Raw genomic sequence first — 57,329 nt, forward strand, 5'->3', positions numbered from 1 at the left:
ACAGAAAAGGGGAGAGAGAAAAATAGAGAGGGAGAGAGGGGGAGGGGGATATAGGGGTCGAAAAGTTGGCTCGGGTTGATAGCGTTATGACCCTATCTATTCATAAATATTACAGTTTCATATAGGCCATAATACCCCAGCGTCATTGTGGACATAACACACAGAAAAATATAATAAAAATATTATTTCAACTAAACTAACATGATTTATTGTTCGGCACACGCTATATTGACTTAGTAATCGGGCGGCTTTTGGTCACTTCAATCATATTTCATCGTTGGCCAAACAAAGTCGGTGTCAAATGTTTGAATAACTTCATAAAAACAATCGTATTTCAAAGATTGTTCTCTGTCCATGTCGATAACGCAGCGTAAAAGGATTATTTGATTTTTTTTAAGAAAGTAAATTCGAATTAATCAGCGCGACTATGAATACACTTCATAATGAAATGATGACAATCCTTCTCCTGCAAATTGTGAATATCATACAATAATTTGGTAGTTAATCATTTTTGTCTGGAATTATTTTTAGTACACTTTATTTATGATTTATGCCAAAAATTCTAACATATTATGTTTATTATGTTATGGAAAATTTATAATACGAATGTTATGGATGCAGAAAAAAACAAAAAATCAAATCAAATAAAAATGTTTTTTTTTTCAATTTCGAATACTATTTACTGAAAACTCTGTAAAGCAGACAGCGGCAGAACTTTTCCTTTATCCATATTTCATACTAGAACGATTTATTTACAAACATGAAAGCTTTAGCTCATGGATTAACAGGTTTTCTTTTTCTTTGATGTAGCAAACATTAATAGCTAGGGGGTGGGGTGCCGTTCACATAAGTTAGGAAATCGAAATAGAGCTACAAAACAACAACAGGAGCGTTCATTGAAATTCCGTCTGCATATCACGTGGTAGTGGTGGTGGTGCCATTAATTATATATCCTAATCAGTCTAGGATTTCATGGCCAAAAGTATTTTTATTTTGCAAAACAACAATAGGAACATTGTAATGTCATTCCAGCAGCAATACTCACCCAATATTATGTATAGCAATCGTGTCATTAATGTTGTTTTGAATGAAAACAATTTTATTCATCAACTCACCAATTCATTTTCCTTATTCACGGGTTTATTAATTTGTTCATTGATTTAGTCATTCAAGAATTACTTGACTGATCAAGCAAATATTAATACAATCGTAGATGATATATCTACTTATTAATTAATTTTCTTTTTATACTATTCAATAATTGATGAATAAATATGCAATTGAAGACGGTTGTCACCAATCAATTAGTCAATGTCTGTGTACAATATATTCATTCATCTTTCTACTTAAAATATAGCTACCTATCATGTTTATTGAAAATCAATTTATCAATGCACTATGTCGATTCTATTTTCATTACAAAATGACAAAAATTGCCCTATTTAAGTAATTTGACTCGGTTTACATTTTGCATACCACGGCCGATAACAACAGGAATAGGTGGAGGAATATGAATCATAATACCATTAAATTTTGAAGAAAAAAATACTGGCATAGGGCAACGCCCATTTCTTGACCTTAATATCCCACGTCTCATGACCAAGCATGTTGTCATGTACCTTCTCGAAAATTTTTATCTTATCATAGGGCAAGGTATCCCCCAATGAGAAAGGTGACCCACCATCGTTTTGACCATAAGCCCCATATATATAATTTTTTCAAATTTAAAAAAAAAATCACGGTCCCGATTTATGAAGTCCTGGATGGATGGATGGATGGATAGATAGATAGATAGATAGATAAATAGATACATAAATAAATGAATACTTAAATGGATTGATGGATAGACAGATTGATAGATTAAGCGATCTGTGTCAATCGAATAAACGCAATATAAGATTACGCGAGCAATATACCTGTTTCCTGCAACAGTATACTCCGCGTAGGCACAGTACCCATGATTATTGTCTAACATCAGTTTATATGTATATTATGAGGATGGATCATTCTTACAATGTATTCCTTCCAAGCTGAACTGATAGCAATGAATCATTATCATAAAAAATCGGAAAAAAGAAGATGAAAAGAAACATTTTTAAAGTGATTTGCTGCTTGTCTCAAAGGGCCCATTATCATGATTATCTTCAGAGACTGAGAGACAGCGCATAGTCCAAAACGCCTACGCGCTTACAGTGGGCTTAACATTAAAGTACTGGATTATCATGGGGGCAGGGGACAAATGCCCCCCCCCCCAGAAATTTTGAACACTTACATTTTTTTTTACTGAAAAATTTCACCAAATCCTCCAAAAGTCAGTGCACCAAATCCTTAAATTTCACTTGACAAAATGCAAAAACGTCCTAATGACAAGCTCGCGGTCGCTTTGCTCCCTCGCTTTTGATTTTTTTTCGAAACTGTTTACGCATGCTGCCCCCCTCCCAGCGAAAAATTTCTGCGTACAGCCATGTGGATTATATACGATTGATATAACTATATCTAAAGATTCATATAAAATAAATGACTATTTTTTTCCTTCTTAAAGATAAATTCCAGTTCTGGTAACGATCTCAAAATGACTTTTTAATATAATGACCACCCAAGTGTCTGTTTGTATGAATAAAAATATGTGCCAAAGGATTCTGGGCGAAATTGTGTAAATGCTGAGAAATAAGCAAAATAAGCGCGGATTCGGTCACTTCCGTCGGGTCTTTATTCCAGCATTAATAATACACTGCCCCACGTGTGCCTATCTGTGTTGGTGATCTTCAGTGTGAACATTTTTCAGCGTAGATTTCAAGATTTCACTAAGTTCAGTTTATGTAACTGTACCGAGAACTAGATCCTCGATGATATACTGACAATTAAGCCTGGTTTTACAGACTTTCTCATGAAATCAGTGCTTACTGCAACTACTGGCATTTGATCACATGCACCCTTCCGGTGCTTGGATTATTTACTTTCAATATAATACACAAATGCGCTATTGGATAAGATATCACACCATTATTTTATTCACATATCTAACCGGTCACTGGGGCATATAGATGGGGGGCACTTGACCCCTCCGGTCCAAAAAGTACCAAGGGTAAAGCAAGGAATGAAAATAAAAAAGGGAATACGAATCTCTCTAAATAATAGGTCCAGTGACGTAATGAGTCAACATTTTAATGTTGCCAGATATGGCGTATCTGGCAACATTAAAACAAAATGCGAATATTCAATTTTGAGATCGATTTTAACACAATTTTTATTAAATAATGTCATATTTCACAATTTTCTATTTTTTTTTGGTGGGGGGGGGGTCTTGAACAATTTTGAGCGGGCAAGCGCCCCTTAGCCACCCCCCCAAAAAAAGCCACTGGATAGGTTGAATAACCTCTACTTTTATTGAAACCAATTTCACGTCAGGGTAAGATTTTCCTTTCAGTCCTTGACCGTCGTGATGTTACGTTATTTTCTTGGGCTCAGGCTCAGATTTGAAAACGTCAAAAATCTTCAAAATTGTGTTGACGACATAAAACATGCAGTCTACATTAGTCAGTATTTCACATCTGCGGTTGTTTCAACAAATATGGCGTTATCACAAGTTCAAGGAATTTTCTTGAGATATTGTGAAGATAATCATTACTATTTTGCTTGTCGAATATTTAGTGTGACTTTGTGGAATGATTTTTTTCCTTCTTAATGTTATAGTAATATTTGATCACACCCTTCCGGTGCTTACAATATTTATTGTCAATATATACGCAAATGCGCGATTGGATAAGATATCACACCATTATTTTATTCACGCATCTTACCAGTGGCATATAGATAGGGGGCACTTGACCCCTCCGGTCCAAAAGTACCAAGAAGGGGGGGGGGGGACTAAAGCAAGGAATGAAATTTAAAAAGGGTGAAATATTGTATGATTTTCTGAATATTATGTTAGAGTAATTATGTTTTAAAATATTATTAGATTTCCACTAAAAAAACATTTTCGCCCGTTCGCCACTTACTTTTAAATATTTGCCCTTAAGGCAAAATTTTACCCTCTCGTAGTTTCCCTTATTATGGTAGCATAACAATTTTGTTCATGTTGAGGGGGGGGGCTTTACATTATAGGTGAACGGAATGGATTCCTCTGAGGGCAGGCCCGCTCCCCTGCCCCTCCCCCCCCAAAAAAAATGCCGAGATGAGGTTGTGCCCCGTGCTCCCGTTCGAGCCAACACCTGCAGTGTACGTGTTCTGTTGTGGCTACAAAGCAAACACTAAATTAAGCGACGAGGCACAAACAGTGGGCGTAAGATAATATGATACAGGTATGGCTTGACGACCACGCCCATTTTGGTTTCCGGACAATTTCCAGCGCCATGAATTTTCTCTAGATTATCGTGATAAAGAAACGATTAATCAAGTTCAACCGCAAACTTTTATGAATAAGATAAATGCAAAACAAACAATTTAGAAGGAAAGAATATACCCTCAACAATTTCGTACTATTGCGACTTTAGATTTTCCTATTTTGTTCTTATTCTTTTCTCAATTGTCATTATCATCCTGACATCCCCCTTTTTTCCTCCTCTCCATCGTCTTCTTATTCATTATCGTTTTCTCCTTCTCCTTTTTTTCTTCTTCAAATTAAATCACCTATTGTTACCATAATGTGAAATAGAAAATCAGGCTTGTTGCATAAAAGTTACTATTACATCAAGTCTGCCATTCAATGGTATCTTATATGGAATCCTTGATTCTGATTGGCTCTTGTGCAAGACGGCAAAATTACCATATGATAGTAATTTTATGCAACGGGGTTCGGGGCCTACGTCTAACAAATATTTCTTACAGATTCAAATCATGCTCAAATTTCAATTCAGATTTCTGAAAACACAATATTAATTATATCAAGCACAAGTTGAATTTTATTCAAATCAATCCTAACCCTTTGTAAGACGGGGCCAAGCTGTGACGAAACGATTCCACCATTTTACATATTTTAAAGGCCTTATTTTTCTCCAGTCATGAATGTCGTCAACAAATCAGCATTTTAGATTAAAGAAGCCCTATAAATAATTGTCAAGTTTAATATCTTTGATCTAAAGAGGATAAACATTTACATATCTGAAACATTTCATCAGTGAAAAAAAATTAGTTTAATAAAACATGGAAGTGTGGAAAACAAATTTGGAGGTTATGCTACTATAATACGTTTATACAGGATGAATATGGAGACTCTGTGATATGACAGACACATTAAAAAAACAGTCTGAGAGAGGGGGCGTATATAGTATTATACCTGGAATAATATTTAATATTTTGATAAGTCAGTCAAAACCACTTCCTTTCTTCAAGAAGCCGTATCAAGTATATTGTTTGTACACACCTGCACGAGGTCCATATAATTTCATCATTCATTGTCGCACCGTGACGAGGCAATATGCACGTTTTGGTATTTAGAATTGGCTTGCTTGATCTATAAGATCATTAGCGATGATATGATTTCATGCATGCATACCGAATTAATTTTAATTGATTTTTCCGTGGACCTTAACATTGACTTGACGTTTTGAAAGTCCGAGCTGCAAGGATCCATTTGTCACTTGTGTCCGATCTGTGATATGTTGTAAAATGAAGCCCCGAACAGAAAAATACTCAAAAATTATTATTGTGCTTCAAACAACTGAAAATTATTTTCACACATTGTTTAGGATTTTTTTTAAATAAGATCTTTGTAGCGTTAATAAACTTCGTCGAGAAGCATACTATTTGTCTCTTATTTACGAAATTCTGTTTAGTTTGAGATTAATTGAAGCTTTCTAATTTCATGCATGTCCGAATTAATTTTCATTGATTTTTCCACGGACACATTATTAGATATTTCCTGAATATTGGCCTGGTCGTGCTGCTGAAGACCTTTAGTGGGATGTTGGTAAAAAAAACTGTTTAATTTGAGATTAAATGAAGCTTTTCAATTGTTATTGTGAAGGTAAATGACGGGGAATGAATATTCAAGCACGATTTAGCAAGGAAACAAACTGAGGTTGAAATATAACCCTTGTAAACTTAGAACTGTGACCAACAGTAAAAAAAAAATTGTTCAAGATAGACCCACAACGATGATAAACCAATTTCTCACAGTAACGATAAGGTAACATTTCGAATTCCATTGAATTGAATTACCTAACCAAACTTCTTTTGCATCGTGATCTTTTTACCCCGATATCTTATTCAATACTACCCTAAACTTAATAGGTCTTTTACTAGCCCGGCACACTCAATATACTCATCTTTCGATTTGCATGTTGGAATCATTTATCAATTAAAGTTAATGTGAAGGCATTTAATCTTTACATTGCTCTTTTATCCTGCTTTCAAACATGTCAAATAAATGCTATGTACATTATTGGTAACTAGGTGTGGATTTGTTTTTAAATACCTTTTTACTTTTCTATATTTGTCATTCTGCATGCTCAAAAACATTATAAAGTTTATGTCCCAAAAATATTTTTCCTATATACTTTCCTATATTTCTTATCATGCAAGCGTCCTTCAAAAACATTTCTAAATTTCTAACAATTGTTTTGATATGATTGATCTATCGATATGTATTTAACGGGGGTTATTTGTAAAAGCTTTATGCTTTTATTAATGCTTTCGCATGTCAATAGTTATTTCATGGATATGTTTTCGATTCTATATATATAGGCCTACATGACTTGTATCAGATTATATCATGTTGAGATAAATTTGAACTCGCGTTTGTCTGTTTGTGGTATTGCCATTTCCCGTGCGTGTTTAGGGTTACGATTTTTTTTTCGATTCAGATTTTGTATATCAAAATTGTGTTTACAGCCGGACATATTTCTAATATTTTTTTTAAACATTCCTAAATGAGGAATATGTCGCTTGAAGAGTCTGGTGAACATGTAATTTGAGACTGGTCTTCGAACCGATCAGAAGTTCATTCGCCCACGCGCAGACATTCTGCAGCATTATTCATGGAAGTGAATGAACAGGCGCCGGTACCGACCCACACGTACTTCAGCAAAGTGTCATAAATTGGACATGAATAAACAATTTTCTGCTTTGAAGTTGGCTTTCAGATTGAATGGCAAAATAACTTGATCTGCGACCTGCATGCATGCAGGGGCGTCGCAGAATTATGAAATGTTTTGTAACCTCACATGGATGGGACAAGGAGAAGATGAAGAAGAAGGATGAGTAGTCCAAGAGGAAGAGGAGAAGAAGAAAGAGAAGAAGAAGAAGAAGAGGCATCGTATTTGAAAAAGTGAAAGTTGAAACCATAATGTGCAAACTGGTGGGGGGGGGGGCTCATCTGCATCTTTCGACCAACATTACCTAACCCTTACACCTAAATCTGGAGAAAGGTTTATGCCATAAACACCTGCTCATGTGATGTCAATAAATATACAACATCCCGAGCTGAACGTGTCTTTCCCTTTCCTAAACACTCTCCCTTCCCATGCCCTTGCTCTGTCCATGGTGCAGTTATAAACATGAATGTTTTCTTCAAGAGTACATTGATTTTAGATTTACAGTGCTATAAAAATGACCTTGATCACATGAAGGTGATGTTTATGTTAGGTTATATAATTCTGTAATTATAATTGATAACTGACGCTCAGAGTTTAAAATTCGTTCTCAGAGTTTAAACGATGATTACCCAATAATATTTTATTGTACAGGAATAAATTTCAGTCAGTATTATGTTACTATAATTTGCTCTAGCTGCTTTTCCTAAAAGTAAAGAGGGAGGGAGAGATCGGAGGGGAGGGGAAAAGAGGGAGGGAGAGAGAGAGAAGGGGGGAGGGAGAGAGGAAAGAGGGAAAGGTTGGAGGGAGACTTTCCCCGAGACTTACACACACAAAAAATAATCTTCTCAAGTAATCCTTGATCCGGATTCTCGACATTCAAAATGTACGTTGCTCTTCCTGGCCAAGAGAGGGAGACATATAATCAAAATTGTTGGACTGAGTTGATCGCAACGCGACACCACTGGTCTCTCCCCTAGTGGAGAGATCAGTGAACGACAGCGGCCATCACCCAATCAGTCACTATGGACTCTACCACAATCACCATTACCAATTATTTTTTCTAATAACCCTGGAAATATGAGGTCTATTTGTCAATACAAAAGACAAGATTTTTTTCTTATGAACTGTTTTATCAGGTCTACCATAGGGACACCCCCATAACAAGAATAAACAAAAAGAATTGAACAAAAAGTCAAATGTAAATTCGTCTTCAAATCTTATAATTTTCATGTACGATGAAGAAAATACAGTATTCTTAAGACAAAACCTTGCGCTTTAATTCACTAACCATATACTTTTTTCATTCCCCCTTGGTTTTCTCACTCCGCTTGCTTACGGAGATCAGCATTATGTATAATAATTAGACAAAAAATAATAACAATTAATTCTCACGCATACTTAGGTTCTCTCGAAAAATAATTTGAATTTGTACAGTTTATCATGAATTCATTTTGAAGATAAAAGTAACAGATAACAGCAAAATAATATCAAACATAAAAACTCACCAAAAAATCAATATCATCTCCAAAAATAGGTGCATAGCATTGTCTGCAGGGCTGCACAGACCCTGAATCAAAACTCTGATCAACAAGTGGGTCTCCATGCAAAGACTACCACATATAAAACTTGCTGTTTCGGGCCTTCAGTATACACAAGGCATTGTAGACTGCCCATTCAGACCCTTTACAAGTATGAGGAATTTGCTCTGCAGACTATTATGCGCATCTTAAAGTTGTTTACGCCATTTTCATGTAGTTCGATTGATGTGTCTAATTGAAGGTCAACACAATTGAATGGTATTGTTCTAATGTTCGATTTCATTGATTGTTCTCTTTCTTGTAAGTGCCATTGGTTTAATCATTATAATTACGCAGCTTCAACGCTCGCCGCTCGGCAGTGGCGCAATGAGCCAAAATTTTTGATAGGGTCTAGGGGATAAATCGAAAAGCGAGCGAGCAAAAGTTTTCACTTCCGTAAAATAATCAACCTTTTCGTACATCCGACCCCCAGTTTTCTCAAGTTTTACTCCACTTTATAAACTGACCAAGTCATGGTCATTTGACAGCATTACCGATTGTTATAAGAACCAGAAATCAGAGACACAAAATTTCATGAAGGCCCACATGAAGGTCTCACATGGGATCGGACGTACATAATTATTTCATGCAATTGCCCTATAAGGCAAAATTCAAATTATGTGATAGATTGTTAAGTTGGCATGGCTACTATTGTCAAACAGAATTTCATTAAGCATGTAATGTCATGAAAAGAAATTGGTTTAATGAGTCCTTGGTAATTGTTTTGACATTAAGTGATTAATATAATAGCTCATATTTTTGGACTGGGTAGAAACGTTAGTTAAAGCTGATCTCCCAGTGGTCCCCAATTAACATTTTCATTGCCTTTCAAGCAATCTGCTTTTGAAAATGACGAATTGTATTTTGTTCGGAATTACATTTCTTTTATAACATTTAATCTGTGATTTTTGGCAAACAATAAATCACCATATTATGTTATGAAAAAAAATGTTATAATTATAGAAGACATGAGTGAAGTAGAAAACAGTAAAATGAAATAAACCATATTTACTAAAACTTCACATAACTCAGAAATACGACATGGTAGTGATTCTATGTTAAAATCAATCACTGGGAATGCGATCTGGCATATTGCCAATTCGTCTACTGCCAACTCGTCGACTCACCACATGGTCTACCTTGGTCTAATGCCATTCCGTCCATCAATATTTTCCCTTACAACAATCTGGTCCAATTATCACTTCGTGTAATCAGTTCGTCTATGACCATTTCGTGTCATAAACAGTTGGTCTTATATCCATTTTATTTTCATTCATTTCGTCCAATTAAAACTTTTTTGCAATTAGACCAAATGGTTTATGGACTAAATGACTATTGGACCAACTGGTTATTAGACGAAACGGTGAGTGGACGAAATGGTAATTAGACCATGTGGATAGTGGACGTACTGATGGCAGTGTTGTAGTGCCTTGATGCTCGGCCTTGGCCTTAAGGCGCCTTAAGGCCTATTTTTTCAAAGCCTTGGCCTTGAACATTCAAGCCTTGGCCTTGAGAGGGCCTTGGCCTTGGCCTTGAGGATTTTGAGCCTTGAAATTTCAAGGCATTTTCAAGGCTTTTTCAAGGCATTTTGTATTTTGTACTTTCATTTGTTTTATAAAAGTAATTATAAATGTTTCAATTGTTCTGTATATCTAATGACACTAAATACTACCAGTCAGCAGCAGCAGAAGCAGTAAGTGTACTTAGCAGTGCCATCAATTGCAATTATCATCACATAATTATGTAACAAAGAGAAGTGATGAAAATTAATATTATTTATTGGTAATATGATGTAATCATGACTAATAAGGATAATGACAATATCAATAATAATGATAATAATTATGATAAGGATTATAGTCAGTGGCGTAACTACAGGGGAGGGGCATGGGGGCACGTGCCCCCCCCCATCGGCTGACTAAAAAAAGGAGGAAAAGAGGGAGAAAGGAAGAGAAACGTAGTGGGAAAGAAAACATTAATGTTCATTATTATGTTATGTTACATTACATAAGAAACTTTTTTTTCATATAAATGAAACATAATGGGCTCAGGGCATATATGTCTTCATTGTTCCTGGTTCTCCCATTGTCTGTTTACCGAGATATATAATCCTGTTATACTAAAACCTCCCGTTTTCAAGTCAATATACACCAAACTACCAAATATATTTCCTCGCACTTCGAGTTATTCTTTTACATGTACAATAGTATGCTTCTTTTTCATGAATACTTTAAATGACTGTCCCATTTTAAGGTCTTAATATAAAACATTTCCTGTCCGTGCTTACGTTCGCAGTAGTGGATTGGTGAAAGATGTCTGCTCTCCATCAATTCCTAGAATGAGTCCTTAAAATGTCCTTTTTCTGTTTTCTGATCTGAATATCAAAAATTTCATTTGGTTAGTGAACTATGTCGTAAGGTCTTCTTGAATTCCTACAAACAAGCCTTAAAATGCCCCTCTTCAGGTCTGAATTTCCTAAATTTTCAGCTCGCGCTTCGCGCTTGCAAGATTTGATTAGTGAGATGGGTATGTTAATCATGATTACAAGTGCTTTATGTGCATGTTTAGAGGTAATTCTAACAAAATCAGCAAGCGCTATGGTGAGATGTGTATAATCTTAATAGATAAAAGATTCCTAAAATATGGTCCTTAAAATCTTCCTGTTTGGGGTCAATATTTACAAAAATTTCAGCTCGCGCTTCGGGCTCGCATTATTTAGCGAGACAAGAATGTTTTAAGTCTTAATGATAATCTGAAAAGATTCGGTAAACTTGAACTCAAACTTAAATTTAGTCATTTCCAAATGGGCTATGGCATCAATGGCATAATGAGCCAAAAAATTTTGCTCGCTCACACCTTTTATACATTTGGTCCTGTGTGTCATGTATGCCGCCTAAGAATTGTTGTCTAATTTTTTTTTCTCCATATATTGTACAATTGAAATTCCTTGGCCTTGGCCTTGAGGTTTTCAGGCCTTGGCCTTGGCCTTGGGTTTCCATGCCTTGGCCTCAGCCTCGGTTATTGAAGCCTTGGCTTTGGGTATTCAAGCCTTGGCCTTGGCCTTGGCCTTGGAGGTTTGAGCCTTGACTACAACACTAGACCAAATGATAGTAGTCAAGTGGGTAATTGGACGAATTGACATTAGACCAATTGAAAATAAACCTGCGGGTTAGGGGGTGAGAATATATCAAAGGAAATCAGTTTCAATCAATATGCAAGTGATATGCAGAGAATGCTCAATCACGTCTAGGTGCTGTTATCTATAACGATTTATATCTACATTGAATCAGAACTGCCCAAACAGGGAAATGTTGAGGCTGCACTTCTGTCCTACTTCTCTACGCTTCATATTGGTACTTTTAAGTCAGCACGACTAGTGCTATCAACTCTTAATTTCTTAGCTACGCGATTTCAAGATTTCAGGGTTTCAACCACCGCCCTCATCCCTTCTGCCGTAAGCTCTACCACTTGAACTTGGTTTCCTTTATTTTCGCCACGACCGAATCTTTATGCATGCTTTACTCCATAGTTAATTTTAAGACCGACTCTGCAATTCATTAACAAGATGGCAAAAAATGAAAGAGATGTGTGTATTGCTCCAAGACTTCAGGAAAGATGTCCTCCATCGTTCTGGGGTTTGTGGAGATGCTGGCAAACCAGAACAGGCGATATCATAATAACACCAGTATACGATGCAAGGTAAGCTTATAAGGGTTACAGATATGATTATCAAGAACATTATTGGGGCAAGAAAGATGAATATACAGGAAAAATTTATTGAAAGCGGGGAGATGAAGCGGTCAACCTGTTCGTTTTTGGTGGATTATTTATTTTCACCCTTTGTTTTTTTTAGCATTGTACTTAAAAACTCTGCGGTCCTAAAATGGGGGAGGGGGGGGGGTGAATCACCCCTCCCCCTCTGCTGAGTAAGCCTACTTTGCCAGGATGTATGGCAACACTGTGATAAGAGTCTAGTTGAAGATAAAACAAAAAATACAAATGATTACAGAGGAAAATAAAAACAATGATGGTTGGGTGAATGGTTTGAGTTAATTATTCAGAAGGGTCGTCATTCCGAAGGTTCGAATACTCTGAAGGTTTGTTAGTCCATGGACCTAATAGGTCAATGGTTAGTCCGAAGGTTCATTAGTCTGAATTGGGTTCGTTCATCACAAAGCTGGTTAATCCGACAAAGAAATATGGTTCATTCTTCTGAGGGTTTGACAGTCCAAAAGGCGTTGCTATTCCGAAGGTTTGTGAATCCGAAAAAAATTAAGGCTCGTAATTGTACTGAAGGTCCGAAATGCATCACATATAGAGACACTCCTCACGGATCAACGCGGAAATGTCGGCTTGATCCGGGGAGGTCCGGGATCGTTTTGACCCGGATTAAACGTCGAGGAACTTTGATAACTGTGCACACGGCATATCAACACGGACCATGCCGGCAGAGCTCGTCGTCTACACGGATCACCAGGGATTCAACACGGACCAACACGACAGCTACACGAACCAATACGTCAGCAACATGGACCAACAGTCGGCAGCTATATTGACCAGCACGGCAGATCAAAATCTGCTATAAAAATGAGTTTATTTTTTATTTTGTTCATTTCATCCTTTTTCTCATCCTTGCCGCATCAACATCGCAATTGTTTTCTGAGTAAATAAAAAAAACCTTCAAACATTCTTAAACAGTAAAAACGCTTGTTTTATTTTTACTTTTATACAACACAGTTTACTGTTTTAGCAGTAGTTGTTAAGTGCTTGAAATATTAAACAACAAAGTTTAATTTTTAATATTCAATCTTAAATAAATTAAATTAAGCATGTTTATGCCAACTACTTGTCTGGAAAGATCATAAAATAAAGCCCCAGTCACGTACAGACACTGATATATACTCAAGGATCAACACGGCAATGTAATGCTAAGTCTTAGTCTATCGCTCTATACATAAATATAATTCTTTATTCTTTGATTTTACGGGAAGGTCGATATGAAGTTATTTGTCAATTAATGAATACCTTTTTACCTTTTTTTACTACATCTGAGCAAACTCTTACAGCTGAACACATGAGTAGTTTGAAATAATGGCACTGGACATGTTAGGCAGAATATAGGCCTATATCGATCGGATTTTAACGTAGAAATTGATCGCTATTAATAAGAAACATGGCCATGATCGACCATGTAGTCATAATAATTCCCATCTCTGACGTCTTTTATGTGACGGTCACATCAGCGACGCCGGCACCATGGCGACCGTTGACAAACTATCGGTAATAATGTCATAGATTTGGTTCATGTGGATTCGATTTGACCGTTGTGACTGGGCGTATGTCAGTGGTCAACTGAGAGCGCGGTTTTGAAAGGAATCTTCTAATGAAATGTAATCAATACTGATCGATGCTCATAAATGGATCCCAGATCACTCAAGGGTCAAACTGCATTGTATCGAGAGATGCCACCGGTCAATTCTGGTAGAGTTGTTCGAAACTGAGACAGTATTTCATTCAATCCATTTCGATGATATATTATTTCTTTTCGCGTCAAATCCCACACCGTAACTATGACAACGTAAAACTTTAATGAATATTTCATGCTCTCAGGCATTCGTCTATATTTCGTTTCAGTAATCCATTGCATCTCTCAGGAATTGCAATTTAATTATTTTGCATCATACTTGAGCAAACATGAAAACGATTTGGATAGAGGCTATATGTCAGAAGGAGTAGGGGAAATGTGTTGTCATGATACAAAAAACAACGTGCAAGGCACTGAAACAACATAGAACCACTCGAGTGAATTGATCGTAATTATGCTATCCAAGAAAAGCAACATATTTTAGATCACATTGTCTCATGAGAGAGGTGTCTTTGTAGGAATGTTGTCTTCATAATTTCGACGCATGCCCCCTGGGCAGTTAGTTAATTGGTATCATTCTTTTGGTATCATCTGGAGCAGCTTCGACCTCAGTGTCATCACAAGAGGCTTTTGATGACACAGGAGTGGAGACAATACCGCCACCAAACTCAATGCACAATTGAGGATTCGACTGTCAAAGTGTTTACTTCGTCAACCGAGGAAAGTTGTGCAGTGTGTGCCTAAAGGCTCACATCGCTTTTATTCCTTGCCAAGATTTTAATGGAATTAATCCTTACAAATGTGGCAACTACGACTCCACCTCATGTTTACGTGAGCGGCTGGGTTTTTTGGTAGATTTATAAAAAGAGGGAACGATCCGAACATGGATCTATTGACTTTGAGAGACCGAAGAACTCGCCTGTTGCGGAGTCGCGAGTACATGCTAGCAGCGAACAGGCTGAGTAAGCCACCTCCGTGGCACAGCGGCGGAAGGCGGTGGGCAGTGTCCGCATCAACGATAGCCATGTCGGAAAGAGAAAAGCAGTTAATCCCGAGTCGAAGGGAGAGTTGTCCACCTACTTTTTGGAGTTTGCAAAGGAGCGAACCAGCTAGGCCGGGGATGAGGAGGGCCAGAACGGCCCATGCCTCAAATTATGCAGAAAGAATAAGGTAGGCCAAAAGTAAAATATGCAATTGCAAGTGCCAGTGCCGTTGCTATTTACAGTTATATAGACATGAAGAAAAATGATATCAATCTGAAATTCATTTAAGTTGTATCTATCATAAGTTCTCTTTGATATTTAGCCGCTTCTATTTTATCTACTTAAATAGAAAAAAAAACATAACATATTTCTTAACTTTTAACTTGAGGTGAATTCTGAATAAAAAACGTATTGTTAATTTGATTACATTCTTAAAGACTCTCCGAAAAATTTATTGGGCTATCTATCCAATTAAAGATGCCCATTTTAAGAATATATTAAAACCAATTCATTATTTGGAAACATATTATTGGTAAAAGGAGGGGTGTTTACCTGATGTTGCAATCGAAGGAGGCTATGATATTTTAGAAGTTCATATTTTGTTAGTACATGTTTTAGAAAATTGATCATTTACCTTTACACTCTATTTTTCATCATTGTTATTTCTGTCACTACTACTACTACTTTTATTATTATTAATATTATAGTTTTTATCATCTCCATCATTATTGTACAAATCATTTCTTCACATTTTGAAAGATATATGAATCATCTTCTTAGCAATATGAATAAATATTTCGTTGCATAAATGACATGCAGGCCTCCTATATACCCACTGCATCTGCGTAATGTACACCATTGACAGTGGCAAAGCACTTTGAACTTTATTCTTGTCAAGTTTAGATCCGAAACCAGTATGTCGAGGTCAAAAGGTCACATTGCATTATAGGCCTATTCAAGGGCCATGTAAATAATGTTGGCATTATTATGTGGCCCGTCTCGCACCTGTCAATCATAAATTGTGTTCCATACTAACACTTTGTTCTTCATTTATTAAATTTGCGCCAATACCATTATTTTTTTTTATCATGTATCTTGCCATCTGCAACTCGTAACAAATTTTCGTATTTTTACCTTGTATTTATTCCCTTTTCTGTATCTCATAATGTCCTGTTACTATGTTTTTCGTACATTGTATGTATTTTAATGCTGATCAGGCCACTCTGTATAAATATTCGAGAATAAATAAATAAATTAATTAATTAATAGGAATTTGAAAATATTACTTCACAAATCACAACAAGCAGTACTAGGCCTATACCTCATATTTTGTCCGAACGTTGTCTGATTGTGTTCCATCCAGAACACCCATAATTTCCACTGCTATCTGCACCACCCGGAGGGGGGGGGTACATTTCCATTACAAGTTCGCTCGAACATGGACTTTTATAACAGACTCTCAAAACAAGTAATCTTCGTTCTTTGAGGACACCCAACCAGTATTTTGTTACGTTTTACCCTAAATATTTTTTTAATGAATATTATTTTTTCATGATATGATGAAGTATATAAATTACCCTTTCCATGTCAATGAATATGAATGGTAGAGGTGATAAGAAATTGACGTTTTCAATAATAAACGGCGTTCTTAGTAAACGTAAAGTAGTTTATAATGGGCGTCGCTTATGACGTCAATAAAGAAAATTGCCCAAGGTTGGCATAGTCATGATTAGTGGCACCCATCAGATTCTTGAGGCAGAACGCTGTATACGCCATACTACCACTTTCAGCATTAAAACTCGCACGCATACCCAACTTGACGGTCATGCCATTATTTTGATCATAATCATAATTTACTTGTAATTGGGAATTTTAAGTAAAACGAAATTATTGACCAATACTTAAGACCTAATTTTATTAGGAGCAGTAGCAAATGTTTAAACCTTTTCAAGTTCTGTAAAATTTAAGAAAAGTGCGAGGGTCGCAATTACTAATGTCCAGAAATTGTAGAATTTTAAACCAAATTTCATTTTTATTTCTGGTGCATTTCGTACACTTTTTATATAATAAAGATTCTTAAATTTCTTAATTTACTTTTTTCTTTTCAGAAGGGCAAAACAATATTTGACAATTCATTTCATGTTTGATAACAGGAGATGCACAATGATTAAGACAGCGGGTCATGTCTGTTTCATGAAAATATACTACATTTTTGTTTTCATTGCTTTTTTAGTTAATATGCTACTGTGGTCAAGTTAATTCAATGTAACTTTTTAAAGAAAAAAGTCAATTTTTCTCTGATAAAGTTCCTTTTCACAAAGGGTGATTAACTTGTGGATTCCCCTTTATTTTTCAGATTATTTTACTCATCCTTCATTCAAAATTTCTTTTCAAGTTGGTGCACTGATTCCCCTTATCAATCATCAAACAAACTTTATTTTTTTATGTTTATTGTCCTTCTGAACATGCCCAAGTTCATGATTTGATGAGCCTGGATATGATTAGAGAAATGTCCCTGTCCAGATCCTGGATGTAAAAATGGGGGTTAACATGCCATAGACACTGCAGAAATGCATCAATGCTGCAAACTAGGAATGGGCTAAAAATACACCACGTTATGCCACAGAGTGTACATTCAAAACCGCTGGAGCGCGACCAATGAAATTTTAGATCATGAAGCGAGCTTTTTACTCATGAAAATTTATTTTCAACATTTTAGAATTAATTCAGCCCCATGTCAAAGGGACATTTTTTTGGGATGCGCTGTATGCATTTATTTATTTTCTCTTTTTTTTCTTTTTTTGCGATTTCTGACCCACTCAAGTCGCCTAGATACATCCACTCGGTCCATACGAGTCACGTGATTGCGCTTAAAAGCAATCACTCACTCCGCTAGATACATCCACTCGGTCCTTACGAGTCACGTGATTGCTCTTTGTTACAACCACTCACTCCTTGGCAATGTTCAGATATTGCCCCATCGTCAGGCTACGTGATTTGAAATGCCGACAGTCATTCTATTTGCTCCTCTTCTGGTTACAATATACACGATGGTTCTTAACTAAATGCTACGTTTTTGTATTGCAAGATGAAAGCAGATCTTTAGACATTCGCCCCTTGCCCCTCTCTTTTGTGTCTTAAATTTAGTCAACTAATACAAATATGATAAATATAACCATATCGGGTTATTCCGTCTTAATGAAGGGCCCTAACCGTATCGGGAGAGATTGATACAGAGATGGCGGCTGCATTCTCTTTCAAGATAGATCGATATACAAGTATGTTTGAAGTTTTGATTTTTCCCTTTAATTTGATGAATAACATTTCCTTGAGTCTCTTAAAAAATAATAAAACAGATGAGATAAATTTGATAGAGTCTTCCTTGTGACTATGTATTTTTTATACATTTATTTTCATAAAGTAAGAATACAGTTGTGAAGTAAAGAGGAATATGGTAACAAACGATTGCGAATCATGAGTGTGAACATGCCACCTCTGTGAGGTGGAGACGAAGTGACTGCTCTCGAAATCGGCATTCATACACCCACTCCCCTGCAGCCAGGCTTACCAAACAGGTCACGTGATTGCGCTTAAAAGCAACCACTCACTCCACTAGATACAACCACTCGGTCCATACGAGTCACGTGATTGCCCTTAAAAGCAACCACTCACTCCGCTAGATACATCCACTCGGTCCATACGAGTCACGTGATTGCGCTTAAAAGCAATCACTCACTCCGCTAGATACATCCACTCGGTCCATACGAGTCACGTGATTGCTCTTTGTCACATTCACTCACTCTTTTGTAATATTCCGATATGGGCCCACCACGTCGTTTCCCCTGTTGAAATCCGTCGGGGGGGGGGCTGTTTCGCTACTATTTAATAATTATGATTAAAATCAGTCACTCTCATACACAGCTTGTTCCCCGAGGCTGCTACTTTAGGGGTCGTAAAAATACAAAATAATGATCCAATGTTCGGGGTATCGCATTGCAAAAAGATCATAATACATTGGTTTTATTTCCTGTATTTGTATTCCATTCGTTTGTAGGTATTAAGTTATTAATAATTTAATTGTATGTTATTTAAGCCTCGGTTTTTTCGATCCGTTTTTTAGATTGAATCAACGTTCCAAAGGCGCTCGATTACAGAAAGAACAGATTTACCCACGGACACATAAACCTATATTATTTTATATTCACCGGACATTTTAAGCACGATTTACGAGTTGGTATCTCCATCTCGCTTGAGTGATTTCTGTGTAACACTACAATCTTATTTCATTTTTGCACATGCGGAAAAATGGGGGAAACGATATGTTTGCCCTCCCCCAATATTTTCATGGATGGGGTGATGTTTGATAAAAGTTTGATAAAATTGTGAATTTGTCTAAATGCAGATTCACAGAAAAGAGAAGGAAAATATCCAGGATCCTTTTCAAGATGATGGTAATTTCGTTTTAAAAAGAAAACTTTCCAATTTCATGGCATCAGTTTATATCTAACAAATAAAAATGCTCAAACTTTAACCCCTTTTGTTTGGATATCCAAATTCATCATGTAACATAATACCAATAATCTTCGTGAATCACTTTCCTTTTATCTCTCGTTTATACATATATTTTCCTTCAAATGTGATATATTGGTCATTTCATAAAATCATTGGTATTATATTTTTTTCTTTTCGATAAACACCATGTTCGTATAATGCTCTTCAACCAATTTGACACTTCATTATTTAATATCATAATAAAAATAGAAACTGTATTCTCCATCAATTGGTGACAACAATAACCAATTCTATACATAATTTTCCCAACCCTTTAAGTTGAAGATAGAAGTCTCGAAACCAATTTTATTTTCTGAGCTTAAATATTCGATTTCATACACATGGGCCTGCATAGGAAGCGGGGGTGCTGAAGCGCCCCAAAATTTTTCCTTGAGGTGCTGCGTGTGTTATTTTCCATAGGCAGCACTCCCTGGAAATCTGGTAGGTATGATAAATGACAGACATGAAATGAAGAGGAACGACATTTCGCACTCGCATTATTAAATTTCATTTTAAAAAATGTAATTGGAATTCCCAGATTCTAGGTTTAAAAATAAACACACACATTGGTATATGAACCATGTAAATGACGAGAGGCAAAAAATTATCTTGACAAGGGGAATTGTCTTTGGGCCGAGTAACGTCCAGTCTCCGGGGACCAAAGGACACAAGTATATGCAACCACATATTTTCCAAACGACTTTCTAAAACCGTAAATATCGGCTAAACCAATTGCTTCTACTGTTAGTTTTGTTGAATTATTGTTCGGTCTTTTGTACACTTGTTCGATCTCATTTCAAACTTTTATGAAAATAATTCGTGTAATTACAAATTAGTCTGGTTATATAATGGTATAATCTCGTTTTTTTTTTCAAATTTCATAATGTAGATATAACGTATGTTGATAGGTTGTCATAAACCTGTCTGTATGTTCACTGGGCGAGAAATCGTATCTCGTCATGCTGTCATACATCTGTGTATTACTCAAATAATTGTTTTAATAAGTACTGTAGAAGCTTAGTGTTACATTACAGCATGCAATAATGACAATAATCATACATTTGCACAGGTCATGCTGTTTCAGTTCGCTATTGAGTTTATCATAAAAAAGTGGTATATGCAGGTGACATATAGTATAATCAGGTTGATTCTAAAGTTACTCCAAGCGAAACCAAAATCAGACCTTAGAATGAGGTGTCGAGGGAGGCCGAGCGAAATATATCGTAGGGCAGAAGTCCTTGAAAAAGTCCTTTGGAACCAGCACAGATGGAAGGGTTAAGTAATATATCAATCAACTATAGGAGGGTGCATGGGAGTATAACGAAATGAAAGTATATCTTCACCTGTAATTACCTGAGCAGGAGGGTGAATATTACTTTATCTTTTTCAGGTCGAATAGTAAAACCACATTTCAGGGACAGGGACTAGGCTTCATCATCAACCTGTGAAAAAAAGTGGTGTGTGATGAAATTCACTATACATTTAATGACAGTCACGTCAATGGACAGCAGGGTCCAACACTTATCAAGATCAATAATTGGTCATGAAATATCTGGAGTTTGCAGGGGCGGATCCAGCCTTCGCCAATAGGGGGGGCCCCGGAATTTTTTTTCAGCCATATTTTCCCCGATCGGCCACTCGAATATGATATTTGCCGGGTTTTTTGGTTTCTTTAAATGGGTAGTCCTAATAGTCACTTCTTAGCTTTATTCTTATGAATAAACATATATAATACCATAATCCTTATTTATATAATGCGAGCGCAAAGCGCGAGCCATTTTTTTTTGGGGGGGGAATCTTATGTACTTTTTCCTAAACTTTTGAACATTCTGGGCAATGTTTGTTATCCTGAAAAAATATGTGTATGCAAGTGAATAATTATTACGAACCGTGGCGCGAGCAGAAATGAACTGATGGAAAAGGTACTGTTAAAGAACTTGCTTGCAGTTAGCCATGATGAAGACGCTACATATTTTAACAAATCAAATAATGCGAGCGCGAAGCGCGAGCTGAATTTTTTTGACATTTTTACCTGAGGAATGGAAATTCTAAGCACTTTTTTGTAACTTAACAGAATAGGTATATGATTAAACGATTGGTGCGAGCGCGAAGCGTGAGCAAAAAATTTCGAGATTTAGACCTACTGAACGAGACACTCTATTCAAGTTTTGTAAATCATGAAAAGGATGAGGAAGTGGGGATCTTCCTTACATTATTAATGCGAGTGCAGAGCGCGAGCGGAAATTTTTTATTTACGTTTTGAGCTGATCGAAAATGTACCTGTTATGGACTGCTTGAACTTAGCCATGAAAGACGTTACATATTTCAACATTCAAATATTGTGAGCGCGAAGTGCGAGCTGAAAATTTTGACATTTCAACCTGAATAATGGAAATTTTAAGCACTTTTTGTAATCGTGGAAAGGATAAGACAAAAACTTAACCTTACTGATGCAAGAACGAAGCGCGAGCGGAAAAATTCTGGACACTCTATTCATGTTTTGTAAATCATGAAAGGGTTAAGTTATTGGAAATTTTCATACATTAATAATGCGAGCAAAAAGCGCGAGCAGACAATTTTTTTATATTGTGATCTAAAACTGGATAATTATTTAAATGGAGAACAAGCTGCGTATCTGAATAAACGTGTGCTTCAGATTTCGACCTAGAATTTGGGTATTCTAAATACCTTTTTTATCATGAAAATCAATAAAGCGAGCGCAAAGCGCGAGCTAAAAATATATGATATTCCGATCTGAAAAGGGGTCACTTTTAGCTCTGTATTGCAAGCACTTTGTGGTAAATTGTGAGGTGAAAAATGATCACAGTTAAAACAGAGCTGATATTTTTCATTATTGTTACTTTGAGTTTATGACATAGGACCGGGATATTCTATAAGGACATTATGTCATCATAAGAAAATGATGAATATCTTCCTAAGCATGACAGCGCGAAATCTAATATGGCCTGAAATCTGGACATTTAAAGCACTTTTGTAATATGCATAAGATGCATGAGTTTAATATCTATCAATGCGAGCGCAAATCGCGAACAGAAATTTATGATTAATTGTCATCAAATTGTGATTTTAAGTAGTTTGTTTTAGAATTAATATTGAGATATACATAACTCACTAATCAAAATGCGAGCGTGCAGCGCTAGCTGATACGTTTTGAAAATCTGACCTAAATAGGGATATTTTGAGAACTTTATGAAATACAGGAAAATAATAGGTACCTGACAAATCAAATTTTGCGAGCGCGCAGCGCAAGCAGAAATTGTTCATATTCAGACCATAAAACAGAAATTTTTACACTTTTAAAAAATCAATTTGTAAATAAAACAGAATAATGAAAGTTCAATTTCCCAGCTGAAATATGTTTTGTATATTGACTTCAAAATTTGATATTTTAAGGTCCATATTGAGCAAGATATCACCTAAAAAGGCAATACGAGCGCGAAGCGCGAGCCAAAAAAATTTATATCCCAACATGAAAGATTTTGTTAAAAAATTATTTTCAAAGTCTTACCCTCATCGTATTTTATTCACTCATCTTCCTCCTCTTATGCTTGTCTTCCTTCTTTTCTCCTCCCTTTTCCCTTCTTTTTCTTTTTTCCTTTCTTTTCCCCTTTTTTTCTTTTTTTTGCTCCGCCAATAGGGGGGGGGGGGGGGCCCGGGCCCCTCGGGCCCCCCCCTGGATCCGCCTATGGTTTGTATGGTGACATAAACTTTGAGGTATGATTATTTCAATAAAATATGAAGTGCAATGTCAATCCAGAGTGCTATACTTTTTTCCATGTGAATAACGTATCTCGCCAAGTTGACATACACATTTGCTTATGCAGACTTGGTGAGATTAATGTATGTCACAAAGCTGACATGTAGCCCCCCGGGGGGGGGGGACTCGACCAAAAAAAGTAGTGGGTATATCCGGGCGAGACAAAAAACGGGGGCCTAAGAGCGGGCTTATTGTAAAAAGGAGGGTTCTCGGAACGGGCTTCGGAACTACAAATGGTTGTGAAAACTGGGGTACTTGGAACGGGTCGCGACGCCTGTGTGTGGGTGCGTACGTATTCATCCCTATGGAACGGGCATACGTCGTGCAGTTAGCCCGGCGGCACGGGCGCCGGGTGCGCTAACGCTGATGCGATGTTCGGACAGCGCTCTGCGGCCGCTTTTCACCAAAATTGCGGCTCATTGTAGCACATCAATACGGATGGAACGGCGTAACGGAAAATATGCGAAGCTTTGGAGCGGATATCTTTGAATACTTCTTTTTTCTCGATAAGATGTTATGAAAAAGATGTTAAAAATGTTATGCCTTGGAACGGAAATTTGAGTGTAAAACTGGGGTCCCCTCCACGGCACATACCGACTATGCATTATATACTGAGTGCCCCCCCCCCCTGGCATGTACCTCCTTTTTGTATGTTGGCTTGGCGCGATAACACATCTTGCTAAGTTGACATACAGATTTTCGTAAGTCGATAACCGAGGACAAATGTACATTTACTTCGATTAAGCGAGATAACTTAAGTCACCAATTGGACATTCACCTATTTGTATGTCGACTTGGCGAGATAACGTAATTTGCAAAGTTGATATAAAAAAAAATCATGTTGGCGTAATTGGCGGCGGAAGCCGAAAAATTAAGAGGATGTCCACCTGAAATTTTGGGATGGACACAGGTAAAAAATTGGACAAGCGCCCCCCAAAAAACAAAATTAAAGGAGTTGCTAACCAAAATTTTTCTACAAGAAAAAAAAAAGGTCATCAACCTAAATTTTAGGGGGGACAACACACGTTTCAGGGGGGGGGGTCCACATGAATTTAGGGGAGACGCAGGCAAAAAAATTGACAAGCCCCCCCAAAAAAAAAAATAAAAAAAGGTTATCGATAACACATTTAGGGGGGACCGTCCACCCACCTAAAATTTAGGGGGGGGGGGGACACGTCCCCCCCGCTTCCGCCGCCTATGGTTGGCGTGGCGAGACTTCTTGTCAAATTGATTTACAATTTTTCTTAAGTCGACTTTGCGTATTAACTTAATTCGCCATTCGACATTAAATTTTTTTATGTCAACTCACTCTAAAAAATATTGGGTAAAACTGCTCCATGAGGGTAATTATTAGTCCAACCAACATTGGGTATTTCCTTTTTGGCATTTTAATTTCTCCATTATGATTAAATGTTGCCCATTCTAAATTAATTACTGTTTATTTTTAAAGAAATACTGGACAATTTGATTCGTGCATTGGGTAAAATACAGCCCAAAATTGGTTGGACACGTAATGACCCTCGTGCTTGTTTAAATTTTAACTAATATTTTTTTACAGTATTGGTGAGAAATTTTCTCGTCACCTGTACAAAGTCTACGGTAACTCATATATTTTTTTGTTTACGTTAACACTTACTGATTAAACAGGGGCGGGTCCAGCCTTCGCCAATAGGAGGGGGAGGGTTCAGCCATATTTGTATCAATCGCCCGCTCGAAGATGATTTTGGTTTCTTTGATTCAATTCATGTTTTGTAAATCATGAAATGATGAGTAATTAAAGATCTTCCTTACATGAACAATGCGAGTGCAAAGCGCGAGCAGAAAATCTTTATCTACGTTTTGAAATGATTGAAAAGGTACCAAGATTTACGTATTTCAACAATCAAATAATGCGAGCGCGAATAGAGCAGGAGCCAGGAGGGGTCAGCATAGCTGAAAAGGTAGACAATTTTCATGTTAATGAAGCTATTCCCCATATCACACAGTGCAATGAATGGGGCGTCTGCCGTGTCCTAAGTGGTGGGTGTGGCCGTAGGGGCCCTTAAAAGAGGGCCAAAAAATGAGCTAGCTCAGCTGGAAAGGTAACCACCTAAAACCAACAGGAAAAAAATCGGCATAGTTCACTTGTACATGAATGACACTTAACTGACACTTTAAGTGGTGGGGCACCCCCGGCAGACGCCCCCAATTGGGGGCCCCAAATTGAGCTAGATCAGCTGGAAAGGTAACCACTTGAAACCAACTGGAAAATGTTCGGCATAGTTCACTTGTACATAAATGACACTTAACTGACACTTTAAGTGGTGGGGCGCCCCCGGCAGACGCCCCCAAAAGCCTGCCTCCTCCCAAATTTAGATAGATCAGCTGGAAAGGTCACCACTTGAAACCAACTGGAAACTGTTCGGCACAGTTCACTTGTACATGAATGACACTATAACTGATACTTTAAGCGGTGATGCACCCCGGTGCATCCCCCCCCGGCAGACGCCCCCCCCACCCCCCCCCCCCATGTTGAGCTAGATTAGCTGGAAAGGTAACCACATGGAACCAATAGGAAAATGTTTGGCATGATTCACTTTTACATAAATGACACTTAACTGACACTTTAAGTGGTGGGGCACCCCCGGCAGATCCCCCAAAGTCCTGACCCCCCCCCCCCACAATGTTGAGCTAGATCAGCTGGCAAGCTAAGGTACCCTCGTGAAACTACCAGGAAAATGTTTGACATAGTTCAGAGTTACATGAATGACATGCTCCAGGCTGAAAATAATATGATTTATTGATAAAGAAAAATCAAGCAAACAAAATACTGAAAATTTGATAAAAATCTGTCAAGGAATAACAATGAATGGCATATTAAAGATTAGCATTCCGGTGAAACAGTCTTAGGCATGTGTTCATGAATATTAAATTAGTAAATCGATGATTTCGTATCCCCTTGTTCTATTATATGTTATTATATGAAATTAGGTTTATTAAAGTTTTCTACCAATAAAAGAAAAAAAGTTGGATTGACGACTGATTTAAGGTATCGTATATTCATTGCTGCAACTCATTTCATTATAAAGGAGATATACATATGTCATGTAATAACATAAGAAAAAGGAAAGTGGGGACGTGACATCATCAGCCCACCTAATGAATATTCATGATGGTGTGCATATAACTATTTTTACAAAATATTGGTAAACTTTAAAATTCTATAACTTAGTTATTTGTTATCTGATTTTGTTGAAATTTTCAGCACTGTACTCTGTGAATTATTTTTATTTTCTGTAAATATTTTCAACACGGAGCATCCCTTCATCTGACATTTTGAGTGGTGGGGAGCCCAGGAGATGCCCCCAAATCCCGACCCTCCCCCCTGAGATTGAGCTAGATCAGCTGGAAAGTTTATTAACAACATGAAACCAATGAGAAAATATTCTACATCAGCTGTAGAGGAGCTGGGGGTAGTAGATTAAGACTGAATTTGATGTTTTACTTTTTTCAATTTCGTTTTATCCATGCCATGTTTCCCATCATGTACTCATCTCCACTATCAAATACGAGGACACCTATGCTACTTGCTCAAATGTTTTATGAATAGTGAATGAATACGTATTCATTGTATCATAACTTAATAATTCAACGAATGAGTATGAATTCGAATTTTACCAAAAATATGATAGTTAAAAGAGGACTAGGAAAAGGAAGGGAATGGGAAGGGGAAAAATGAGAAAGAGATTACGAATGGAAAAGGAGAAACGGAACATAAGAGAAAACCAGAAAAATAATAAAAAATAACCTTCACACCTCCAAAGTCATGTGTTGATTGCTTCAGTGCAAACAAAAATGAATGGGAATAAAGCATAAATTTAACATGACCTTGAAGAAGTAGGAAGTCAAACATTTAATTTTTCTGATAAAACATATTGCCTTGCATTAGAAAACAGTAGGAACATATCTAATTCTCTGAACACTTGAATTAATGCATTCCTATATACACATCAAAACATGCTACGAGTCACGTTTGTGCGCATCTTGATTTGCGCATATTTTACACCTTGCGCACTGACGTCACAATGAATGGACAGGTGATTAATCAGCTGCAGGTATGAGCCAATTTACTTACTATGCACTCTAACTAACAAATCCAATATTTTATTTTATGAAGCTAATAAATGATATAAACTGGAATTACTCCATAGACCAATTCCTAAAAATACTTCTACAAATTCAGAAAACTTTACTCTGTAGTGCTGGAAAGAATAATGAATATTACCACAAGTTTGAATAAATGGTAGAGTGGTTTCAAATTTTTACTCACACAGATACTAATCATTTGGCGTATTTTTGTAGTTTTAAATTTTGCTCTAATAAAAGTGCTGACAGTTTGAAAACAAGCACATGAACCCCTATTTTTTAATGTTTGCACCTCTTAGTTATATGATTTCCTCTACAAATTCAAAGTTTGGTGAAAATGACATGGGTTTTGAATAAAGTGCAGCATTTATTGTATTTCTTAAGTTTGTTATTAAAATCTCAGTCTCACAGACTGGGTTTTGGTATCTTTCACATAATTTTAAAGAACTGACAGTGCTGTTTAGATTTCAAAGAGCAAACAAATAGCAATGTGAATAGATTCTACATCTTGAGCATACAATTATTAACTATATTTCAAAATTTGATGAAATTTTCATAGATTTTGACTGAGTAATAGAGGTTTAAACTGATTGTATTTATCGCGTGAAGTCGAAAAAGGCCATTTTTTTAATGCGCAATTCTTAAAAACATCCATTTGGGTAAAGTTTGAAGCTCTATAGTAGAAAATCAAGCACATTGACCCACATTATATTTTGCAGATTTAGAATATTCAGGTGTTATATTATCTCTGTGTAAAGTTTGGTAAAAATGACATGGATTTCACTTTAACTGTGGAACATCCTTACAATGTAAATTCAACAAAAACAAAACTAATAGTTTTAGTTAGCCTCATATAGACAAAGAATTCAATTCCAACAATACTTTGCCTGAGAATGTTGAAGTAATGTGATAAATCTGCAACATTAGGGTTAATACAAATTATTTACAGATAACGTGTGAATACCGTGGCAGATTGAATCATCATATTACCACGATTACAAATTTTTCAGGTGTATACTCGCTATTAATAGTTATCAATGGCACCAGTGGTTTTTTTTTCTCTTTCCGTAAAATGCCCCGAACGTATTGGTGATCATAACCAAAATTGTATGGTACATGTTTGTTGTGTATGAGGTTCAGCTCTTTTTTATGTACTACTGTACATTCAGTATCAACATCAGATAAGAGAATTGGCTGAAAACAGAAAAAATGACTTACATAAAATCGTAAGTAATGTAATGAAGAAAATGATATAATTATGAAACGATTATATGAACTAAAAAAAATAGTCCAGTCGATTTCAGAATGAAAATGCAGGAAGATAAAGAACCAACAGCAATCCATGAACCTTCTTGTGTTATTGCATTACACACCATTAAACATGTTACTGTTAACACATTCACACCCTCACACACACACACACACACAAATCCTAATTTGTTTGTAGTTAGCAAGGCAATTTCTCCAGTCTCGTAACCCGGGCAGGTGGGAGCAGGTTGCCCCCCCCCCCCCGGCGGATTTCACTGGGAGAAAAAAAGGAGGAAGTGAAAAGGGAAAAGAAAAGAAAAGGAAGAAAAAAGGGAGGGAAAGTGAAAGAAAAGGGGAATAGAGGAAGGGGAGAAAAGGGAAAGAAGAACATAAAACAGGGAAAACAAAATGAAATTTGGGAAAAGGAAAGAAAAACTCATGAGAAAAATAAATCATCGTGAAATACTACTAGGCTAACCATGTTTGGTAAAAAAGTCAAATAAATGACAAATTGAACATAAAAGAAAAAGAAAGAGGCAAAAAAAAGCGGAAACGAAGGTAAAATGGAATGAGCCAAAAGCTAAATTTGAAAATGAAAAGGGACAAGAAAAAAAGGGGACTTAAAACAGGACCGGTCTGCGGATGATTAAAAACAAAGAACGGGAAGAAAAATTGATGCCATATAAGTGATCTATTATAAACTTCATCAATTTAATGCAGTAATGGTCGAAACCAGGGCTCCGTAACACAAAGGCTAGCAATTAAAGGACAAGTCCACCCCAACAAAAACTTGATTTGAATAAAAAGAGAAAAATTCAACAAGCATAACACTCAAAATTTCATCAAAATCGGATGTAAAATAAGAAAGTTATGACATTTTAAAGTTTCGCTTATTTCTAACAAAACAGTGATATGAACGAGCCAGTTGCATCCAAATGAGAGAGTTGATGATGTCACTCACTCACTATTTCTTTTGTTTTTTATTGTTTGAAATATGAAATATTTTGATTTTCTCGTCATTGTCATGTGAAATAAAGTTTCATTCCTCCCTGAACACATGGAATTCCATTATTTTAACATTTTGTGCGTCAGGCAAGGAGGTCCTAATCATCATATTCGTAAAAATTGAAATATTGTATAATTCAAACAATAAAAAACAAAAGAAATAGTGAGTGAGTGACATCATCGACTCTCTCATTTGGATGTAACTGGCTCGTTCATATAAATATTTTGTTAAAAATAAGCGAAACTTTGAAATGTCATAACTTTCTTATTTTACATCCGATTTTGATGAAATCTTCAGCATTGTGCTTGTCTGATTTTTCTCTATTGATTCAAATCAACATTTTTCTGAGGTGGACTTGACCTTTAATCGCTAAATGAAATGGCATATCAAGATCATCGTTGCATGCGCATTTTGCTCCCTAGACTGATGAGAACCAATCAGAATTGTTCTTTCAAATTAGCGATTAATCGCTAATCTTTGTGTTACAGAGCCCTAGACAAATAAAGTCCTAGGCTAAGGTCTAGACACATCCTCCTATATATGTAATATATCCTTACCTATTAAGTAAAGCTTTACGCAGGCAAGAGTTATCGTAAAAAGTTTCTTAATGTCTACAATCTCAAAACCTACGGGGACTTTGCCCCAGACCTCATGCAGCAGAGGCTGCATGAGGTCTGGAGGTTACCCTTTGGAGGTTACAGATGGAGATCTGTAACCTCCAAAGGGCCCTATAACGGGGCCCCTATATGGACCTTCCTGCATTGAGCTTTATGTTGAAGCACTGGCGTATATGGGGTGCGGGGCTTGGTTCCACAGCCAAGGTTGGAAGAAAATAAGATGACAAGGACAGGAAATTAATTGTGGGAAAATGAAATAATTATGATATATAATAAATTATTTTGATATATAATGTAAAAAAACTATCGCATAATTAGAATTTCATTTCAATTGGCCATTGGCAACAATTTCCCATATTTGCTATATGTGCCACCTCAAAATATTTGGTTTATTACGCCACTGCGTTGAAGTAATGTGTTGCGTTAATGGTATACCTTGGATTTTTTCTATAAGGTTTAAAATGGCCTTATTATATTTAGATCAAGGAACAAGAGATTGCCCCATGACCTACCACATACATGTATTATAATTGATAATCTTGTAATTTCTAATTTGAAGAATATAAAGTTTCTTGGAGTTACTTTTAATGAGCTCATGGATTGGAGCATACACATATCAGAAATTTGTAAATCTTTATCTAAATATGGTGGTATCAAATTGAAATTCATTTTACCTTCTAATGTTTTAAATATCCTTTATACTAGCCTTATCTTGCCACATCTGAATTATTGTAACTATATTTGGGGTAATACATACAAGTCACGCCTTCTAAAGCCATATATCCTACAAAAAAATCAATCCGGTTAATTGCAAAGTCCCATATGCAAAATGCTAGTAAACCCCTTTTCAAAAAGATGAATATCTTACCTCTCCATGAACTAATTACTTTAAATATTCTAATCTTTATGTACTCAGTTAAAAATCACATTTTTCCATTGAAGTATTGCAATATTTTTTCACTCAATTCAAATGTTCATTCTTATGCTACTAGACAAAAAGATAATTTCCATGTTCCGAAAGTGAGACTTACTTCTTCTTTAAATTCACTAGCATTAGTCGGTATAAAAAATGGAATCAACTCTTAATTTCACTTAAAAGATTGTTCAACTGTTTCCTGTTTCAAAAAAATGTGTAGGGCCCACTTAATGGAAAATCTATAAAATTACCAGGGTTTGTGTGTGTAAGTGTATGACGCTGCGTGTGTGTGTATGTTTATACACTTATGTATCTGCTGATAAAATTTGTGTTTTCTTAGTTTTCTGTTTCTGATATTATGTCTATGCTATATTGTTTTGGGGCCATTCTCTACAAGCAGTTTGCTTTTTTTATGGTCCTAGCCATATTGTGTACCATTTGTTGCATAATTATGTACACTGTTTGATTAGTATATACACATTTTTATGGTTGAATAAAATTGAATTGAATCGAATTTATATAAAGAGGTAACAAGGGTTCCGGCCCGGATCCCACCCGCATATCACTAGCACACAGATTGAAGGGTTCTACAACTAAGAACAAAAAGAAAAGGATAGGAAAAGAAAGGATTTCATTCCAGCGTTCTAGCCCAATTTGGACGCCCCACATTGGGGGAGTCGGCCGACCGGGGGGGGGGGGGGTGCCCGACTACTTAAAGTGTCAGTTAAGTGTCATTTATGCACAAGTGAACTATTCAAAATATTTTCCTGTTGATTTAAGTTTGTTACCTTGCCAGCTGATCTAGCTAAATTTGGGAGGGGGCGGGGTTTTGGGGGCGTCTGCCGGGGGCGCCCCACCACTTAAAGTGTCAGTTAAGTGTCATTCATGCACAAGTGAACTATGCCGAACATTTTCCTGTTGGTTTCAAGTGGTTACCTTTCCAGCTGATCTAGCTCAATTTGGGGCCCCCAATTGGGGGCGTCTGCCGGGGGTGTCCCACCACTTAAAGTGTCAGTTAAGTGTCATTCATGTACAAGTGAACTATGCCGATTTTTTTCCTGTTGGTTTTAGGTGGTTACCTTTCCAGCTGAGCTAGCTCATTTTTGGCCCTCTTTTAAGGGCCCCTACGGCCACACCCACCACTTAGGACACGGCAGACGCCCCATTCATTGCACTGTGTGATATGGGGAATAGCTTCATTAACATGAAAATTGTCTACCTTTTCAGCTATGCTGACCCCTCCTTGCTCCCGTACTAGAAGTGCGAGCTGAAAAGGTTTCACATTTCCACATAAAGAATGTAAAATTTTAATCAATTTTTGTAATCGTGAACAGGATAGCTATATAACTGAACAATAATTGATGCCCTAAAAACGGGACACTTTATTCATGTTTTGTAAATCATGAAAAGAATGAGTAATAGGGGATCTTCCTACATTAATAATGCGAGCAGAAAATTTGTAATATTGTGATCTCAAACTGGATAATAATTTAAATAGAGAACAAGTTGAGTATCTGAATAAACATGCGCGCGGATGTTTCATTTTTAGACCTAAAATCTAGGCATTCTAAATACATCTTTTTTCATGAAACGAGCGCGAACTTAAACTATTTGATATTACGATCTGAAAAAAAAGAGTCAATTTCAGCTGCTCTATATTTCAAGCACTTTGTCATGGAAGGAAAATTGTGAGGTGGACAAGGATTGCACTTAATAAAGAGCTGATATTTCTCTTTATTATTACTTTGAGTTTTAACATCGGACCGGACATCCTTAGGACATGCATAAGAAAATGAGGACTCTCTTCCTATTCATCTTACTAAGCGCGAGATGAAACAAAAGGGACAATTTAATTATTAAATCAATATCTTATTCATTAATGCCTACTGAGGGCGCGAAATTTGATGATATCATTGCCTGAAAACTGGACATTCCAAGCACTTTTATAATTATAAATAGGATGCATCAATTAATATACTTTTTTGAGTAATTTTTGTTTCTTGTGTGTTTCCATGGAATTTTTCACTGTCTACGATACCCCTGCCACCCCTCCATGCCAACATAAGTAGCGCATCTAATTTTGTCTGAAGGAGAGCAGCAATAGACATTTCTACTTTGATCGGTGAACAGGCTTCGTCCTACAACATCGTTGGAGTAAACTAAACTACACTAAACTTTTAACCATTAGTGCGAGCGCAAATTACGAGCCAATTTTTTTTTTATACACTGTCATGAAAATTTTAGTAGTTTGTTGTGTAATCAATATTGAGACATAAATCTCGCCAATCAAAATGCGAGCTAGCCGATACGTTTTGACAATCAGACCTAAAAGAGATATTGTGAAAACTTTATGGAATACACGAAAATAATAGGTACCTGATAAATCAAAATTTGCGGGCGCGCAGCGCAAACAGAAAACGTTAATATTCAGACCTTAAAACTGACATTTTTACAGAGCACTTTTTAACAATCAATTTGTAATCACACAAATTAATGAAAGATCGATTTCCGAGGTGAAATATGTTTTATATACTGACTTCCAATCTTGATTTTTAATTCCATATTGAACAAGATATGAAAATCACCTAACAGGCAGTGCGAGCGCGAAGCGCGAGCAAAAATTTTATGTAGTGACATGAAAGATTCTTGTTATTTTTCAAGTCTATCCCTCGTGTTATTTTATTCACTCGTCTTCTTCTTTTTTCTCTTCTCTTTTCCCTCCTTTTTTCCTTTTTTACTTTTTTGCTCAACCAATAGGGGACCGGGACCCCTCGGGCCCCCAAGGATCCGCCTATGTGAAAGGAAAAAAAAGAGTGAAAGCCACGGGTCATGTCCACTGCGTCCAATACCACTTCGTCCAATGGCCATTTCGTCTAATACCGTTTATTGCAATATCATTTCGACAAATAGTCAGTTTGTCGAACCTCTTCGTACAAAAGTCACTTCGTCGACGGAACCGTTTCCTCAAATAGCTACATTGTAGAAGAGTAGATCCACATTGCCTAAGCAGGGACGGATCCAGCCTTCGCCAATAGGGGGGGGGGGGCGGAATTTTTCTGCCATATTTTCCGCGATCGGCCGCTCGAAGATGAAGGGGGTAGTCCTTTAAGTCACTTTTTAGCTTTATTCTTTAAATCAACACAATTATACAATATCATAATCCTTATTTCATAATGCGAGCGCGAAGCGTGAGCAATTTTTTTTTTAATTGCATGTATTTTTTCCTAAAATTTGAACATTCTGGAAAAAAAATGTGCCTGCAATAATTACTACAAATGCGAAGCGCGAGCAAAAATTTTTAAAACACGTTTTGAACTGATCGGAAAGGTAGGCCTACCTGTTAAAGGCTGCTTGCAGTTAGCCATGAGGACGTTACATTTCAACAATCAAATAATGCGAGCCCGAAGCGCGAGCTGAAACATTTTGACATTTCTACATAAAGAGTGGAAAATTTCAATCAATTTTTGTAGTCATGAACAGGATAGCTACATAACTGAACAATTGATGCGAGTGCGAAGCGCGAGCGGAAAAATTTAAGTTTTAGACCTAGAACGGGTCACTCTATTCATGTCTTGTAAATCATGGAAAGGATGAGTAAGAGGGGATCTTCCTACATTAATAATGCGAGCGCAAAGCGCGAGCAGAAAATGTTTGTATACGTTTTGAACTGATCGAAAAGTGCCTTTTTATGGACTGCTTGCACTTAGCCATGAAGATGTTACATATCTCAACAATCAAATAATGCGATCGCGAAGCGCGACAGGAAATATTCGAGATTTAGACCTAGAACGAGACACTCTTCATGTTTTGTAAATCATGAAAGGGGGATCTTCCTACATTAATAATTCGAGCACAAAGTGCGAGCAGAAAATTTTTGATATTGTGATCTGAAACTGGATAACTGAACGAAAATGCGCGCGCGTGTTTCAGATTTAGACCTAGAATATTTGAAATTCCGATCTGAAAAAGGGGGTCAATTTCAGCTTTATATTTCATACACTTTGTAGGAAAATTGTAAGGTGGATATAAATCACACTTTATAAAGACCTGATATTTTTTCATTATTACTTTGAGTTTGAGACATAGGACCGTGACATCCTTAGAACATGTTATCATATGAATATGATGACTATATTATATCTTCCTATTCATCTTGCTGAGCGCGAGATTAAACAAATGGGACAATTCAATTATCAAATTGATATCTTGAGGGCCCTTTTTTATTATGAATAGGATGCATCAGTAATCAGTTGATATATTTTTAACCATTAATGCGAGCGCAAATCGCGAGCAGAAATTTTTGATAAGCTGTCATGAAAAGGGGATAGTTTATTATATAATCAATATTGAGACATACATAACCCGCCAATCAAAATGCAGGCATGGCAGTGCTGCAGCTGCTAGCTGATACGTTTTGACAATCAGACCTGAAAAGGGATAGTTTGAAAATTTCATGATATACATGAAAATAATAGGTACCTGATAAATAAAAAAAAATCGTGAGCGCGCAGCGCGAGCGGAAAATGTTAATATTCAGACCATAAAACTTACATTTTTACAGAGCACTTTTTAAAAATCAATTTGTAATCACACAAATGAATGAAAGATCGATTTCCGATGAGAAATATGTTTTTTGTATATTGACTTCCAAACTTGATATTTATGCTCCATGTTGAACAAGACATGTGAATCACTTAACAGGCAATGCGAGCGCAAAGCGCGAGCGAAAATTTTATATAGTGACATTAAATATTTTTTTCCAAGTCTTCTTCATCTTATTTTATTCAGAAGTATCCTTGCTTCGCGTGCATGGAAAAGGAAAAGTCCCACTTCTAGCTTTCATCACCCCTTTCACATTTTGAGCTTTATTTTTCTTTGTATTATCTAAGAAATATCAGAATTAGGGCAGGTTAAAGTTTCAGAGAAATTTATAGAATTCAGAACTTGCAATTCGCGGGAAGAGATCCCTGCATGTATTAGCGTTCTACAGTCTGCTTTGCGAGTTAAAGAAATTCGATGTGGTTTAAGTTTTTACAATCAAATCTGATGTGACTAAGGTAGGTATTTTATATCACTTTTGTTCTCATTTTTTTAAACAAAACCTCTTAGCTTTCGCGTTTCCCGCCGTAAAAAGAATTATTTTGAATTCCTAAATCTTTTCCCATTTTGTAAGCGCTCATCTTTTCTTTTGAAAACAGGTTTTGTTTTTAATCACAGGAAGTCAATTGAATTCGTGTTGATTAGGGTATTAGGGACGAAAGAGACGTCTTAATTTAATTGAATTTTGATGAGATATCTCAAATTTTGCGCTCTGCGAGGAGGGAGGACGCCCCCCCTCCCTGCACCCTCCCCATAGGGAGTGCGCTTCGCTCGTTCTGAAAATGTTTGCACGCTTTGCGTGCACTTACCGCCCCCTCCAAAATTAAATCCTGGCTACACAGTTGTTCCAGATGCATTCAATTTATAATCAATAAAATACTTGAAATGTCCCTTTTGTTTCATCTCGCACTTAGCAAGAGGAATAGGAAGACGGTCATCATTTTCATATGATGACATGTCCTAAGGATGTCGCAGTCCCGGTTCTACGTCAAAACTCAAAGTAATGAAACATATAAAAAAGCTTGAAATGTAGCTGACATTGACTCAGATCGGAATATCAAATAGCTCGCGCTCGCTTTGATTTTCATGATAAAAGATTATTTAGAATTCCTATTCTAGGTCTAAATATGAAACACGCACGCGCATATTTATTCAGATACCCAACTTGTTCGCTAGACCTATAAAGCTATCCTGTTCACAATTACAAAAACTGAAATTGAATTTCCAATTCTTTATGCACAAATGTCAAAATCTTCAGCTCGCGCTTCGCACTCGCATTATTTGATTGTTGAAATATGTAACGTCTTCATGGCTAAGTGAAAGCAGTCCTTAACAGGTACCTTTCCGATAAGTTCGAAACGTATATGAACATTCTGCTCGAGCTTTGCGCTAGCATTATTAATTTAAGGAAGATCCCAAATTACTCATCCTTCTCATGATTTACAAAACATCAATAGAGTGTCTCGCTCAGTAGGTCTAAATCTCGAATTTTTCTGCTCGCATGAATTGTTTAGTTATATTCTGTTTAAGTTACAAGTTACGAAAGTTACAAAATTTCTTTAGAATTTCCATTCTTTATTTGATATTGTAACGTCTTAATGGCTAACTGCATGCAGTCTTTAACAGGTACCTTTTCAATCAGTTCATTTCTACTCGCGCTTCGCGTTCGTAGTAATTATTTATTCGCATACACATCTTTTTCAGGATAACAAACATTGACCAGCCATTCTAAATATTCTTTTATCATGAAAATCAAAGCGAGCGCGAAGTGCGAGCTTAAACTATTTGATATTCCGATCTGAAAAGAGTTTTCAGCTCTATTTTTAAAGCACTTCCTATTCCTCTTGCTAAGAACGAAATGAAATAAAAGGACAATTTAATTATCAACTTAATATCTTTTTCGTTAATGCCTTATGAGAATGAGGGCGCGAAATCTGATAATATTATGGCCTGAAAACTGGACATTTTTTGTAATTATAAATAGGATGCATCAGTTAATATATTTTCAACCATTAATGCGAGCGCGAATTGTGAGCCAAAATTTGTTATAAACTATGTAAAGTAATTTATGTTTTGAACAATAAAGATTGAAACAAAAACAACTTCCATGAAAAGGGGACTTTAAGTAATTTGTTGTACAATCAATATTGAGGCATACATAACTTGCCAATCAAGATGCGAGCGTGCAGCGCTAGCTGATACACTTTTGTTTTGACAATCAGACCTGAAAAGGGATATTTTGAAAACTTTATGGAATAAACGAAAATAACTGGTACCTGAAAATCAAAATTTGCGAGCGCGCAGCGCGAGCAGAAAATGTTTAATTCAGATAAAAAAAAACTGACGATTTTACAGAGCAGTTTTTAAAAATAAATTTGTTAGTCACATGAAATAATGAAAGTTCAGTTTCCGAGGTAATTTTTTTTGGATATTGACTTCACTTTAATGATATTTAACTCCATATTGAACAAGATATGAAATCACCTTAACAGGTAATGCGAGCGCGAGGCGCGAGCGAAAATCTTATACATTGACATGAAAGATTATTTTTTACTTTTATTTTATTCGTCTTCCTCCTCTTCTTCTTTCTCCTTTCTTTCCCCTCTTTTTTTTCTTTCTATCCCTTTTTTCCTTGTTTGCTCTGCCAATAGGGGGGGGGGGCTCGCCCCTGGATCCGCCTATGTCTTGATCTTTAGTGGATTTCCCTCAAAACGTTTCTCGGCAATAGTTTTGTATTAGTTTTTTTTGCTATTTTTACAACAAACTTATCTTCAGGGTGAACTTCTTCTCTAAGGACTGCTTACGGTGATATGTAAATATATGACATCTCACCAAATGAATAATAGGGTTAGGATAAGCTGAATATTTTATCCGGAGATGGGGACTGAACGTTATGAGCATTTTTTTTCAAACCATGAACAGGATCGATGCATGTGTATCTTACTAAAGAATTGATGAGAGCACGTAGCCATAGGCGGCGGAAGCGGGGGGACGTGTCCCCCCTAAATTTTAGGGGGGGGGGCGACGGTCCCCCCTAAATGTGTTTTCGATAACGTTTTTTTTTTTTTTTTTTGGCTTGTCAATTTTTTGCCTGCGTCCCCCCTAAATTCACGTGGACCCCCCCTAAAATTTTGGTTGATGACCTTTTTTTTAAAAAAATTTTGTTTTTTGGGGGCGCTTGTCCAATTTTTTACCTGTGTCCATCCCAAAATTTCAGGTGGACACCCCCTTAATTTTTTGGCTTCCGCCGCCAATGCACGTAGCGCTACTTTTTCAAATTTTTCATCACTTTTTTGTAATTATCAACAAACTGGATGCGTATGTAGATATTAAAAAAGAAATACAAGTCAAATCACGAGAAGGATAATTTGAGCACATTAATTTATCACACATAATGTTTAGTGTTATCCAATCGAACAGACCATTTATTTATCTCTACAAACAGTCATTGCCAGCGCACAGCGCAAGCCAAATTTGGAATCTTATGTAATTGTGCAAACGCTAACTGAATGGGAAAAATTTCACAAATAGATTATCAAAATTGTTGTTTTGGAACACTTCATTGCAACTTGAGCAGAGCATGTACTCGTATAATTTTTTTTTCAATTTCAACTTTTCTGGGCCCGGGGGAAAGAGGGGGCCAATGCCCCCGACCGCCCTTGGTGCCACCGATCATTTTTGAGACAGTGTCCTTTCATACAGAAAAAAAGCTTGAGTCCGTCGCAAGTCGGAGAACAATAACAGCAAGGAGGGAGATGCAAAAAACATGAAGATAACGGAATCCCAAAACAACTACAGGTGTATTCCGAAACAAAACGACCATGTTTGGCATTAAGTGATAGAAGAGCTGTATGAATGACCGACAATTGCGGTGGCCGGGTCACGACATATGTAATATATGCGCCAAGTTCAGTACAAAAAAAAGTAGTATAAACATGTAAGTAGCTCCATGAAACAAGTGGCTGTAGCGGAGTGAGTGGTTGCTTCTAAGCGCAATCACATGACCCGTATGGAGAGAGTGGTTGCAGAGGAGTGATTGTTACAAAGAGCAATCACGTGACTCGTATGGACCGAGTACCTTGCGGAGTGAGTGATTGCTTTTAAGCGCAATCACGTGACCCGTATGGTGAACGTGGCTGAACGGGAGTGAGTGAATGAATGCCGATTCCAAGAGCAGCCACTTCGTCTCCACCTCGCTAGGGTTGCGTGTTCACACTCATGATTGGCAAACGTTTTGTTACCATATTCCTCTTTACTTCGCTTCATGAAGATAAATATTTACAAAAATACATAGTAACAGGGAAGACTCTATCAAATTCATTTAATCTATGTCACATTCTTCTAAGATCCACAAAGAAATTTTATTCTTCAAATTAAAGGGGAAAATAACAAATTGAAACATACTTGTCTAACGATCTATCTTGGATAAGAATGCAGTCGCCATCTTTGTGTCAATCTCTCCTCTTACCGTTAGAGCCCTTTGTTAGGATGGAATAATCCGATGGTTTTATTTATCATTATTGTATTAGTTGACTTAATTTAAGACGCAAAAAGAAGGGGGCAATTATCGAATGTGTAAAGATCTGCTTACATCTTGCAATATAAAGGAGTAACTTTTAATTAAAAGCCATCGTGTATATTGAATTTGAAGAGGAGCAAATAAGACTTTTGGCATTTCTAATCACGTGGTCTGACGATGGAGCGGCCATATCTGAACATTGCAGAGGATTGATTGTTGCAATGAGCAATCACGTGACTCGTATGGACCGAGTGGATGTACTTAGCGGAGTGAGTGATTGCTTTTAAGCGCAATCACGTGACCCGTATGGTGAGCGTGGCTGCAGGGGAGTGAGTGAATAAATGCCGGTTCCGAGAGCAGCCACTTTCGTCTTCACCTCGCAAGGGTTGCATGTTCACACTCATGATTTCCCAACGTTTTGTTACCATATTCCTCTATACTTCACACTCGTATTCATAACTACTTTATGCAGATAAATATATACGAATAACATAGTGCCTATATATTTCATGGGGACAATTTTCTTGTTATTTTGATATAAACTTTGCTCTGAATTTTCATTCCCTTATATACCGAAAGTAACTTTGTAGATCTTGTGGCACATATTTCAAAGATGCAATAATGAATAAGAGGCTGCTATACAGCTTACATGTATATGTGAATTCGGAATAAACAATGCCCATTTCTCAACCAAATGATAATCTGCGATCACAATTTTCGAAAATGGGTCTGAGTGAGTAGACTATTACAACAGGATAAGAAATACCTATCGCAGTTGGACGCCAAGCAAGATTCTGACCCACATAAAAGGGATATTGTCCGCTCTATAGGCACAGTGTTTTAAAAAAAAACACTTTTCGTATCCACTGGTGAGTGCTCGTACATTCACCCGAGTGGATGTACATCCACTGCAGTGAGGGGCTCTCCAATACGATTCTAGATCTCTGATTGGATAAAACTGTACGATCACTCACTCTACCGAGTGAGTGATGGTAAAATACGTACAAATCATTCACTCACTCGAGTGAGTGAATGAATGAATGTTTATGGCATGAAGGGCACGTCATACCAAGGTACATGCCATCATAGAGTACATTTCAATGCTGATCGGTCTATGTATTTTATGGATACTTTATTATTATTCTTATAATTATTATTATTATCTTTTATTATTATTATTATACTTCTTACTATTCAGTAAGATCATATATTATGTTCCTTGGTCGTATATAGTATTAAGTATGATGATCTTGGAGTAACGTTGTAATGTAAAGACGTTTCATAACTTACAACTTGTTATATTTTAGATTATGTAATGCGTATAGTAAACGGGTGTAATAACTAGTGATTTAAATGGAATAATTGTTCACATCGATTTACTATGTTGCAACAAGTAGATTAAACATTAGCGGAATCATTTACATGTGTAACAAATAATGTTTTCTTGTTCACTATTTTCTTGGATGTTCGGAGGAAAGCTAGTACATGTATAAACCATAATGGTCAGCTGTCAGTAGGAATACCTTGGAACATAAATTTGAATGATTACATTTTATAAAATAGGGTTGACTTTTTTTCCCATCAACTTTCAGAGAAAAATCAATGTACAGATTTCTTCTTTAATTACGTTATATGAAGTGAACTCCACGCTATAAGCTCTGTCTGTAAAATGATAACCACCAATGGCTCAGAAAGGAAAGTATGATTTAAGAAAAGTACATATGATATCAATATTGAAATTGTTATTATCATTCTCGCAGAATTAAGTCAGTGAATAGAGTCCACCATAATTATATTAGAATAAATGGGATTCCCAGGTGCTAACAATGACCAGATGACGTTGATTTGGTGTAATAATAATGTCGAGGCCCTTTTATCATAGTTGACAATTATGATTCATAATTCTCAACTATCGTGTTTTACAATTTGGTATATAATGGTTGTCATGGTTATCCGTCAATCCTTCAAGAGTAAAATGGATTAACATGGCTCGATTGCTAACAAATTTAAAAAGAAAACAAAAGGCACGATGTTGTCATTTTCAGTGTCATTATTAACTGATTAATTTCCTTTAGAGTTTATTTATGCTTTCTTGTGCTCCCAGGCGATAATTTGAATTAAAGACAACGGACAAGAAGTCCAAAATAAATATCTTCCTCTCACCTTCTTGAAAGTGTGAGTTAATTGTGTTCTTCAACTTCTGATTAAAATGAATACTGAAATAAATTATTTTTCTTTTCAAATAAATCGACCTAAATATTGCAACATCATGCATATAATATTATACGGAAGAAGATCATAAACATGATCAATAGTAGGTCGGGCGCTCCGCTCGCTCGCTCGATGATTATTGCTCCCAGTGTGTTTGAATTTCGAATTGTTCATAACTCCGTACTTATTTCGAATGGCATAATATCATCAATCAGTCTGGAGTCGGTTTCATTGGTGGGACTGGATCGAAGCGTCATAGACAGGATGATACGACATTTGCTTCTGCGAAATTTTCTCTGGGGTCCGTTGCAGAAAGAGTTGCGTTTAAGCGCAAGTCAAAAAATCAATCGCAAGTCCCAAATGCGCGCTGTTGATTGGTTGAAAATCAAGTTGCGCATCATTTTTAGAGTTGCAATAGATTGCAACTCTTTCGGCAACAGGCCCCTGGTCTTAATATCTTAGAGGGCATAGGGGTAGAGTTAGGATTGTAATAGATTTTTTTTTTTTTTTGGGGGGGGTTCAGGGTAATGTAAACATAATGATTAGGGTTTATTTAGTTTTGGATATTATATTTTATGCTTGGATTAACCTGCATAATTATTTTCCATCGTAGGAATTGTCGCCGGAGCAAATGTCATTGAACCCGCAGACCAGACCAATTAGCATATATGCTACTATGGACATCGGCAATGGCCTCTTTGTTACGTTTACCTACAACAGATCTTGGAAACATGAATTATTGTGTTTAATTCTTTGGTTGTTGCTATTGAAATGAATGAAATAATCTCGAAACCGTTAAGGTCATGGGTTGACATCTTGTGTTTGCCGGTTTTCCCCACTACAGGGGTCTGTCGTATAAAAGATATGATGGTAATTCTGCCATCTATTTTATTCCCATAAATCCTTAATTCTGATTGGCTCGTGAAATCTATATGTTTTGTAACCATGACAGTTATCATTGGACAGTGAAGTTACTATATTGTTAATTTTTCTCACAATAGACCAGTTCGTAGTTACTTCATGGGCAATTTTGGTCAAATGACCTTTCATTCCTTTCATCATGATAGGCAGATTTCAAAGCAAGATATTACGTAAGCTTGCCTTACATAGCAGGATGAAGAAATTGAATAGACCAGGTGACTAGAATAGCACACTGATGAACACTTGATGAAGGTATTTGTTGCATTCCTACTTTGAATGCATATCTTAGCATGTTGCTCAATGTACTTAACAAACTGTGAAATATCAGTCGTTCGTGGACGCATTGTTGTTTTTTGTGGATGTACTGTAAATGAAAACGACAATTCAAAAGAATATATGAATAATCAAGACATCAAAGTTGGTGCTTATCTCATTAGATTTTAAAGCACCATGTCACTTTAGTACAAATGACCTTCTTCTGATCATGCGTAGAATCTTTTGATCATGCGCAGAAATGAACTACGAACTGGCTTATTGACCCAAGACGAAAATAAACGCAAACCGAGTTCGTCCACACTTTTGTTGGCGAGATTGTGTTTGTACGCTTTTTATATACGCTTTTTTTATCTCATCTTCAAGAGCTGGTTATCTATTGTTGTCCCCCTCATCTTCTTTTCATATCGAGGAGATTCGCTCCAGTGGATAGCAGAGAGAGAGAGAGAGGATCAAACAATAGTTAATTCTTCGAGAGGGGTGGACGAAAAGCCAATAATCGATAAACAATGAAGGCGACGATAAACATTTGGACCTGTCGAGCAGGGGGGTGATCAGTGGGGGTGAATCGACGCTAATTGGAAGAGTGGGCGCATTGAAATTACCTGTCATTATTAATGGAGCATTTTACAGTCAAAGTGGACGTCATTTCTCAACACACAGTGTTTGTGGCGTTCTGTTCCACATTGAGAGCATAAACAAGCACAAACCCATATTGAAATGTCACCTAAACGAAAATCCTTAATTTATTGTTCGAAATAGACATGAAATGAAATACTCCGAAAATTTGCTTTGCCCAATTGATCGTGGGCCCGGCAGCCGCTATGTCGCCAGATCGACAAGGCTCTAGCCCTTTTAATCGTTGAACGCCAAACAGTGTAGCAGCAACTCCCTTCTTTTTAACGTCGTTTGGTCTGACGCGGCCAGGGTTTGTACCCCGACCTCCCCGGTTGTGAGACGGACGCTCTACCAATTGAGCCAACACACCGGTCACATAGGCATATTTGGTAAATCTCTAAAAATATTGCAGCTCTTGACATTAAGTAAGGAAATTTGGACCGAAACACCTCAAAAAGGTTTCATTTAAAACCCACCATCACTACGAAATATTTAACACCATGGTAATAGGGTTCAACGGTCAATAAAATCACAGCTTCCATGACAGATACCATAATCATAATAGGTAATTTTACAATAATCATGTTAAGTCCTTTTGCAACAAGGGGTTGATCTGATTTCTGTTCTATTTTTTATGTTACAATCAAACTATCATTCTTTTATCAAAGATTTACATTAAAACTTACTAAACTTTATCCTTAGTCTCGCTTCGGAAAAATAGCTATACCCAGCTTGCCTCGTAAGTGATAATTTGCTCATCTTCACCAACGGTGATTATTTGCTCGTTATTTTTTAAGGAGATAAATATTATTTTTCTTTATTTCATTCTCTTGAGTTATTAAGTGTTCTTTCAAGACGTGTTCTCGAAGACGTTTTTATTCATGACACGTCGTATGAAATTTAAAAAGGCACACAATATTGTGTTAGTGTCCTTTCCTCTTAAAAGTTACAATAGTCTGGAGAAATGATATTTGTGTTTTCATGTTTTTTATATCAGATTCAAACCAGAACCATACCGAGCAGAACCCTGCGAAGAATGTGATTCGATAAGACAGTGCCTCAACAACGAGTTTCTCAAAAACTTCGATGCTAACCAACTCAGACATGTCGAAACGTCAACTCGAAATACACTGCCAACTCATAAAAGTAAGAATTTATTCCATTATTATATTTGCAGTGCTCTTGTATATGTGAAATAGTTCATTGTGCTTTGAAAGAAAAGTATAAGAGAGAGAGGTCTCTGACGTGTAACTGCATAATACACCAAGTTCAAGTTCAAATTTATTTCAATTCTACAAAACATACATGTCATTAATGGAGTTTTTTTTATATATCAACAATTTTATATTAACAATGAATTAACAATAATTTTTAAATGCAGAATTAAGGTGATCTATTAAAAAGCACAGCTTGTAAGACATATATCACCTGTGAAACATATAGGCCTATACAGTGCAAAGATACATAAGAATACATACATAATATACATCATGTAAGCGAATAGAATAGGAGAGAAGAAATTGTAGAGGCTTGAGTTTAAGAAATAGAATTAAGAAAAACGGCAGAGCTTGGAGGTATATCAAAAAGATGAAAGTGGAGAAAGGAGAGAAGAGACTAGAGAAGAAAGAGTGAAGAGTGAGGAAGGGTAGAATGAAATAAATTACAAAATGTACGGCATGTATCTAAATTCACAAAAACACACACTCACATGCGCATTCATGCACATTAGCTTCTAAGAAAGGTAATAATGAAACATGAGAAATTAATTATACATTAAAAAAAATGCATACTACAAACGAACACAATTAGTCAATGAAGATATTGAACGTTGTTTCTGATAGGGCAATTTTAAGAAAAATTTTCATAATTTTTTGTGCGATATGTGTTCAAAAGTCTGAGGGAGAGGACACGATATCATATATATAGAAGTAAAAATAGATAGATTTTAAACAATTTTTACAAAGAACCAACGGCCTGAAAATTATTCATTGACTACATTTTGTAAGATTGGATCGTTGGATAATACGGCGAGCATTGTTCACATTGTTTACCGAGGCTTTCGGTGAGCTTTAATTGTTCAGGCCGAAGTATGTTATGCTTTTTGTATTGGGCATTTCGCAGAGCCATCCTGGATGACTCGGCGAAAATCGATGTATACCAACGAAAATCGTCTCAATTTACATTTTATTTTCGTTTTTTTAATCAGCGATATCCGAGGAGCGGAGAGCTATCCTCGGTGAGAGGGGGTCGCATTCAGCCCGATATGACATCAAGCGACATCGTGTAGTTCATTTCTCGAGCGCGCCGACCACCAGTCAAGGTCCGAGACCAACTCAAGGGAACGTCGACGCCGCAAACACCGATGCCGTACAGAACGTGGAGGGAGGGACCTGACGTAGGTTGTCCCTGTCGACGTGTGATCTTTGGACATCGGAAGAATTATGGACATGGAGTGGCTCAGACCTGGACATGAGGGCACCATTCAACAAGAGGTTTCTGATGGTCGAAAACTGAAGATCATACTAAATGAATAAGTCACGATGATGGTCAAGACATGGTCTATGTCTTCTTGTTTGATCTTTCAGGAGGTCTTGGTTTGTGTGTATGGTTCATAAATGCAGTGGCGTATCTTCGGAGGAAGAGGGGCGCTTGCCATGAACGCCAATTACAGGATGCTCCAAACGGAGAAGTCAAGGGAATTAAAATAAAATGATCCAGATTTGAAGAAAAAAAACCCTGAGAGAGGGGAGGGGTGAGGAAGACAAAAATTAGGACGCGATTTGAGGATTTGAGTATCCCTCCATGTGAAATACTGGAAGGTCACATTGCAAGCACTGATCCTGCCCGCCCTCTTTTCCCTAGATACGCCATTGCACAAATGATCTAGTTAACATGTTGACAGCTATTTCATGTATTTAAACCTATGGACACCTCATGAATATTACTTAAAAGTTTGTGCAATTATAGCTATTGTTTCTCATCGTTTTTTTTTTTCTTTTTTACAAAAAGAAATCTTCAGTTATCATACTGATCACTGATCGATTAGCAACTTTACTTTTGCCGTCGATCTGCATACTATGAAATATTGATGGTTAGACATTTTCACTTCATATCTAATGGAACTAGTACAAAATGGGTTTTTATTCAAGATAACAATATGTCAAACAATTTTAATTTCAAATGTTATATAAACATTGTCACCAAATTGTATAGAAATTAAATAAGTTGGATAAAATCCAGCAATTAAGTTATGATAATTAGCTTTCATAATTTCACTGATACTTTTTCCGAAACTTTAAATATCTAGCCTCTAAAGGAAAATGATGTACAATGAGACTGTGACTGATATATTACAAAGGATTGTGGAGCACTAATGACAGTCAATTTCTCTTGCATCTTTTTTATTTCATTTTATCTTGTTTATTTATTCATTTAATTTTATTTATTTCATTTATTATTATTATATTATATAATATATTATTATTATTATTTTTTTTTTTTTTGGGGGGGGGTTAAATTTTGATACGTGCATTCCCAGATATTCTCCAAACAATCACGTCACCTGTGCGACGTATAGAAGAGGGTCCAAGGGAGAGGGGTGGCTGTTTCTATCGGTGGAGAGGGTAGGGGCGAATTATTTTGCTTTTGAGGCAATAAAGGAGGCTGTAGAAGAGGGCCACGTCTTACAGAGACGTATGATGAATTCGATTCATACTCAAAGTGAGATTAATCAAAGTTCATATGTCTTAACTACAAATTTAGATCAAATTAGAGTTTGATTTCAGTATATCGCAACTCTTTGTTAAACGAGGCACAGATATTAGTGTCAAAATGGTTTTGAAAGAGAAAGAAGAACAAAGATCCGAGGCATAAACTCCCTTCACAACCCTTAACACTTCGCGTGGCCAGTGACACACCTATTGGCAGAATTGTTAACTGGTTTGGAAAGAGAAATATGAACATAGGTCGGACGCATAAAATCCCTTCACAACACTTACCACTTCGCGTCGCCAGTGACACAACTCCTGTTGGCAGAACTGTTAACTTTAGGCCATATTTCATATTTGAATTGAACATGATTAAGGGTCATTTCGATTCTCAAAATTTGTGATGATGATGATATTTTACTTTTTAATCTACTGATTATTATATTTTAAGTACGTCTTGCCACCTTTTCTATTGGAGCGCACTCTTTAGATAGGATACAGACGTACGGTTCACCGCCGTTGAAAGCATGCATGGGAAATCTCGAAGCGGAGGTTTCTTACCCTTTTTTGTCCATGGACGATATAATATTATGACATATATTTTCGTATGTATTTTTTCATTTCCACCTCTTTTTGCAATACTACTTTCTTGTAAAGTGTAGGTTATCGTTGACAGGTGATTGATCTCTTTTTAGGCAAGCAATTTTAGCTTCTCTGACGTCAAATTTTAGGGTACGCCCTCAGTATAGGTACCCCTTGGGTCCCCGGTGCAGCAGGTGGAGCAAGGTTGCTCCACAATGATGTCATACCTAAATACGGATATGACATCATCATGACTATGCATGATGTAATTGTGACGTCAGATCTAAAAGCGAATATGACATCATCATGATTATGCACGAGTCATTTCCTGTTTTAATTAAAGGGGATAATGAGGAGAAAATGGGTATTCCCCCATGCATGAAGTGCTAAGTCAATAGTGTGAATTGTTTTCGGATTTCCCCATCTCTTATAATTCGTTTTTCTTTTATCGTTATTGATTCACCAGGCTCACCTTGAATCAATTCTTTGAGGCTATCATGGTTGATTACCATGGAGTTAGCGGTATTTAAGGTAAAACCCCTCACTTTGCAGACGGTGTTACCTTTATTGGTCCGATAACTATAATTCTTCGGACCACCGCAAAGCCAAGTTTGGTTGTATTCTTGATGATTGGGATCTATCTCATCAGTAAGATCACCAAGGTAGTCCCCGGTTTTGGGATCATCGTGTTCGTGAGAAGGATCCTCTTCTCCCTCTTCTTCCCTCTCTTCGCCTCCTGCACTTTTTTCTTTTCCTTCTGCTCTACCTTGTTCACTTCCCTTTTTCTTCTTTTTGCTGTGTCTCTTCCATGTCTTTCCAAGAAATCCTCGTAGTCGGAGTCATAGTATAATTCTGGAACCGGCAACGCTGCCTCTCCGGTGGGTAATGCGCCACCATTTTGTCAAACGCCCTGAACATGATGTCGACAGCGTTGCTCAGCCCGTAGACTTTAGAGTCAATCCAATATTTTTTTGGAACCATCTGCTCCAAGTACATGTATTTCATTTGACGTTGAAGATAGTCTATAAAGGGTTTTGCGTCCAGGAGGGTTGGCCGTTTATGCATAGCCCTCGATGTGTGTAGATATATCTGTTCGATCTGTGAAACGTCTAATTCACTTACGATTTTTTTCATTACCAATCCTGGTTCGTACAATCTTTCACCATCCTTCCCTACAATGAAGTCGGGACCATATGCCGCTTTGCTAATCGCATCCATTAAGGTGATGTACTCAATGATGTGGTACAGTTCAGTAATACGCATTTCATCATTCACATGTGCGTTACTCGTACCGTAGTCTGAAGGGATTTCCATTTCCAGTGTGAATTGTTTTGGATTTCCCATCTCTTATAATTCGTTTTTCTTTGATCGTTATTGATTCACCAGGCTCACCTTGAATCAATTCTTTGAGGCTATCGTGGTTGATTACCATGGAGTTAGCGGCATTTAAGGTAAAACCCCTCACTTTGCAGACGGTGTTACCTTTATTGGTCCGATAACTATAATTCTTCGGACCACCGCAAAGCCAAGTTTGGTTGTGTTCCTGATGATTGGGATCTATCTCATCAGTAAGATCACCAAGGTAGTCCCCGGTTTTGGGATCATCGTGTTCGTGAGAAGGATCCTCTTCTCCCTCTTCCCTCTCTTCGCCTCCTGCACTTTTTTCTTTTCCTTCTGCTCTACCTTGTTCACTTCCCTTTTTCTTCTTTTTGCTGTGTCTCTTCCATGTCTTTCCAAGAAATCCTCGTAGTCGGAGTCATAGTATAATTCTGGTACCGGCAACGCTGCCTCTCCGGTGGGTAATGCGCCACCATTTTGTCAAACGCCCTGAACATGATGTCGACAGCATTGCTCAGCCCGTAGACTTTAGAGTCAATCCAATATTTCTTTTGAACCATTTGTTCCAAATAAAACATGTATTTCTTTTGACGTTGAAGATAGTCTATAAAGGGTTTTGCGTCCAGGAGGGTTGGCCGTTTATGCATAACCCTCGATGTGTGTAGATATATCTGTTCGATCTGTGAAACGTCTAATTCACTTACGATTTTTTTCATTACCAATCCTGGTTCGTCCAATCTTTCACCATCCTTCCCTACAATGAAGTCGGGACCATATGCCGCTTTGCTAATCGCATCCATTAAGGTGATGTACTCAATGATGTGGTACAGTTCAGTAATACGCATTTCATCATTCACATGTGCGTTACTCGTACCGTAGTCTGAAGGGATTTCCATTTCCAGTGTGAATTGTTTTGGATTTCCCATCTCTTATAATTCGTTTTTCTTTGATCGTTATTGATTCACCAGGCTCACCTTGAATCAATTCTTTGAGGCTATCATGGTTGATTACCATGGAGTTAGCGGCATTTAAGGTAAAACCCCTCACTTTGCAGACGGTGTTACCTTTATTGGTCCGATAACTATAATTCTTCGGACCACCGCAAAGCCAAGTTTGGTTGTATTCTTGATGATTGGGATCTATCTCATCAGTAAGATCACCAAGGTAGTCCCCGGTTTTGGGATCATCGTGTTCGTGAGAAGGATCCTCTTCTTCTCCCTCTTCTTCCCTCTCCTCGCCTCCTGCACTTTTTTTTTCTTTTCCTTCTGCTCCACCTTGTTCACTTCCCTTTTTCTTCTTTTTGCTGGGTCTCTTCCATGTCTTTCCAAGAAATCCTCGTAGTCGGAGTCATAGTATAATTCTGGAACCGGCAACGCTGCCTCTCCGGTGGGTAATGCGCCACCATTTTGTCAAACGCCCTGAACATGATGTCGACAGCGTTGCTCAGCCCGTAGACTTTAGAGTCAATCCAATATTTCTTTTGAACCATTTGTTCCAAATACATGTATTTCTTTTGACGTTGAAGATAGTCTATAAAGGGTTTTGCGTCCAGGAGGGTTGGCCGTTTATGCATAGCCCTCGATGTGTGTAGATATATCTGTTCGTTCTATGAAACGTCTAATTCACTTACTATTTTTTTCATTACCAATCCTGGTTCGTACAATCTTTCACCATCCTTCCCTACAATGAAGTCGGGACCATATGCCGCTTTGCTAATCGCATCCATTAAGGTGATGTACTCAATGATGTGGTACAGTTCAGTAATACGCATTTCATCATTCACATGTGCGTTACTCGTACCGTAGTCTGAAGGGATTTCCATTTCCAGTGTGAATTGTTTTGGATTTCCCATCTCTTATAATTCGTTTTTCTTTGATCGTTATTGATTCACCAGGCTCACCTTGAATCAATTCTTTGAGGCTATCATGGTTGATTACCATGGAGTTAGCGGCATTTAAGGTAAAACCCCTCACTTTGCAGACGGTGTTACCTTTATTGGTCCGATAACTATAATTCTTCGGACCACCGCAAAGCCAAGTTTGGTTGTATTCTTGATGATTGGGATCTATCTCATCAGTAAGATCACCAAGGTAGTCCCCGGTTTTGGGATCATCGTGTTCGTGAGAAGGATCCTCTTCTCCCTCTCCTTCCCTCTCCTCGCCTCCTGCACTTTTTTTTCTTTTCCTTCTGCTCCACCTTGTTCACTTCCCTTTTTCTTCTTTTTGCTGGGTCTCTTCCATGTCTTTCCAAGAAATCCTCGTAGTCGGAGTCATAGTATAATTCTGGTACCGGCAACGCTGCCTCTCCGGTGGGTAATGCGCCACCATTTTGTCAAACGCCCTGAACATGATGTCGACAGCATTGCTCAGCCCGTAGACTTTAGAGTCAATCCAATATTTCTTTTGAACCATTTGTTCCAAATAAAACATGTATTTCTTATGACGTTGAAGATAGTCTATAAAGGGTTTTGCGTCCAGGAGGGTTGGCTGTTTATGCATAACCCTCGATGTGTGTAGATATATCTGTTCGTTCTATGAAACGTCTAATTCACTTACTATTTTTTTCATTACCAATCCTGGTTCGTACAATCTTTCACCATCCTTCCCTACAATGAAGTCGGGACCATATGCCGCTTTGCTAATCGCATCCATTAAGGTGATGTACTCAATGATGTGGTACAGTTCAGTAATACGCATTTCATCATTCACATGTGCGTTACTCGTACCGTAGTCTGAAGGGATTTCCATTTCCAGTGTGAATTGTTTTGGATTTCCCATCTCTTATAATTCGTTTTTCTTTGATCGTTATTGATTCACCAGGCTCACCTTGAATCAATTCTTTGAGGCTATCATGGTTGATTACCATGGAGTTAGCGGCATTTAAGGTAAAACCCCTCACTTTGCAGACGGTGTTACCTTTATTGGTCCGATAACTATAATTCTTCGGACCACCGCAAAGCCAAGTTTGGATGTATTCTTGATGATTGGGATCTATCTCATCAGTAAGATCACCAAGGTAGTCCCCGGTTTTGGGATCATCGTGTTCGTGAGAAGGATCCTCTTCTCCCTCTTCTTCCCTCTCCTCGCCTCCTGCACTTTTTTTTCTTCCTTCTGCTCCACCTTGTTCACTTCCCTTTTTCTTCTTTTTGCTGGGTCTCTTCCATGTCTTTCCAAGAAATCCTCGTAGTCGGAGTCATAGTATAATTCTGGTACCGGCAACGCTGCCTCTCCGGTGGGTAATGCGCCACCATTTTGTCAAACGCCCTGAAAATGATGTCGACATCATTGCTCAGCCCGTAGACTTTAGAGTCAATCCAATATTTCTTTTGAACCATCTGTTCCAAATAAAACATGTATTTCATTTGACGTTGAAGATTGAAGATTTTGTCAAACGCCCTGAACATGATGTCGACAGCGTTGCTCAGCCCGTAGACTTAAGAGTCAATCCAATATTTCTTTTGAACCATCTGTTCCAAATAAAACATGTATTTCATTTGACGTTGAAGATTGAAGATTTTGTCAAACGCCCTGAACATGATGTCGACAGCGTTGCTCAGCCCGTAGACTTTAGAGTCAATCCAATATTTCTTTGGAACCATCTGCTCCAAATACATGTATTTCATTTGACGTTGAAGATAAAGGGTTTTGCGTCCAGGAGGGTTGGCCGTTTATGCATAGCCCTCGATGTGTGTAGATATATCTGTTCGATCTGTGAAACGTCTAATTCACTTACTATTTTTCCATTACCAATCCTGTTTCGTACAATCTTTCACCATCCTTCCCTACAATGAAGTATGGGCCATATGCCGCTTATAATTATAATTATCTTATAATTCGTTTTTCTTTGATCGTTATTGATTCACCAGGCTCACCTTGAATCAATTCTTTGAGGCTATCGTGGTTGATTACCATGGAGTTAGCGGCATTTAAGGTAAAACCCCTCACTTTGCAGACGGTGTTACCTTTATTGGTCCGATAACTATAATTCTTCGGACCACCGCAATGCCAAGTTTGGTTGTGTTCTTGATGATTGGGATCTATCTCATCAGTAAGATCACCAAGGTAGTCCCCGGTTTTGTGATCATTGTGTTCTTGAGAAGGATCCTCTTCTCCCTCTCTTCGCCTCCTGCACTTTTTCTTTTCCTTCTCCTCCACTTTGTTCCACTTCCCTTTTTCTTCTTTTTGCTGGATATCGTACATGTCTTTCCAAGAAATCCTCGTAGTCGGAGTCATAGTATAATTCTGGAACCGGCAACGCTGCCTCTAGATCATCATTATCTGGTTGGTAATAATGCGCCATCATTTTGTCAAACTCCCTGAACATGATGTCGACAGTGTTGCTCAGCCCGTAGACTTTAGAGTCACTCCAATATTTCTTTTGAACCATCTGCTCCAAATACATGTATTTCATCTGACGTTGAAGATAGTCTATAAATGGTTTTGCGTCCAGGGGGGTTGGCCGTTTATGCATAGCCCTCGATGTGTGTAGATATATCTGTTCGAAATGTGGAACGTCTAATTACCAATCCTGGATGGTACAATCATTCACCATCCTCCCCTACAATAAAGTCGGGCCATGCCGCTTTGCTAATCGCATCCATTAAAGGTCAAGTCCACCTCAGAAAAATGTTGATTTGAATCAATAGAGAAAAATCTAACAAGCACAATGCTGAAAATGTCATAAAAATCGGATGTAAAATAAGAAAGTTGTGACATTTCAAAATTTCGCTTATTTTTAACAAAATAGCCATATGAACGAGCCAGTTACATCCAAATGAGGGAGTCGATGATGTCACTCACTCACTATTTCTTTTGTTTTTATTGTTTGAATTATACATTATTTCAGTTTTTACGAATTTGATGATTAGGACCTCCTCGTTTGAAGCACAAAATGTTAAAATAATGGAATTCCACGTGTTCAGGAAGGAATGAAACTTCATTTCACATGACAATGACGAGAAATTCAATTTATTACATATTTCATATAATAAAATACAAAAGAAATAGTGAGTGAGTGATGTCATCAGTTCCCTCATTTGCACATCGACCGAGATGTGCATATAACTGTTTTGTGAAATGAAGCGAAACTTTAAAATGTCATAACTTTCTTATTTTACATCCGATTTTGATGAAATTTTCAGTGTTATGTTTGTTGATTTTTTCTCTTTTTATTCAAATCAAGTTTTTGTTGGGGTGGACTTGTCCTTTAAGGTGATGTACTCAATGATGTGGTACAGTTCAGTAATACGCATTTCATCATTCACATGTGCGTTACACGTAAAGTAGTCTGAAGGGATTTCCATGTCAACTTGTAAGATTGCAAACTAAGAGAATGATATTTGACGTAGGTCTATCCCTAGTTCGAAATTTCGAATCGTAAATGATATTCACTGTGTGATGATTGTTTATAACTTTATCGAGAGATAATGAGGGTGCGCTGCGTGGAAATGTCAACATTTTAGGGTGGACTTGACGGTCCCCGCATCGTGCAAAATATTTACTCTCCATTTTGAATTCTATTGTTTCATATCGATGACAAAAGAAAGGATGATTCCATCGGCTCTATCGGTAAACTAGAACCTACCATGAATAGATCCAAGTGGGATCGTGGTTAAGTGCCGAGAGGAAAGGTCAACATTTTAGGGTGGACTTGACGGTCCCTGCATCGTGAAAAACATTTACTCTCCATTTTAAATTCTATTGTTTCATACCGATAACAAAAGAAAGGATTATTCCATCGGCTCTATCGGTAAACTAGAACCTACCATGAATAGATTCAAGTTGGATCGTGGTTAAGTGCCGAGAGGAAAGGTCAACATTTTAGGGTGGACTTGAAGGTCCCCGCATCGTGATAAACATTTACTTTCCATTTTAAATTCTATTGTTTCATACCGATGATAAAAGAAAGGATGATTCCATCGGCACTATCGATAAGAGTTTAAAGTCAAGTCCACCTCAGAAAAATGTTGATTTTAATCGATAGAGAAAATCAGACAAGCATAATACTGTAAATTTCATCAAAATCGGATGTAAAATAAGAAAGTTATGACATTTCAAAGTTTCCCTTATTTCTAACAAAATAGTTATATGAACGAGCCAGTTACATCCAAATGAGAGAGAGTCGATGATGTCACTCACTCACTATTTGTGTTTTATTGTTTGAATTATACAATATTTCAATTTTTACGAATTGATGATTAGGACCTCCTTGCCTGAAGCACAAAATGTTAAAATAATGGAATTCCACGTGTTCAGGGAGGAATGAAACTTCATTTCACATGACAATGACGAAAAAATAAAAATATTTCATATAATAAAATACAAAAGAAATAGTGAGTGAGTGATGTCATCAGTTCCCTCATTTGCATACCGACCGAGATGTGCATATAACTGTTTAGTGAAATGAAGCGAAACTTTAAAATGTCATAACTTTCTTATTTTACATCTGATTTTGATGAAATTTTCAATGTTATGCTTGTTGAATTTTTCTCTTTTTATTCAAATCAAGTTTTTGTTGGGGTGGACTTGTCCTTTAAGGTTGCTATCTGTGACATCTACTATGAGCTCTAGAATTTTTTAATGTCAAAATATCTCGCCATGACCCAATGGAACTATACAATTATTTTTAGTTCCAAAATTACGAGTCGTATGCTTAGCCCTTCGAGGACAGAGGTGTTAATTCATTATTTTAGTTCCAATTTTTTTCCGACCAATGGTCACGTGGATGCTGCTGCTAGGTTGTTCCAATTCTCCCGCCCGGCCATCATTCGGGTCCCATTGTGACCTTTATTATAATATTCTCTCACGTTCACGTAGGCATGGTAGGTATTGTTGAAAGTTTTCACAACGGCAAAACGCTTACCCCCGATGAGCCAATAGGAACGGCGTGGACATCTTCGGGAAGTCCTTCAACTTCTCCAACATCAGCTTCATACACGGAGTCTGGGATATTGGAGGGAATCTCAGACTTCAGCTGTTTCTATGCATTCTTCGCTGTAGCTGATCTTTCTTACCATATCGACGGGCTGTTAAAGTCAATGAAACAATAATAATAATAAATAATAATAACCGTACAAACGTAATTTTGTGAAGGTCAACAGTTAAACAATGATTATTTTCCAGTGATAGATCTGTCATCAGATTGATTTTTACACACTTATCACATTCACCCTCATAAACACACACACAGACATTCACCCCAAAATCATAGTGTAACACTTATAGTAGACCGGCCAAACCTCAAAAAGTGCTCTAGATAAGGATTCGACGGCAAAATTTGTTAATGCTTGGCATCCCAGCTAATAGTCTTGCAAAAATACCCAGGAATAGCGTACGGGCGGATGCCAAGCGCAATTTTGCGTG

General features: G+C 37.1%; 1 protein-coding gene and 1 long non-coding RNA gene across 2 annotated transcripts; both read left to right on the forward strand.

The window, feature by feature from the left end:
* The first annotated feature begins 14,298 nt into the window (after positions 1-14,298).
* On the forward strand, positions 14,299-47,434 carry LOC121432120. The gene is made up of 3 exons (XM_041630007.1): positions 14,299-15,146; positions 45,339-45,487; positions 46,548-47,434. Exons 1-3 carry the CDS (start codon positions 14,860-14,862, stop codon positions 46,733-46,735), a joined length of 624 nt encoding a protein of 207 aa, XP_041485941.1. The 5' UTR covers positions 14,299-14,859; the 3' UTR covers positions 46,736-47,434.
* A 1,205-nt stretch (positions 47,435-48,639) lies between these two features.
* Positions 48,640-55,903, forward strand: LOC121432220. Its single transcript, XR_005972184.1, has 2 exons — positions 48,640-49,852; positions 55,179-55,903. It is a non-coding gene; the product is annotated as an uncharacterized LOC121432220 (long non-coding RNA).
* Positions 55,904-57,329: the final 1,426 nt, after the last annotated feature.

This window comes from Lytechinus variegatus, chromosome 1 (genome assembly GCF_018143015.1).
Source record: "Lytechinus variegatus isolate NC3 chromosome 1, Lvar_3.0, whole genome shotgun sequence".
Classification (NCBI taxonomy): Eukaryota; Metazoa; Echinodermata; class Echinoidea; order Temnopleuroida; family Toxopneustidae; genus Lytechinus; species Lytechinus variegatus.

Coding starts and splice junctions, on each gene's coding strand:
- LOC121432120 (XM_041630007.1), top strand. CDS start 14,860: ATGGATCTATTGACTTTGAGAGACCGAAGAACTCGCCTGTTGCGGAGT. Junction 15,147..45,338: donor AATTATGCAGAAAGAATAAG/GTAGGCCAAAAG, acceptor TTTTTATATCAG/ATTCAAACCAGAACCATACC. Junction 45,488..46,547: donor TACACTGCCAACTCATAAAA/GTAAGAATTTAT, acceptor TTTTTTAATCAG/CGATATCCGAGGAGCGGAGA.